The sequence below is a fragment of the Somniosus microcephalus genome, chromosome 13 (assembly GCF_052327205.1).
Source record: "Somniosus microcephalus isolate GS21.2 chromosome 13, FLI_Smic_1.0, whole genome shotgun sequence".
Lineage (NCBI taxonomy): Eukaryota > Metazoa > Chordata > Chondrichthyes > Squaliformes > Somniosidae > Somniosus > Somniosus microcephalus.
In genome coordinates, this window is record NC_140999.1 from 77587223 (window position 1) to 77656725 (window position 69503).

Here is a 69503-nt window from a genome sequence, read left to right on the forward strand (position 1 = left end):
AATCTGCTGGCATTCCCGCATCCTCCGCAAGTCAACGGGATCCGTGACCATGAGGAGCACGTCATCGGCGTAAGCCGAGAGGACCACCTCCACGCCCGGCCCTTGCAGAGCCAGTCCCGCCAACCTCTTCCGCAAGAGGCGCAGGAAAGGCTCCACGCAAATGGCATATAACTGGCCGGACATGGGGCATCCCTGACGCACCCCCCTCCCGAAGCGAAGGGGCGCCGTCAAGGACCCATTAACTTTAATCAGACACTCCGCGGCAGCGTACAGAAGTCGGATCAGGGCGACAAAATGCGTCCCGAACCCGAATGCGCGCAGAGTCCCGAAAAGATACTCGTGATCCACCCTGTCGAACGCCTTCTCCTGATCCAAGGAAAGGAAGGCGACCGACAGACCAGCCCTCTGGGAATGGTGGACCAGGTCCCGGACCAGATGGATGTTATCATGAATGGTCCGGCCCGGGACCGTGTGGGACTGGTCGGGGTGGATCATGTGGGCCAGCACGGAGCCAAGGCGAGCAGACATGGCCCTGGCAAAGATTTTGTAATCCGTGCTGAGGAGGGAGACCGGGCGCCAGTTCTTAAGAAGATGGAGATCACCCCTCTTAGGCAGCAGGACGATCACCGCCCTGCGCCAAGAGAGGGGCATCTCCCCGGTCGCCAAACATTCCCCCAGGACCCGCACGTAGTCGCCCCCCAGGACGCCCCAGAACGCCCTGTGGAACTCCACGGTCAGCCCGTCCAGCCCCGGGGACTTCCCCCTAGAGAGCTGGCGGAGGGCGCTGGACAGCTCCTCCAAACTCAGGGGAGCGTCCAATTTTTCGGCGCCCTCCAGGCCGACCTTCGGCAGGTCCTCTCACAGAACTCTGCGCGCGTCCTCGCTGGACGGATCTGGAGAGAACAGAGCCCCATAATAGGCGCGGGTCTCCGCGCGGATTCCCTCCGGATCCGAGACCAGAGCTCCGTCGTCGGCCAGCAGCTCCGAGAGCTGCTTACGGACCCCCGTCTTTTTTCCAGCGAGTAGAAGAAGGGGGAGCCGCGGTCCAGGTCCTGCAGGAACTGGATCCGCGACCTCACGTACGCGCCTCGGGACCCGACGAGCTGCAGGTCCTTCAGCGCGCCCTTCTTCTCTTCGTACACCAGCCGCAGGGCCGGGTCCTCGCCGACTTGACCGAGACGGGACTCCAGGTCGAGCACCTCCTTCTCCAACTGCCCGACCCGGGCCTCCCGCCTCTTGGTCGACCCCTTCGCCTACTCCTGGCAGAAGAGACGGATGTGAGCCTTGCCCACATCCCACCATAGCCTCAAGGAGGGGAAGCCCCCCTGCTTCCTTCTCCAGCCGGCCCAGAACTGACCGAACGAATCCCGGAACCGCGCGTCCTCCAGCAGCCGGTTGTTAAAGTGCCAATACGCGGACCCCCCCCGTGCGTGCAGCGGAACGGGCTCCGCCCACACCAGGTGGTGGTCCGTGCATGGCACCGGCCGCACGGAAGCCGCCGGAACGCAGGAGACGTATGCCCGCGAAATGTAGAGGCGGTCGATCCTGGACGCTCCTCCCCCAGACCTCACGTAAGTGAAGGCGCTGGAGTCGGGATGGAGATTACGCCAGACGTCCACCAAGTTGAGGGGCCCGACCAGGTCCCTCAACTTCCCCATCGCCGCCGGGCACGTCTGGGTACCCGTGCGGTCCCTCGCCTCGAGGGTACAATTAAAATCCACCCCGAGGATGACGCACTCGCCGGCGTCGATGGAGCCCAAAAGAGTGGACACTTCTTCAAAGAAGCGCGTTTGCTGCACACCGGCCCTGGGGGCGTACACGTTCACTAGATGGAACGGCACGCCCCCCAGGCGAACAGTGACCTGGAGCAAGCAGCCCAGCACGAGCTCCTTGACCCCCAAGATCTCCGGCTGAAAATGCGGGGCCAACAAGATAGCCACCCCACTGGAAACACTGGAGAGGTGACTCATGTTGACCCCTCCTTGCCACTCCAGGAGCCACGTGGCCTCGTCTCCCGGAACGGTGTGGGTTTCTTGCAGGAAGCACACCGCATACTCCCCGTCCCGAAGGACCGAAAAGTTATTAAACCTGCGGTTAGCTTCCCTGCTGCCGTTGACGTTGAGGCTGGCTATGGTTATCTTCATTTCAGAAGCACAACCAACCCCTACTTATAACTAACGGGGGAAGGAAGGGCGGCCGCTAGTCGACCGCCACTTCCTTAGCAGCCCAGTGAGAAACAGCCGGAACCGACGCAGCTCGAGCAGGTCCGCGCCCGCGTCCTCGCCCATGGTCCTGTAGGCGACGTGGGCCGACCCGATGTGCAGCGCCAGCTCCAACCATCTGTCGAGGGCCCGCCGGGTAGTGCGGCGACCCTGGCATGTGGCCACAAAGTCCCGGAGGTCCCTGATGGGAATTAGAATGAGGGGGGTCCCGGCGAGGGGCGCGAGGTCATCCATCGCCTCCTCGGCGACGGCATCTAAATCTTCCTCCGCCCCTACCACCGAGTCCCCGTCCTCCTCCGGGGGGTCGCCGCTGTCGGCAAAACCGTCCGCCACGCAGTGCGCATCGGGCGGCTCGGCCGTGACGGCCGGCCCCGCCTCCGCCTGGATCCCACCCCCAGGATCGGTAGCGGAGGATTTCTCCCTGGGCTCCTCTAGGGGGGCCGGGCCAGAAGACGGCGGTGGTTCGGAGACCCCCTCCGCCCCAGGCGCCGGAACGACCGGAGAGACCGGAGAGACCGGAGAATATGAAAACCTGGCCTCCTCCAGGTCGCCTGGCGCTGGAGACACAGACAGAGGGCCCTCCTCTGCAACGCCACCGGCCTCCGACCCAGCAGATGGGGTGAAATTTTTACAGACCTCGACGAGGTCGAGCAGCACCTGGGAAAAATCCGGGTCGTTCTGGGCGAGCTCGTCCTCAGACGACTCGCCCGACCCGGTCCCCTGGCCGCCCGACCCGTCGAGGGGTAATGCCACCAGTGAAGGATCTATTTCCGCCGCGGGTTGTTCCGCGACCCCCCCCACGGGCAGGGTCTCGTCCCCATCCCCGGGAGGTACGAGCTGGGCAGACGCCTCCGCCTCAGCCTCCCCAGGGACAGGCGACCCCTGCCGTTCGCCGATGGTGTTAGCGGTGTGGTGGGGCGCAGCGCCCGCGGTGGGCGACGACTCCCCCTGACCGGAGGGACCTTCCACCTCCCGGTCCTCCTCCTCGTCCAGGGAGTCGCACCTCCTCTTGAGTGCGGAGGGGTAGAGGGAGGCCTCCATGTCTTCAGGGGCCTCCCCTGCTCCCTCCGGTGGAGCGAGATCTTTGGGTCCCTCGGGCCCAAGCCCGGCCGCAGGTTCTGGCGTTACCGCCTCGGCGGTCGCGGCCACAGGCTCGGACACGAGGTCCCCCCCACCTCCGCACTCCGCGATTATCTCGATGACGCGCTCGGGCGTCAGGGCCTCCAAATTCAGGGGTACGCCCTCCGCGGGGGGACCCACCCTACGGTTTCTGGTCTTGTTCCGCGCCTTCTTTCCGACCGGACCTCCCTCCTCCCCCCCGCCGGAGGCCTGGATGACGTTGGCCTCCGACGACGACCGCGCCCCGGTAGCGTTTGTTTGGGAGGGGGCGCGGCTAGACCCGGAGGGAGGAGCGGCGGCGGCGCCAGCGTTGGCCACGCCAGATGACTTGGCGGCCTTGGAGGCGGGGCAGTTTTTCCGAATGTGCCCCACCTCCTTACAGGTGTGGCACTGCACGCCGTCCGTCGTCCAGAAGACGCGGTACGGGGTCCCCTCGTGGAGGACCGTGAAAGCCCCGTCTGTCTCCCCCTCCCGCGCCAGCTGAATGAAGGCCTGGCGCCGGAAGGAGAAGACATGGTGAAGGCTACCTTCCCGGAGCCCGAGCGGGATCGGGGAAATCCCCGACCTCACCTCCCCAAGTTGACGTAGGTGGGGGAGGAGGAGCTCACCGGCGATATAGGGCGGGACGTTTGCCAAGACAACCCTCTGCGCGGTGGCCTCCAGCGGGTCCACCGGCAGAAAGGTGCCGCCCACGGTGAGCCCCTGAGCGATGGCCAGGGCCACCGCCCGCTCGGACTCCAGGAAGAAGATAGCCTTCCCGTACATTTTTGAGGCGGCCACTATGGCCGGAGGGCCGACAACCCCGGCCATAGCCTTAACGCACGCCTCAATTGTCATATTGGGGTGGGTGTAGCTCTTCACCCCAAGTTTTTTGGTCAGTAGGCGGAACGGCGACGGGGCAGCAGCGGAAGCAGGAGCGGCCACAGCTTTGGTTGCCACTGCCGCATAAGTTCTCGCCGGCCCCATCGCCGCCGCAGATGTAGATGCCATGGTGGGGTGGATCTTAAAAAAGAGCTACACACACCCCAAACGTCACAGGCCCCAAGAATTTTAAATGGCCTCGATAAAGGAGTCCTGAGCAGAGGGAGTGTGAATGTACTGGGCCGCCTCTCCCTTTGATAGTATAAATTGGGAGGGGGCCCCTTCCTTCCCTCTGCTCAATTGGTAAATAAAATAAGAAAAGGAGGTGCCTTTTGGAGAGGCAGAGGCAGAGAGGACAAGGAGAGAGAAAGAGGGGGACGGGAAGGAGGGGGGAGCCGCAAAGGCAGGGTCCCCACTCAGGGTGTTGTTCGGTGGGTGGGTGTCGGCAGGGTGCACTCCCCCGATGGTGAAACTCAAAGTCTTTGACGATGGTCTTCGGGCAGGGGGAGAAGATGTCTTCACCTGGGTAGGCTGGAGACAGCCCAGGCTCAGCCCCACACCAGGTCTTCTTAATGCAGAGGAAACAAGCTTCACCTGGGCAGGCTCCAGCCAACCCAGGCCAGGCTTTCGGCCCGTCTTCTTTCCTCCCCCCGCCTAGAATGTAAAGTCTTTAGGGGGAATGCACAGAGACACCCACCTGCAGATGGTAAAGTTGCAGCTCCTCCCCTCCTTCCAAGTGGAGCTGTTTGGTATCCTCTCTCCCTCTCCTGGGCTGGAGGCCGAATTGGGAGGCAGTGATGGAAAAGGCCTCTCCCGATGTAATGCTGGCCTCCTCCTCTGTCCTCCACTCCTCCCTCTCCAGGCACCTCTGTAGATGATGGTGGTTGGGTGGTTGTAGGTAGGCCTCCTACACCACTAGCAGCAGCTCAGGAGCACAACCTTCTCCTCGAACAGCAAGGAACAGACTGAGCACCTTCACTTGCTTGTTCCTGCGTTAATTGTTCCTAGCTTCTTGTGTTAAACCAAAAATACATTAAACAAATAAACTGTAACTAAAAATCTAATAACCCTTTAAATAAACCTTAACAAATCAAATTAAAATTTGGTTATTTAAACTAATTACGCACTCCAGTCCCCGCGGTGCCCACCGGTCATGAAAGAGCTCGAGTTAATTGTTCCTAGCTTCTTGTGTTAAACCAAAAATACATTAAACAAATAAACTGTAACTAAAAATCTAATAACCCTTTAAATAAACCTTAACAAATCAAATTAAAATTTGGTTATTTAAACTAATTATGCACTCCAGTCCCCGCGGCACCCACCGGTCACGAAAGAGCTCGAGTTAATTGTTCCTAGCTTCTTAGCTTCTTGTGTTAAACCAAAAATACATTAAACAAATAAACTGTAACTAAAAAGCTAATAAACGTTTAAATAAAACTTGACAAATTAAATTAAAATTTGGTCATTCAAATCGATTACGCACTCCAGTCCCCGCGGCGCCCACCGGTCACGAAAGAGCTCAAGTTAATTGTTCCTAGCCCTGTTAATTCTTAACGGCCTGTTAGCTGTTTATGGGTTTCACCTGGTTTCTTGGTATATAAGTTCTGTTGTTGCTTCACTCTTTGCTCAGTCTTCACTAGGATGGACCAGGGAGTTAGTTTTGACAATGCCCTTTGTCTTGACTAGGTGCTCTGTGTGACTAGCCTTTTCTCTATGGCAGCTTGCCTTCTCTAGCTGGCTGCCATAGTTCTCTCGAGCTATGTATCTAAGTCTGTGTTCTTGTCTCTGGATTTAAGATGTATTTAAGTCTGTTGTTCTGTTAAGTTGCTTGTCTTGGTAAGGTGCTGTTTGGACTAGCGTGTTGCTATGTGGGAGCCGTTGGGATCTTGTCTTGAGCTTTGCATTGATAAGCCGATTGCCCTTTGGGTAGCTTGTCTGGAGTTTAGCCTCGGCAAGCCGGTTGCCCCTTGTGGTAGCTTGTCGCAAGCTCACTATAGACAAGTGGGCTTCCTCATGGAAGCTGTCCTGAGTTCCTATCTTGACTAGCTGTTTTGTAACTTGTCTCTAGTTCTTATGTATGCTTGTTGTGTTTCTGTCTCGAGTTCTCTTGTCTCTAGTTCTTATGTGTATCGTTGTGTCCCTGGTGTTAATCTAGTTATGTGTAATCTAGTAAAGTTCAAACAAAGTATGGTATATTTGTCTCTTGTCTGGTTTCTGCACTTGGGTCCAGAACCTACCTCACCTGGAGAGCACGGCCTCGTATTTATACGGCCCCGTGGCTCCCCAACCCTGACACTCTCTCTCTCCTAGTTTGTGTTTCTCTCTCTCTCCCAGTTTGTGTCACTCTCTCTCTCCCAGTTTGTTTCTCACTCCCTCTCTCCCAGTTTGTGTTTCTTGCGCTCTCTCTCCCAGTTTGTGTTTCTCTCTCCCTCCCCCCAGTTTGTGTTTCTCTCACTCTCTCCCAGTTTCTGTGTCTCTCTGTGTCTCTCTGTCTGGGATTCTCTCTCTCTCTCGCCCAGTTTGTGTTTCTCTGTCTCTCTCTCTCCCAGTATGTGATTCTTTCTCTCCCAGTTTGTGCTATTCCCTCTCGCTCTCCCAGTTTATATTTCTCTCCCCCTCTATCCCAGTTTGTGTTTCTCTCTCTCTCTCCCTCTCCCAGTTTGTGTTTCTCTCTCTCTCCCTCTCCCAGTTTGTGTTTCTCTCTCTCTCCCTCTCCCAGTTTGTGTTTCTCTCTCTCTCCCTCTCCCAGTTTGTGTTTCTCTCTCTCTCCCTCTCCCAGTTTGTGTTTCTCCATCTCTCCCAGGTTGTGCTTCTCTCTCGCTCTCCCTATCTCTCCCAGTTTGTGTTTCTCTCTGTCCCTCTCCCAGTTTGTGTTTCTCTCTCTCTCTCCCAGTTTGAGATTCTCTCTCCCAGTTTGAGATTCTCTCTCCAAGTTTGTGTTTCTCTCTCTATCTCCCACTTTGTTTATCTCTCTCTCTGCCTCTCTCCCAGTTTGTGTATCTCTCTCTTTCCCAGTTTGTGTTTCTCTCTCTCTCTCTCTCTCCCATTTGTATTGCTCTCTCTCCCAGTTTGCATTTCTCTCTCTCCCAGTTTATATTTCTCTTCCTCTCTATCCCAGTTTGTGTTTCTCTCTCTCTCTCCCACATTGTGTGTCTCTCTCTCTCTCTCTCCCAGTTTGTGTTTCACTTTCTCTCTCTCTGCAGTTTGTGTTTCTCTCTCTCTCTCCCAGATTGTGTTTCTACTTCTCCCTCTCCCAGTTTGTTTTTCTCTCTCCCTCTCCCAGTTTGTGTTTCACTCTCCCAGTTTGTGTTTCTCTCTCTTCCACTTTGTGTTTCTCTCTCCCTCTTACTGTTTGTGTTTCTCTCTCCCTCTCCCAGATTGTGTTTCTCTCGCTCTCTCCCAGTTTGTGTTTCTGTTTCTCCCAGTTTGGGTTTCTCTCTCCCTCTCCCAGTATATGTTTCTATCCCTCCCCTGCAATTTGTGTTTCTCTCTCTCCCTCTCCAAGTTTGGGATTCTCTCTCTCGCGCAGTTTGTGTTTCTCTCTCTCTCTCTCCCTCTCTCCCAGTATGTGATTCTCAATCTCCCAGTTTGTGTTTCTCTCTCCCTCCCGCAGTTTTTTTCTCTATCTCTATCTCTATCTCTATCTCTATCTCTATCTCTCCCAGTTTGTGTTTTGCTTTCCCTCTCCCACTAAGTTTTGCACTCTCTCTCTTTCTCTCTCCCAGTTTATGTTTCTCTTTCTCCGTTTGTTTTTCTCTCACTTACTCCCAGTATGTGTTTCTCTCTCTCTCCCTCTCCCAGCTTGTATTTCTCTCACTCTCTCTCCCAGTTTGTGTTTCTCTCCCAGTTTGTGTTTCTCTCTCTCTCTCTCCCAGTTTATGATATACTCTCTCTCTCCCACTTTGTGAGTCTCTCTCAAAGTTTGTGTCTCTCTCTCTCTCTCTCTCTCTCTCTCTCCCTGCTTCTGTTTCTCTCTCTCTCCCAGTTTATGTTTCCCTCTATCTCCAGGTTTGTGTTTCACTCTCTCTCCCAGTTTGTGTTTCTCTCTCTCTCTCCCAGTTGGTGTTTCTCTATTCCTGTCCCAGTTTATGTTTCTCTCTCTCTCAATCGCAGTGTGTGTTTCTCTCTCCCTCTCACAGTTTGTGTTTCTCACACTCTCTCTCCAGGTTTGTGTTTGTCTCTTTTTCTCTCCCGGATTGTGCTTCTCACTCTCTCTCTCCCAGTTTCTGTTTCTCTCTCTCTCCCAGTTTGTGATTCTCGCTCTCTCTCCCAGTTTGTGTTTCTCTCTCGCTCCCCCCAGTTTGTGTTTCTCTCTGTTTGTGTTTCCCTCTCTCTCTCCCAGTTTGTGTTTTTCTCTCTCCCAGTTTGTGTTTCTCTCTCCCTCTCCCAGTTTGTGTTTCTCTCTCTCTCCCGCAGTTTGTATTTCTCTCTCTCTCTCTCTCTCACAGCTTTTGTTTCTCTCTCCCTCTCCAAGTTTGGGACTCTCTCTCTTTCTCTCTCTCTCTCTCTCGTGCTGTTTGTGTTTCTCTCTCTCTCTCTCAGTATGTGATTCTCTCTCTCTCCCAGTTTGTGTTATTCTCTCTCTCTCTCCCAGTTTGTGTTTCTCTCTCTCCCAGTTTATATTTCTCCCACTCTCTATCCCAGTTTGTGTTTCTCTCTCTCTCCCTCTCCCAGTCTGTGTTTCTCTTTCTCTCCCAGTTGGAGTTTCTCTCTTGCTCTCCCTATCTCTTCCAGTTTGTGTTTCTCTCTTTCTCCTAGTTTGTGTTTCTCTCTCCCAGTTTGTGTTTCTCTCTCTCTCCCAGTTTGTATTGGTCTCGCTTGCAGTTTGTTTCTCTCTCTTCCAGTTCGTATTGCTCTCTCACCCAGTTTGTGTTTCTCTCTCTCCCAGTTTGTTTCTCTCGCTCTCTCCCAGTTTGTGTTTTGCTCTCCCTCTCCCACTATGTTTTACACAATTCACAATTCACAATTCACAATTCAAATGCTTTATTGGCATGAAAGTTTACAGAGAACCATATTGCCAAAGCTTACACAACAAAAAAGTACAGTTTTCCAACATTCTGTAGGTGTCAAACAATTTTGACCCTTGTTGGGTACATACAATATTACTTTTAAACAATATTAATTTAAACAGTCTTTGTACATCATTGGGTACATTCAGTATTAATTTTAAACAGTCCTCAGGTTGTGACATGTTGTTACATATTTGGCACCAAGGTATGGTCTGTCTCCCTCACCCAGGACTAATCTTAATTTTGACAGGTCATCCAAATCCTTGAAATCTGGGGTTGTTTGGCTGAGCTTGTTAAATAATATGTTTCTTGATGTGTTGAATTTTTCGCATTTTACGAGGAAATGCATTTCTGTTTCAACCTCGCCGGTCAGACATTGATCGCATATTCTATTCTCTCTAGGTTGCCAGGATTTCTTGTATCTCCCTTTTTCAATTTCCAGTTGGTGGTCGCTTAATCTGTACCTGGTGAGGGTCTGTCTCTGTTTTGTGTCTCTGATGGTCGAGAGATAGTCTGCCAGTTTATATTCCAATTCCAATTCCAATTCAAATGCTTTATTGGCATGAAAGTTTACAGAGAACCATATTGCCAAAGCTTACATAGCAAAAAGGTACAGTTTTCCAACATTCTGTAGGTGTCAATCGATTTGACATTTGTTGGGTACATACAATATTACTTTTAACAATATTAATTTTAAACAGTCTTACTTTTAAACAGTCCTCAGGTTGTGACATGTTGTTACATATTTGGCCCCAAGGTATGGTCTGTCTCCTTCTCCCAGGACTAATCTCAATTTTGACAGGTCATCCAATTCCTTGAAATCTGGGGTTGTTTGGCTTAGCTTGTTGAATAATATGTTTCTTGATGTGTTGAATTTTGCGCATTTTAGGAGGAAATGCATTTCTGTTTCAACCTCGCCGGCCAGACATTGATCGCATATTCTATTCTCTCTAGGCTGCCAGGATTTCTTTCTCCCAGTTGATGTTCCTCTCTCTCTCCCAGTTTGTGTTTCTCTCCCAGTATGTGTTTCTCTCTCTCCCTCCCAGTTTGTGTTTCTCTCACTGTGTCTCCCAGTTTATGATATTCTCTCTCTCTCCCACTGTGTGGCTCGCTCAAAGTTTGTGTTTCTCTCTCTCTCTCCCTGTTTCTGTTTCTCTCTCTCTCCCAGTTTGTGTTTCCCTCTATCTCCCAGTTTGTGTTTCACTCTCTCTCCCAGTTTGTCCTTCTCGCTCTCTCTCCCAGTTTGTGCTTCTCTCTCTCTCTCTCTCTCTCTCTCTCTCTCTCTCTCTCTCTCTCTCCCAGTTGGTGTTTCACTCTCTCTCCCGCAGTTTGTTTCTCCCTCTCTCTCCCTGTTTCTTTTCCTCTCTCTCCCAGTTTATGTTTCCCTCTATCTCCCAGTTTGTGTTTCACTCTCTCTCACAATTTGTGTTTCTCTCTCTCTCTCCTAGTTTGTGTTTCTCTCTCTCTCTCTCTCCCAGTTTGTGTTTCTCTATTCCTCTCCCAGTTTGTTTCTCTCCCCCTCAATCGCAGTGTGTTTCTCGCTCTCTCTCCCAGTTTGTGTTTCTCTCTCTCCCCCCAGTTTGTGTTTCTCTCTCTCTCTCCCAGTTTGCATTTCTCTCTCCCTCTCCCAGTTTGTGTATCTCTCACCCCAGTTGGTGTTTCTCTCTCTCTCTCCCAATTTGTGTTTCTCTCTCCCTCTCCCAGTTTGTGTTTCCCTCTATCTCTCCCAGTTTGTGTTTCTCTCTCTTTCCAGTTTGTGTTTCTCTATTCCTCTCCCAGTTTGTGTTTCTGTCTCTCTCAATTGCACTGTGTGCTTCTCTCTCCCTCTCCCTGATTGTGTTTCTCACTCCCTCTCTCACAGTTTGTGTTTCTCTCTTTCTCTCCTGGTTTGTGTTTGTCTCTCTCTCTCCCAGTGTGTGTTTCTCTCTCTCCCAGTTTGTGTTTCTCTTGCTCTCTCCCAGTTTGTTTTATTCTCCCTCTCCCATTTTGTGTTTCTTTCACTCTCTCTCCCAGTTTGATATTCTCTCTCTCCCACTTTGTTTCTCTCTCAAAGTTTGTGTTTCTCTCTCTCTCCCAGTTTCTGTTTCTCTCTCTCCCAGTTTATTTTTCCCTCTCCCTCCCAGTTTGTGTTTCTCTCTCCCTCCCAGTTTGTGTTTCTCTCTCTCTCCCAGTTTGTGTTTCTCTCTCTCTCTCCCAGTTTGTGTTTCTCTCTCTCTCCCAGTTTGTGTTTCTCTCTCTCTCCCAGTTTGTGCTTCCCTCTCCCTCTCGCTGATTGTGTTTCTCTCTCTGTCCCTCAGTTTGTGTTTCTCTCTCTCTCTACCAGTTTTTGTTTCTCTCTCCCTCTCCAAGTTTGGGATTTTCTGTCTCTCTCGTGCTGTATGTGTTTCTCTCTCTCCCAGTATGTGATTCTCTCTCTCCCAGTTTGTGTTACACTCTTTCTCTCTCCCAGTTTGTGTTTCTCTCTTTCCCAGTTTATATTTCTGTCCCTCTCTATGCCAGTTTGTGTTTCTCTCTCCCTTTCCCAGTTTGTTTTTCTCTATCTCCCTATCTCTCCCAGTTTGTGATTCTCTCTGTCACTCTCCCAGTTTGTGTTTCTCTCTCTCTCTCCCAGTTTGTGTTTGGCTCTCCCAGTTTGTGTTTCTCTCTCTATCTCCCTCTTTGTGTTTCTCTCTCTCTCTCTGCCTCTCTCCCAGTTTGTGTTACTCTCTCTCCCAGTTTGTGTTTCTCTATTCCTCTCCCAGTTTGTGTTTCTGTCTCTCTCAATTGCAGTGTGTTTCTCACTCCCTCTCTCACAGTTTGTGTTTCTCTCTCCCTCTCCCAGTTTGTGTTTCTCTCTCTCTCTCCCAGTTTGTGTTTCTCTCTCTCTTCCAGTTTGTGTTTCTCTCTCTCTCTCTCCCAGTTTGGGTTTCTGTCTCTCTCCTAGTTTGTGCTTCTCTCTCCCTCTCAGTTTGTGTTTCTCTCTCTCTCTCCTGCAGTTTGTGTTTATCTCTCTCTCTCTTCCTGTTTTTGTTTCTCTCTCCCTCTCCAATTTTGGGATTCTCTCTCTCTCGAGCTGTTTGTGTTTCTCTCACTCTCTCTCCCAGTATGTGATTCTCTCTCTCCCAGTTTGTGTTTCTCTCTTTCCCAGTTTATATTTCTCTCCCTCTCTATTCCAGTTTGTGTTTCTCTCTCCCTTTCCCAGTTTGTTTTTCTCTCTCTCCCAGTTTGAGCTTCTCTCTCGCTCTCCCTATCTCTCCCAGTTGTGATTCTCTCTGTCACTCTCCCAGTTTGTGTTTCTCTCTCTCTCTCCCAGTTTGTGTTTGGCTCTCCCAGTTTGTGTTTCTCCCTCCCTCCCCCAGTTTGTGTTTCTCTCTCTCTCCCCACAGTTTGTGTTTCTCTCTCTCTCTCCCAGTTTGTGATTCTCTCTCTCCCTCCCAGTTTGTGATTCTCTCTCTCTCTCTCTCTCGCGCCGCTTGTGCTTCTCTCCCTCTCTCGTTCCCAGTTCCTGTTTCTCTCTCTCTCTCCCAGTTTGTTTCCCTCTATCTCCCAGTTTGTGTTTCTCTCTCTCTCCCAGTTTGTGTTTCTCTCTCTCTCCCCGTTTGTTTCTCTATTCCTATCCCAGTTTGTGTTTCTGTCTCTCTCAATTGCAGTGTGTTTCTCTCTCTCTCCCAGTTTGTGTTTCTCACTCCCTCTCTCACAGTTTGTGTTTCTCTCTTTCTCTCCCAGTTTGTGTTTCTCTCTCTCCCAATTTGTGTTTCTCTCACTCTCCCAGTTTGTGTTTCTCTCACTCCCTCTCCCAGTTTATGATATTCTCTCTCTCCCACTTAGTGTTTCTCTCTCAAAGTTTGTGTTTCTCTCTCTCTCCCAGTTTGTGTTTCTCTATTCCTCTCCCAGTTTGTGTTTCTGTCTCTCTGAATCAGTGTATGTTTCTCTCTACCTCTCCCAGTTTGTAATTCTCACTCCCTCTCCCAGTTTGTGTTTCTACCTCCCTCTCCCAGTTTGTGTTTCTCTCTCTCCCTCCCCCAGTTTGTTTTTCTCTCTCTCTCCCAGTTCGTGATTCTCTCTCTCCTTCCCAGTTTGTGTTTCTCTCTCACAGATTGTGTTTCCTTCTCTCTCTCCCAGTTTGTGTTTCTCTCTCTCTCCCCGCAGTTTGTGTTCCCCTCTCTCTCAATTTGTGATTCTCTCTCTCCCTCCAAGTTTGTGTTTCTCTCTCCCAGTTTGTGTTTCTCTCCCCCTCTCCCAGTTTGTGCTTCTCTCTCTCTCCCAGTTTGTGTTTCTCTCTCTCTCTCCCAGTTTGTGTTTCTCCCTCTCTCCCCCAATTTGTGTTTCTCTCTCCGTCTCCAAGTTTGGGATTCTCTCTCTCTCTCTCTCTCTCTCGCGCAGTTTGTGTTTCTCTCTCTCTCTCTCTCCCAGTATGTAATTCAATCAATTCAAATGCTTTATTGGCATGAAAGTTTACAGGGAACCATATTGCCAAAGCTTACATAACAAAGTACAGTTTTCCAACATTCTGTAGGTGTCAAACAATTTTGACCTTCGTTGGGTACAGACAATATTAAATTAAACAGTCATTGACCCTCGTTGGGTACATTCAGTATTAATTTTTGAACAGCCGTTGGGTACATTCGGTATTGATTTAAACATTCTTAATGTTTATATATGCTATGGGTGTTCTCGTTAGTCCCTCACTGTTCCTCAGGTTGTGACATGTTGTTACATATTGGGCACCAAGGTATGGTCTGTCTCCTTCTCCCAGGGCTAATCTTAATTTTGACAGGTCATCCAATTCTTTGAAATCTGGGGTTGTTTGGCTGAGCTTGTCAAAATATATGTTTCTTGTTTTGTTGAATTTTTCGCATTTTAGGAGGAAGTGCATCTCTGTCTCAACCTCGCCGGCCAGACATTGATCACATATTCTATTCTCTCTAGGCTGCCAGGATTTCTTGTATCTTCCTTTTTCAATTGCCAGTTGGTGGTTGCTTAGTCTGTACCTGGTGAGGGTCTGTCTCTGTTTTGTGTCTCTGATGGTCAAGAGATAGTCTGCCAGTTTATATTCTCTTTTTAGGGCCTGGTAACATTCTAATCTGCTTTGGCTTTTGGTTATTTTGTTCCAATGTTCCAGGTAGGTTTCTTTGCATTGTTTAATGATTTGGTTCACTCGGATTGGTGTTTGGAGGGCAGTGTTGGTCTGGGACTGGTCAGGGTCCGGCTGAGTAGGAGTACTTAATTTCTGTAGCAGCTGACTCAGGGGACTCATTTCTGGGTTCAGCTCTTGGGTCTGGAGGGCTTTAAAATGAAGGGTGTCTGGGGAACTAGATTTGAGGTGATTTAGAAAGTTTAGTGCTCGTTTTTGGATGTTTATTATCAGTGGGTATCTGCCTAGTTCGGCTCTACATGCATTTGTTGGTGTTTTCCTTTGGGTGCGAAGAATGCTTCGGCAAAATTCTGCATGTAGGGCTTCTATTGTGTGTTTTTCCCATTTAGTGTAGCTATTGTGATTGAGTGGGCCCCATACTTCACTACCAGACAGCACAATGGGCAGGATTATTCTATCAAATATTTTGAGCCAGATTTTGATTGGAATTTGGATGTTGTAGAATTTTCTTTTTATTGCATATAGGGCTCTTCGGGCTTTTTCTTTTAGTGCATTCACTGCTATGCTGAAGCTCCCCGATGCTGTGATGGTTAGACCAAGGTAAGTGTAGCTCATAGTGTGTCCTATGATGGTATCACTGAGAGTAAACTGGTATTTGTTTTCCTGACATCTGGGCCTTTTTTGAAAAATCATGATGTTGGTTTTCTTTAGATTTACTGTCAGGGCCCAATTTTGGCAGTATTTGTCGAGTAGGTCTAATTGTTGCTGTAATCCTTGTTCTGTGGGAGACAGCAGAACCAGGTCGTCTGCATAGAACAGGGATTTCACTTCCCCATCTAGGAGACAGAGACCCGGTGACTCGCTTTGCTCCAGCATGTCTGCTAACTCATTTATGTATATGTTGAACAGGGTCGGGCTCAAATTGCAGCCCTGCCGGACGCCTCTTCTCTGGGTGAAGAAACCGGTGCGTTTGTCTCCAATTTTGACACTGCATTTATTTTTCAGATACATCGATTTAATAAGGTCATAGACTTTGCCCCCTATTCCACACTGAAGAAGTTTGTAATAGAGCCCTTCGTGCCAGATAGAGTCAAAAGCTTTCTTGAAGTCAATGAAAGAAGTGAATATTTTCCCATTTTTTGTTTGGTGTATGTTTTTCAATGAGAGTGTGAAGGGTATAGATATGGTCGGTGGTGCGGTGTTTTGGAAGAAAGCCTATTTGATTTTTTCTAAGGATATTATGTTTGTTAAGAAAATCCAGCAATCTACTATTTAGAATACTGCAGAATAACTTCCCTAGACAACTGCTGACACAGATGCCACGGTAGTTATTTGGGTCTGATTTGTTTCCACTTTTATATATGGGAGAGATGAGTCCTTGGCACCAGATATCGGGAAAACAGCCTGAACGTAATATGATGTTGAATAACTTGAGTACCGCACCCTGCATCTCCATATTGCTGAACTTGAGCATTTCATTTTTGATGTTGTCTGGACCACAGGCTTTCTTTAGGTGGAGAGATTTTGTTTTTGTGGCCAGTTCTTTCCAAGTGATTGGGGAGTCTAGAGGGTTTTGGTTGTCTTTAATTGTTGCTTCTAATGTGTGGAGTTTTTCTGTGACATGATGTTGACTTGGGTTTGTTTCCTTTATTGGGATGTCTTTGTAGAGGTTTTCAAAATGTGTTCTCCAGATGTCGCCATCTTGGATTGGTAATGCTTGCAATTGTGTTGTACTCAGGTTATTCCACATATCCCAGAATTGATTTGGATTAATGGAGTTTTCAATTTCTTCGAGTCTTTTGTGGGTATAATTTTGTGTTTTGTTCCTAATGGTGTGTTTATATCTTTTGAGGGTCTCATTGTATCTAATACTTAGGTCTGGATTGTTTGGTTGGCGATGCTTTTGGTTTGATATTTTTCTCAGGTCTTTTCTGGCATTTTTGCATTCGTGATCAAACCATTTCTCATTTTTTTGTCTTTTGTAACGTTTCCTCTTTTGTTTCACAAGTTCGGCTTTTACAGCTGCCTCATGGAAGATCATATTTATATCATCTATGGCCATGTTTACACCATCTCTGGTGATCTCATATAGATTTCCTTTAAATTTTGATATTTTACTTGTGAGATCAGGTGAATTTAGTGCTGTGATGAATTTATCTCCACTGTCTGGGGCCCATTTGTATGTCTGGTTTATTTTATGGAGCTTACTGGGTTCCTTTTTTGTGTCTGTAGTTTGGGCAGAAAGTTTAAGGTACACATTTATTTGGTTATGGTCTGAGAGGGGGGATTGCTGCCTGACAGTGAATGCGTTGATATCACAGGGGTCCAAGTCAGTGATTGTATAATCCACCACACTAGACCCAAGAGTTGAGGAATATGTGAGTCTCCCTAAGGAGTCCCCTCTGAACCTACTGTTAACTATGTACAGGCCTAAGGCTCGGCAGAGTTGCACTACCTCCCTACCGCTTTTATTTATTTCACAGTCAAGGTTGTTTCGATTTGCGATGGCTGGTGTGACATATAAAGGGGTCTGGCCAAACACATGGTTGTTGCCCTGTGGGTCTATGAAGTCAGGTTCACATCCGGTCCTTGCATTTAGGTCCCCACATAGTAGCACCTTTCCTTGGGCCTGGAAATGGCTGATTTCCATGTGGAGAGTATCAAATAACTCCTCTTCAAAATATGGCGATTCTATTGGAGGTATGTAGATCGCACATAAGTAGACATCTTTTTTTGCTATTCCTATATTTTTATCTAATTTTAGCCATACATGTGATTTCCCCTGTTTTACCGGTGAGATGTGTTTGTCCAGTTTTCCTTTATACCACACCAAGATTCCCCCGGCGGTTCTGCCCTTGCATGTCTTAGTGTTCTTTACTGAGGGCACAATGATTTCATGGTACATTGGAGGACAGTGGGTGGGCACGTCCTTTTGACACCATGTTTCTGTTAACACAATTATATCAATGTCTTTTATAGATTTTAGGAATTCAAGGTCTGTACTCTTCATCCCAAAAGTTGAAGAGCGGCGACCCTGGATATTCCAGCAGCTTATGTGGAAAGAACGCATCTATATCGTTCAAAAAAACAAAATAAAATGGACCTATTTTGTGGGATGGGTGTGAAAACACTAGTTTATATAATGCTAAATGGTGATTTAGTATAAATTCCATAAGGCATGCACATACTGCTATCTAATAATAAAATAACAATAATAATAATTTAGTACATTCTTCTCTGTCTTTCCATCAGGGTGCTTATCATCGTCATGATCTTTCTCAGTACTTGGTCTACAGTCTGTGGTTTAGAGGGGGGTCTGGGGTCAGGTACAATAGCACGGTTCTGTTGCTGGTTTTGTATAGGGGGGTGGGGGACAGTGGTGGTCCTGTTTGGGTTAGGGCTCCCAATGGTAGAGGGGGTGGGAGTGGTGCGTCTTTTGGCAGTGTTTGAGGTTTTTTGCGAAGATCCACATCCGCTGTTTGAGTAGATGTATTCTGTCAGAGGTCCCTTGTGTTGATGTTTGGGTGATGGGCCAGGTGGACGTTGGGGAGGGCAGTACATCTCGTGTCGATCTCCCTGTTGGTGTTGTGGATTACATAGGCTGGGGTGTCCTCTCTGGGCAGTAGAGTGGAGATCACAATCCGCGCCTCGGGGAATTCCATGCTGGCCTTCTCCGCCATCCTGCTCACTGCTCTAGCAGTGCCTTCCCGTAGGGTGCATAGGTCATTTGTGCCTGTGTGGATCACAAGCCATTTTGTGCTTCCAAGGGATTCTCTGTTCAGGATCTTCATTGCATGGCCTGTGTTGCTGCACCATTTTTTCAGGACTTGCAGACCTAGGAACATCCTCTGGGGGTCCAAAAACTTCCCGTTGGAGTCGGTCAGCAGGACCGGCTGAGGGGCTGGCTTTTCAGACTGGGTAGCAGTAGTCTGGGCAGGACTCGACTGAGGGCTGGTTGTTGGCTGATTTTCTGGGGTGGACTGAGCGGGGTTTGGAACCTGCGGTGTGTTCCTGTTCTGGTCGCAAGGTAAAGAGGGTGTGACATCCTCGTGTGGGGGGGAATCCGACGGGTCCTGCGTCCCTGTGTGTGTTGTTTTTGTCAGCAGGTTGTTGGACCTTAAGAGGTTTGTGTTGCCTGCTGAGTTCATTTTCCTCTCTCTCCCAGTTTATATTTCTCTCTCTCTATATCCCAGTTTGTGTTTTTCTCTCTCCCCCTCTCCCAGTTTGTGTGTCTCTCTCTCTCACAGTATTTGCTTGTCTCTCGCTCTCCCTATCTCTCCCAGTTTGTGTTTCTCTCTGTCCCTCTCCCAGTTTGGTTTTCTGTCTCTCTCCCAGTTTGTGTTTCACTCTCCCAGTTTGTGTTTCCCGCTCTATCTCCCATTTTGTGTTTCTCTCTCTCTCACTCTGCCTTTCTCCCATTTTGTGTTTCTCTCTCTCTCACTCTGCCTTTCTCCCAATTTGTGTTTCTCTCACTCTCCCAGTTTGTGTTTCTCTCTCTCTCTCTCTCCCAGTTTGTGTTTCTCTCTCTCCCAGTTTGTATTGCTCTCTCTCCCAGTTTGTGTTTCTCTCTCTCTCTCCCAGTTTGATATTCTCTCTCTCCCACTTTGTGTTTCTCTCTCCCAGTTTGTGTTTCTGTTTTGCTCTCCCAGTTTGTGTTTCTGTCTCTCTCAATCGCAGTTTGTGTTTCTCTCTCCCTCTCCCAGTTTGTGTTTCTCACTACCTCTCTCCCAGTTTGTTTCTATCTTTCTCTCCCAATTTGTGTATCTCTCTCTCTCTCTCTCTCTCTCCCCCAGTTTGTGTTTCTCTCTCTCTCCAACCAGTTTGTGTTTCTTTCTCTCTCTCTCCCACTTTGTGATTCTCTCTCTCCCTCCCAGTTTGTGTTTCTCCATCACAGTTTGTGTTTCACTCTCTCTCTCCCTGTTTGTGTTTCTCTCTCTCTCTCCCAGTTTGTGTTTTTCTCTCTCTCTCCCAGTTTGGGTTTCTCTCCCTCCCAGTTTGTGCTTCTGGCTCTCTCCCAGATTGTGTTCCTCCCTCCCTCTCATAGTTTGTGTTTCTCTCTCTCTCCCAATTTATAGTTCTCTCCCGCTCTATGCCAGTTTCTGTTTCTCTGGGCCTCTTCCAGTATGTGTTTCTCTCTCTCTCCCAGATTGTGCTTCTCTCTGTCCCTCTCCCAGTTTGTATTTCTCTCTCTCTCTCTCTCTCTCCCAATTTGTGTTTCTCTCTCCCAGTTTGTGTTCCTCTCTCTATCCCCCACTTTGTGTTTCTCTCTCTCTCTCTGCCTCTCTGCCAGTTTGTGTCTCTCTCTCTCCCAGTTTGTGTTTTGCTCTCTCTCTCTCTCCCAGTTTGTGCTTCTCTCTCTCTCTCCCAGTTTGTATTGCTCTCTCTCCCAGTTTGTGTTCCTCTCTCCCAGTTTATATTTCTCTCCCTCTGTTAAGTATGTGTATTGTATTGAACAATTAACACAAAGACTTAAACGTATAACTCAAACAGGTCTTTACTGGTTGGAGGTAGGGACTATACGTAGGTCTTTACTTCATGCCCACAGGCGGGAACTGAGGGGAGATCAGTACCCACAGTACTATTTATACCCCTATGGCCAGGAGTGGTACTGCGTATCACTACGCCCTACAAGTAGTGCAGTCCTGTCCATAGGTTCAAAGTAGCACACATATTACATACACAACATTCCTCCCTTCCTAGCTTTACAGTCATCTCCCCATTTAACATAACGTAATAACATATATACATATATAACTTCAGGTTTACATAACAGAATAACATAGATACATAGATAACTTCATGTCAAAACAGATCACAGATTCAGTCTCTGCGGAAAACAGTTCACAGATTCAATCTCTGTGGTGTAGTCGGTTCACGTTGCTGGAGTGACTCATTCAATAGTCCTTCCATGGATTTAACAGTTTGAACTTCCGAACTGAATTGGCTCCGTTCGGAGGGACCATGTGTGTGATCTGGTAGAGGTAATAATGGTTCAGATGGGTCATCTTCTGTTTCGACTTTTCCTTTTCTGCTTCTTGGAGACTCTCTGGGCTCCACTGTCAGCTGCCAGCTGCATGCGCAGTTCCTCCTTCTCTTCCTCCTTTTTCCGTAGTAGAGCCACCTTCTCCCGATGTTCCGTAGACTTTCGGTGCTCCTCCATGATTTCTGTATGGTGGGAGTCGAAGTTACAAGTTGGGCAGGACAGGACATAGTAATATTCGGTGTCGTCCTGATCTAGGCCAGCGAGAGGGTCTTCTATTTCCTCCATACCCAGCTGGGCGTTAGCCAGCTTTTGTTCCAAGTCCAGACATCTTTCCTGAAGAGACTTCTTCATGCGTACCTCTTCATCCAGCTTTTTCTGGGCTTTCAGCAAGTCGTTTACTAATGACCTCATTTGAGATTTTACTACTTCAACTTCTTTTGGAGATTGATTGATCGGACTATTCAATCCCTCTACCGGAGCAGCTGTTTCAGCGGTCTGTTGTTCTACGTTGACGTGAGTCAGCGTACTTTTGGCATCCAAGGGCTGCTCTGTTGCAGTCATCTCAGTCTGTGTTGCCACCTCAGCTCTTCCAATAACCTTTGAGAGCTCCGAACCCCTTTCGTTTGAATATTGAAGTTCGTGTTCAAGTTTTTCCCATTTCAGAGTCCTGTCCTTCAGCATATGCAGGAGTTGGCTGACCGTTAACTCCTCTGACATCAGACGTTTTGTGTGCTCCTGCTCCATTTTCTCCATCAGCTGCTTCTGTTGTCTTTCCAGATTCTCCAACTCTATATCAAAGAACTCTTTCGTTGCATTCAACTCTTGCTCAAAACGGCGAAGCATTTGTTCTAATTGCTGTTGTAGTTTGAAATGGAGTTGAGTTCGAGCCCGGTGTCCCTCAGAAATGGGCACATCAGTAGACTTGCCAGACTCAGAATCCACAGTTAAACTATGTTGTTGTTGCTCAGTGGAATTCTGTGCTGAAACTTTGGCCTAGAAATTGAGTTTTGGCTTAGCCAGGGCTTTAGCGCCGGAAGTTAGTGCCGGCGCTAAGTCCCCCTGCGCGCGCCAAAAATTCAGCAGTGCCGCGCCCAAACGGCTGCCGGCGCTACTGAAGGGTCTTTGCGGCGGTACATCGGCGCTAACTGCCGTTTCGCGCCGCAATTCCGGCGCTGCGGCACCCGATGCGGTGCGGCAGGCTCGGGAAGTGCAGGCCTCCTCCTTCCCTTAAGGAGGAGCTGCCTGCACCCGATCGCGGCCCGCAAAAATCTTTTAAAAAATGAGCCCGGCACCTCGGACAAGTGCCGGGCTTGCTTCTGTTCCGGGGGGGGGGCGGGGGGAAGTCCGGGGAGGGAGCTGCGGCCAGGCGGCCGGCGGGAAAGCGGCCGGCCGCCGCGGGGCCTTTAATGCGCCGGCGCAAAGACTCGTAAGACTCTGTTGCCAGAGTCTTAGTTGCGGCTGTCACGGGCGAGGCGGCCGCAACTGAATTTCGGCGCTGGGGCCCGTCGGCATGGCAACCGGGACGCTGCGCACACCGATGACGTCATCGGTGTCGGCGCAGCGCTACCGGTCTACCGCGGCGTAAGGGCCCCAGGCAATTTCGGCGCCGGCGCCAAATGCAGCGCTAGGCCCTCTAGCGCCGCAAAATCGGCGCTAAGGGCACTCAATTTCTAGGCCTTTGTCTTTTGCACCTGAGTTGGGCTTACCATCATCCGTTCCAGAGTCTGGGCCGACTATCTTCACCGAGTTCTCACTCGTTATTGTTTGTAGGAACTGCCAGTCCATATTCATTTTCCTAATCCACTCCCGTCCGAGTAGTGGGGAACCTCCTTCAGATATCACATATAAGTCCATCATTTGACTGTCTTCGCCCTTGTGGACCACTGCAACCTCTATTTTCCCGATGGGGTACACTCTTTGCCCCGTGTGTGTTTTCAATATAATCCCCGTATCCTGTAGGGGAATATGTTGGAATAACTTTCTGTAATCTTTCTTATTTATGACCGTCAATGCCGATCCAGTGTCCAATTCCAGTTTTACTTGGACTCCTTCTATCTGAAGAGTGACCCAAATTGTCTGGAGGTCTGCACCCTTACCAGCGTTGAGTACTCTTAAGCTAGCCAGTTCATTACAACTTAAGCTAGCCAGTTCATTACTGCTAGCGTCTGAATCGGACTCCTGTTCGGTCACCTTGTGTACCTTTGCGTATTTTCCTTGCGGTGACTTCTTGTTGCTGGTCTTCTTCCCTGACCTGCATACTCTAGCTATATGTCCAAGCCTACCACAAGTTCTACATTCTTGGTTTTTAAACCAACACTGGTTCTGATCATGCGTTGTCTTTCCACAACGATAACATTTGCCAGAACTCACACCCAATTTGTGTGCACTGAGCTCCGGTGACCGTAGCTGCATTACTGCCGTGCCTCTCGCTGCGGCTTCGTGTGCTGCTGCCATAGTGACCGTCTTCTCAAGCATCAGCTCATTCTCCTTGAGCAGTCGCTTTTGTGTATCCTGTTTAAATAAACCACACACAAATTTGTCTCGTAGTGCATCTGTCAGTCCCGTTCCAAACTGGCAATATTTCACTAATTTACGCAATTCCAGCAAATATTCAGCATTGCTTTCATGCTGTGGCTGCCTTCTGTCGTAAAATTTAAATCGTTCCGCTAGCATCAGCGGCGTGGGGTTTAGATGATCTTTCAGGACAGTAACAATCTCATCGAACGTCTTATCCGCCGGTTCATCTGGTGATAACAGGTGTTTCAATTGCCCGTATGTCTTCGCACCCATTAAATTTAATAATGTTAGAGCTTTATCTTGGTCACGAATTTTATTGGCCTTACAATAATTTTTTACTCTTTCAACATATATGGCCCAATCTTCGAGGTCACTATCAAAGGTGCTAATATTCCCGTGTTTAGGCATTGTAGATTTGCAATTTCTCAGATTTTATTTTGTTTACTTGTTATCAAAGATGGCGGCTTCCCGCTCTTGCCGTCGTCCTCCGCCCACAAAATGGCGGTTTTCCCTTGCTTGGCGGTCTTCACCCGTCCCCCGACGCCGTCTCCCTTCAGCCCCCGAGTGCGGCCCTTATCTTCGCCGTGATCGATAGCCCGCGCTGTGCACCGCGGCTCTCGCACCTTGAGCTTCTGCAGCTGCCGCGCCTTTCAGTCCGAGTGCGGCCCTTATCTTTGGTCCCGATCGCTGGCCCGCGCTGCGCCTCGCACTTGAAGCGGCTCCCGGCCTCTGGCTCACCCGCTCGCGTGGCTCTTGCTCGCTCCCTCCCGGGCTCTGGCTTACCCGCTCGCGCGTTTCACCGCGGCTCTTATCAGGGATTGCGATCGCCCTTAGCTTCTCCAACTTCCCCAGCCCTGTCTTTGCAGCCAACGCTGCACGGCTTACCCCACCACCTAGGTTGAACAAGGAAACTGCAGAAAGACTTCTGTCAGTCGCTGGAAGCTGTCAGGATGGCTGCTGCACTCCAGTGCTCAGTCGCTGATGGAGGCTTCAGAGTCCTAAAGCCTGTCGCTTCTAGTGGGGTGGTGATGTTTGAAACCTCTCTTCAACTGCCGCAGGGTAAGAACCTGACTCGTCGCCAGTGTTAAGTATGTGTATTGTATTGAACAATTAACACAAAGACTTAAACGTATAACTCAAACAGGTCTTTACTGGTTGGAGGTAGGGACTATACGTAGGTCTTTACTTCATGCCCACAGGCGGGAACTGAGGGGAGATCAGTACCCACAGTACTATTTATACCCCTATGGCCAGGAGTGGTACTGCGTATCACTACGCCCTACAAGTAGTGCAGTCCTGTCCATAGGTTCAAAGTAGCACACATATTACACACACAACACCCTCTCTATCCCAGTTTGTGTTTTCCTCTCTCTCTATCTCTCTCTCCCACTTTGTGTTTCTCTCTCTCTCCCAGTTTGTGTTTCACGTTCTCTCTCTCTGCAATTTGTGTTTCTCTTTCTCTCCCAGATTGTGTTTCTCTCTCTCTTCCTCTCCCAGGTTGTGTTTCTCTCTCCCTCTCCCAATTTGTGTTTCTCTTTCCCTCTCCCAGTTTGTGTTTCCACTCCCAGTTTGTGTTTCTCTCTCTCCCTCTTCGACTTTGTGTTTCTCTCTCTCTCTCTCTCTCAGTTCAAATGCTTTATTGGCATGAAAGTTTACAGAGAACCATATTGCCAAAGCTTACATAGCAAAAAGGTACAGTTTTCCAACATTCTGTAGGTGTCAATCGATTTGACATTTGTTGGGTACATACAATATTACTTTTAAACAATATTAATTTTAAACAGTCTTTCTACTTCATTTGGTACGTTCAATATTAATTTTAAACAGTCTTACTTTTAAACAGTCCTCAGGTTGTGACATGTTGTTACATATTTAGCCCCAAGGTATGGTCTGTCTCCTTCTCCTCGGACTAATCTCAATTTTGACAGATCATCCAATTCCTTGAAATCTGGGGTTGTTTGGCTTAGCTTGTTGAATAATATGTTTCTTGATGTGTTGAATTTTTCGCATTTTAGGAGGAAATGCATTTCTGTTTCAACCTCGCCAGCCAGACATTGATCGCATATTCTATTCTCTCTAGGCTGCCAGGATTTCTTGTATCTGCCTTTTTCAATTTCCAGTTGGTGGTCGCTTAGTCTGTACCTGGTGAGGGTCTGTCTCTGTTTTGTGTCTCTGATGGTCGTGAGGTAGTCTGCCAGTTTATATTCTCTTTTTAGGGCCCGGTAACATTCTAATCTGCTTTGGCTTTCGGTTATTTTGTTCCAATGTTCCAGGTAGGTTTCTTTGCATTTTTTAATGATTTGGTTCACTCGGATTGGTGTTTGGACGGCTGTGTTGGTCTGGGGCTGGTCAGGGTCCGGCTGAGTACTTAGTTTCAGTAGCAGCTGACTCAGGGGACTCTTTTCTGGGTTTAGCTCTTGGGTCTGAAAGGCTTTGAAATGAAGGGTGTCTGGGGAGCTAGATTTGAGGTGATTTGGGAAGTTTAGTGCTCGTTTTTGGATGTTTATTATCAGTGGGTATCTGCCTAGTTCGGCTCTGCATGCATTTGTTGGCGTTTTTCTTTGGGTGCGAAGGATGCTTCGGCAGAATTCTGCATGTAGGGCTTCTATTGTGTGTTTTTCCCATTTAGTGTAGCTTTGGTGATTTAGCGGGCCCCATACTTCACTACCGTACAGTGCAATGGGCAGGATTATGCTGTCAAAAATTTTGAGCCAGATTTTGATTGGGATTTGGATGTTGTAGAATTTTCTTTTTATTGCATATAGGGCTCTTCGGGCTTTTTCTTTTAGTGCATTCACTGCTATGCTGAAGCTCCCTGATGCTGTAATAGTTAGACCAAGGTAGGTGTAGCTCATAGTGTGTCCTATAGTGGTATCACTGAGGGTAAACTGGTATTTGTTTTCCTGACATCTGGGTCTTTTCTGAAAAATCATGATGTTGGTTTTCTTTAGATTTACTGTTAGAGCCCAATTTTGGCAGTATTTGTCGAGTAGGTCTAGTTGTTGCTGTAATCCCTGTTCTGTGGGAGACAGCAGAACCAGGTCGTCCGCATAGAACAGGGACTTCACTTCTCCATCCAGGAGACGGAGACCTGGTGACTCGCTTTGCTCCAGCATGTCTGCTAATTCATTTATGTATATGTTGAACAGGGTCAGGCTCAAATTGCAGCCCTGCCGGACGCCTCTTCTCTGGGTGAAGAAATCGGTGCGTTTGTCTCCAATTTTGACCCCGCATTTGTTTTTCAGATACATTGATTTAATAAGGTCATAGACTTTGCCCCCTATTCCACACTGAAGAAGTTTATAATAGAGCCCTTCGTGCCATATAGAGTCAAAGGCTTTCTTGAAGTCGATGAAACAGGCGAATATTTTCCCATTTTTTGTTTGGTGTTTATGTTTTTCAATGAGGGTGTGAAGGGTATAGATATGGTCGGCGGTGCGGTGTTTTGGAAGAAAGCCTATTTGGTTTTTTCTGAGGATATTATGTTTGTTAAGAAAATCAAGTAATCTACTATTTAGAATACTGCAGAATAACTTCCCTAGACAACTGTTGATACAGATGCCGCGGTAGTTATTTGGGTCTGATTTGTTTCCACTTTTATATATGGGGGAGATTAGTCCTTGGCACCAGATATCGGGAAAACAGCCTGAGCGTAATATGATGTTGAATAGTTTGAGTATCGCACCCTGCATCTCCATATTGCTGAACTTTAGCATTTCATTTTTGATGTTGTCTGGGCCACAGGCTTTCTTTAGGTGGAGAGATTTTGTTTTTGTGGCCAGTTCTTTCCATGTGATTGGGGAGTCTAGAGGGTTTTGGTTGTCTTTAATTGTTGCTTCTAATGTGTGGAGTTTTTCTGTGACCTGATGTTGGCTTGGGTTTGTTTTGTTTATTGGGATGTCTTTGTAGAGGTTTTCAAAATGTGTTCTCCAGATGTCGCCATCTTGGATTGGTAATGCTTGCAATTGTGTTGTACTCAGGTTATTCCACATTTCCCAGAATTGTTTTGGATTGGTGGAGTTTTCAATTTCTTCGAGTATTTTGTGGGTATAGTTTTGTGTTTTGTTCCTAATGGTGTGTTTATATCTTTTGAGGGTTTCATTGTATCTAGTACGTAGGTCCGGATTGTTTGGTTGCCGATGCTTTTGGTTTGATATTTTTCTCAGGTCTTTTCTGGCATTTTTGCATTCGTGGTCAAACCATTTCATATTTTTATTTTGTCTTTTGTGATGCTTCCTCTTCTGTTTCACGAGGTCGGCTTTTACAGCTGCCTCATGGAAGATCATATTTATATCCTCTATGGCCGTGTTTACACCATCTCTGGTGATCTCATATAGATTTTCTTTAAATTTTGAAATTTTACTTGTGAGATCAGGTGAATTTAGTGCTGTGATGAATTTATCTCCACTGTCTGGGGCCCATCTGTATGTCTGGTTTATCTCTCTCTCTCTCTCCAAGTTTGCACGACTCTCTCTCTCTCTCCCAGTTTCTGTTTCTCTCTCTCCCAGTTTCTGTTTCTCTCTCTCTCTCCCAGTATGTGTTTCTCTCTCTCTCTCCCAGTATGTGATTGCTTCTCTCTCCCAGTTTGTGCTTCTCTCTCTCTCTCCCAGTTTGTGCTTCTCTCTCTCTCCCAGTTTGTGCTTCTCTCTCTCTCCCAGTTTGTGCTTCTCTCTCTCTCCCAGTTTGTGCTTCTCGCTCTCTCCCAGTTTGTGGCTCTCGCTCTCTCCCAGTTTGTGCCTCTCGCTCTCTCCCAGTTTGTGCCTCTCGCTCTCTCCCAGTTTGTGCCTCTCGCTCTCTCCCAGTTTGTGCCTCTCGCTCTCTCCCAGTTTGTGCCTCTCGCTCTCTCCCAGTTTGTGCCTCTCGCTCTCTCCCAGTTTGTGCCTCTCGCTCTCTCCCAGTTTGTGCCTCTCGCTCTCTCCCAGTTTGTGCCTCTCGCTCTCTCCCAGTTTGTGCCTCTCGCTCTCTCCCAGTTTGTGCCTCTCGCTCTCTCCCAGTTTGTGCCTCTCGCTCTCTCCCAGTTTGTGCCTCTCGCTCTCTCCCAGCTTGTGCCTCTCGCTCTCTCCCAGCTTGTGCCTCTCGCTCTCTCCCAGTTTGTGCCTCTCGCTCTCTCCCAGTTTGTGCCTCTCGCTCTCTCCCAGTTTGTGGCGCTCGCTCTCTCCCAGGTTGTGGCTCTCGCTCTCTCCCAGTTTGTGGCTCTCGCTCGCTCCTCTCCCAGTTTGTGGCTCTCGCTCGCTCCTCTCCCAGTTTGTGGCTCTCGCTCGCTCCTCTCCCAGTTTGTGGCTCTCGCTCGCTCCTCTCCCAGTTTGTGGCTCTCGCTCGCTCCTCTCCCAGTTTGTGGCTCTCGCTCGCTCCTCTCCCAGTTTGTGGCTCTCGCTCGCTCCTCTCCCAGTTTGTGGCTCTCGCTCGCTCCTCTCCCAGTTTGTGGCTCTCGCTCGCTCCTCTCCCAGTTTGTGGCTCTCGCTCGCTCCTCTCCCAGTTTGTGGCTCTCGCTCGCTCCTCTCCCAGTTTGTGGCTCTCGCTCGCTCCTCTCCCAGTTTTTGGCTCTTGCTCTCCTCCTCTCCCAGTTTGTGTTTGTGTTTCGCTCTCCTTCTCTCCCAATTTGTTTCTCTCTCTCTCTCTCCTTCTCTCCCAGTTTGTTTCTCTCTCTCTCTCTGTTTTTCGCTCTCTCTCCCAGTTTGTATTTCTCGCTCTCTCTCTGTTTTTCGCTCTCTCTCCCAGTTTGTATTTCTCGCTCTCCCAGTTTGTGTTTCACTCTCGCTCTCTCCCAATTTGTGTTTTGCTCTCCCCCTCCCTCTTTGTTATACTCTCTCTCTCTCTCCCAATTTGTGTTTTGCTCTCCCTCTCCCACTTTGTTATACTCTCTCTCTCTCTTTCTCTCTCCCAGTTTATGTTTCTCTCTCTCTCTCCCAGTTTGTGTTCCTCTCTCCCAGTTTGTGTTTCTCTCTCTCAATCGCAGTGTGTGTTTCTCTCTCCCTCTCCCAGTTTGTGTTTCTCACTCCCTCTATCCCAGTTTGTGTTTCTCTCTTTCTCTCCTGGTTTGTGATTCTCTCTCTCTCTCCCATTTTGCATATCTCTGTCTCTCTCCCAGTTTGTGATTCTCTCTCTCTCTCTCTCTCCCAGTTTGTGTTTCTCTCTCTCTCCCAGTTTGTGATTCTCGCTCTCTCTCTCCCAGTTTGTGTTTATCGCGCTCTCTCCCCCAGTTTCTGTTTCTCTCTCTCTCCCAGTTTGTTTCTCTCTCTCTCTCTTTCTCTCCCCAGTTTGTTTCTCTCTCCCTCTCCCAGTTTGTGTTTCTCTCTCACTCCCAGTTTGTTTTTCTCTCTCCCAGTTTGTGTTTCTCTCTCTATCTTCCACTTTGTGTTTCTCTCTCCCTCTTCCAGTTTGTGTTTCTCTCTCTCTCCAAGTTTGTGCATCTCTCTCTCTCTCTCTCCCAGTTTGTGTTTATTGCTCTCTCCCCAGTTTCTGTTCCTCTCTCTCTCCCAGTTTGTGATTCTCTCTCTCTCCCAGTTTGTGTTTCTCTCTCTCTCTCTCCCCAGTTTGTTTCTCTCTCCCTCTCCCACTTTGTGTTTCTCTCTCACTCCCAGTTTGTTTCTCTCTCTCCCAGTTTGTGTTTCTCTCTCTATCTTCCACTTTGTGTTTCTCTCTCTCTCCCAGTTTGTGTTTCTCTCTCTCTCTCTCTCTCTCTCTCTCCCAGTTTGTGTTTCTCTCCCGCAGTTTGTGTTTCTCTCTCTCTCTCTCTCCCAGTTTGTATTGGTCTCTCTCCCAGTTTGTGTTTCTTTCTTTCCCAGTTTGTGTTTCTCTCTCCCTCTCCCAGTTTGTTTCTTTCTCTCTCTCCCCGTTTGTGTTTCTCTCTCTCTCTCTGTTTTTTTCTCTCTCTCCCAGTTTGTGTTTCTCTCTCTCCCAGTTTGTGTTTCTCTCGCGCTCTCTCCCAGTTTGTGTTTCTCTCTCTCCCTGTTTCTGTTTTTCTCTCTCTCCCAGTTTATGTTTCCCTCTTTCTTCCAATTTGTGTTTTGCTCTCTCTCCCAGTTTGTGTTTCTCTGTCTCTCTCCCAGTGTGTGTTTCTCTCTCCCTCTCCCAGTTTCTGTTTCTCTCTCTCTCTCTCTCTCAGTTTGTGTTTCTCTCTCCCAGTTTGTGTTTCTCTTGCTCTCTCCCAGTTTGTGTTTTGCTCTCCCTCTCTTTCTCTCTCCCAGTTTATGTTTCTCCCTTTCTCCCAGTATGTGTTTCTCTCTCTCCGTCTCCCAGTTTGTGTTTCTCTCTCTCTCCCAGTTTCTGTTTCACTCTCGCTCTCTCTCTCCCAGTTTGTTTCTCTCTCTCCCAGTTTATATTTCTCTCCCTCTCTATCCCAGTTTGTGTTTCTCTCTCTCTCTCTCTCTCTCTCTCTCCCACTTCATGTTTCTCTCTCTCTCCCAGTTTGTTTCTCTCTCTCTCTCTCTCTCTCTCTCCAATTTTCTGCTTCTCTCTCTCTCCCTGTTTGTGTTTCTCGCTCTCTCTCCCAGTTTGTGTTTCTCTATTCCTCTCCCAGTTTGTATTTCTCTCTCTCTCAATCGCAGTGTGTGTTTCTCTCCCTCTCCCAGTTTGTTTTTCTCACTCCCTCTCTCCTGTTTTGTTTTTCTCTCTTGATCTCCTGGTTTGTGATACACTCTCTCCCATTTTGCATTTCTCTCTCTCTCTCTCTCGCCCAGTTTGTGATTCTCTCTCTTCCCCCCCCCCCCCAGTTTGTTTCTCTCTCCCTCTCCCAGTTTATGTTTAACAATCCCTCTCTCCCGGTTTGTGTTTCTCTCTTTCTCTCCCAGTTTGTGATTCTCGCTGTCTCTCCCAGTTTGTGTTTCTCTCTCTCTCTCCCCCCAGTTTCTGTTACTCTCTCTCTCTCCCAGTTTGTGATCTTCTCTCTCTCTCCCAGTTTGTGTTTCTCTCCTGCAGTTTGTGTTCCTCTCTCTCTCTCTCTCTCTCCCAGTTTGTGTTTCACTCTCCCTCTCTCAGTTGGTGTTTCTCTCTCTCTCTCTCTCCCAGTTTGTGTTTCTCTCTCCCAGTTTGTGTTTCTCTCTCTCCCAGTTTGTGTTTCTCTCTCTCCCAGTTTGTGTTTCTCTCTCTCCCAGTTTGTGTTTCTCTCTCCCTCTCCCAGTTTGTGTTTCTCTCTCTCCCTCTCCCAGTTTGTATTTCTCTCTCTCTCTCACCCAGTTTGTGTTTCTCTCTCTCCCTCTCCCTGTTTCTGTTTCTCTCTCTCTCTCTCCCAGTTTGTGTTTCTCTCTCTCCCTCTTCCTGTTTCTGTTTCTCTCTCTCTCCCAGTTTATGTTTCCCTCGTTCTTCCAGCTTGTGTTTTGCTCTCTCCCAGTTTGTGTTTCTCTGTCTCTCTCCCAGTGTGTGTTTCTCTCTCCCTCTCCCAGTTTCTGTTTCTCTCTCTCTCTCTCCCAGTTTGTGTTTCTCTCTCCCAGTTTGTTTCTCTCTCCCAGTTTGTGTTTCTCTTGCTCTCTCCCAGTTTGTGTTTTGCTCTCACTCTCCCACTTTGTTTTACTCTCTCTCTCGTTCAGTTCAGTTCAGTTCAGTTCAGTGAAAAAACAGTTCAGTGAAAAAACTGAACTCTCTCTCTTTCTCTCTCCCAGTTTGTTTCTCCCTTTCTCCCAGTATGTGTTTCTCTCTCTCCGTCTCCCAGTTTGTGTTACTCTCACTCTCCCAGTTTGTGTTTCACTCTCTCTCTCTCTCTCTCTCTCTCTCTCCCAGTTTGTGTTTCCCTCTCTCCCAGTTTGTATTTCTCTCTCCCAGTGTGTGTTTCTCTCTCTGCCGGTTTGTATTTCTCTCTCTCCCAGTTTGTGTTTATCTCCCAGTTTGTGTTTCACTCACTCTCTCCCAGTTTGTATTTTGCTCTCCCTCTCCCACTTTGTTTTGCACTCTCTGTCTCTTTCTCTCTCCCAGTTTATGTTTCTCCCTCTCCCAGTATGTGTTTCTCTCTCTCCCTCTCCCAGTTTGTGTTTTTCGGTCTCTCTCTCCCAGTTTGTGTTTCTCTCTCCCAGTTTGTGTTTCTCTCACTCTCTCCCAGTTTATGATATTTTCTCTCTCTCCCACTTTGTGTGTCTCTCTCCCTGTTTCTTTTCTCTCTCTCTCCCAGTTTATGTTTCCCTCTTTCTCCCAGTTTGTGTTTTGCTCTCTCTCATAGTTTGTGATTCTCTCTCTCCCAATTTGTTTATTTATTCCTCTCCCAGTTTGTGTTTCTCTCTCTCTCTCAATCGCAGTGTGTGTTTCTCCCTCTCCCAGTTTGAGTTGCTCACTCGCTCTCTTAACCGCTTTGTGTTTCTCTCTTTCTCTCCCGGTTTGTGTTTCTCTCTCAGTTTGTGTTTCTCTCTCCCTCTTCCAATTTGTGTTACTCTCTCTCTCAGATTGTGTTTCACAATCCCTCTCCGAGTTTGTGTTTCTCTCTCTCTTCTCTCTCTCCCAGTTTGTGTTTCTCTGTCTCTCTCCCAGTTTGGGTTTCTCTCTCTCCCAGTTTGTGCTTCTCGCTCTCTCTCTCCAAGTTTGCGCTTCTCGCGCTCTTTCAGTTCAGTTCAGTTCAAATGCTTTATTGGCATGAAAGTTTACAGAGAACCATATTGCCAAAGCTTACATAGCAAAAAGGTACAGTTTTCCAACATTCTGTAGGTGTCAATCGATTTGACATTTGTTGGGTATATACAATATTACTTTTAAACAATATTAATTTTAAACAGTCTTTCTACTTCATTTGGTACATTCAATATTAATTTTAAACAGTCTTACTTTTAAACAGTCCTCAGGTTGTGACATGTTGTTACATATTTAGCCCCAAGGTATGGTCTGTCTCCTTCTCCTAGGACTAATCTCAATTTTGACAGATCATCCAATTCCTTGAAATCTGGGGTTGTTTGGCTTAGCTTGTTGAATAATATGTTTCTTGATGTGTTGAATTTTTCGCATTTTAGGAGGAAATGCATTTCTGTTTCAACCTCGCCAGCCAGACATTGATCGCATATTCTATTCTCTCTAGGCTGCCAGGATTTCTTGTATCTGCCTTTTTCAATTTCCAGTTGGTGGTCGCTTAGTCTGTACCTGGTGAGGGTCTGTCTCTGTTTTGTGTCTCTGATGTTCGTGAGGTAGTCTGCCAGTTTATATTCTCTTTTTAGGGCCCGGTAACATTCTAATCTGCTTTGGCTTTCGGTTATTTTGTTCCAATCTTCCAGGTAGGTTTCTTTGCATTGTTTAATGATTTGGTTCACTCGGATTGGTGTTTGGATGGCTGTGTTGGTCTGGGGCTGGTCAGGGTCCGGCTGAGTACTTAGTTTCAGTAGCAGCTGACTCAGGGGACTCTTTTCTGGGTTTAGCTCTTGGGTCTGAAAGGCTTTGAAATGAAGGGTGTCTGGGGAGCTAGATTTGAGGTGATTTAGGAAGTTTAGTGCTCGTTTTTGGATGTTTATTATCAGTGGGTATCTGCCTAGTTCGGCTCTGCATGCATTTGTTGGCGTTTTTCTTTGGGTGCGAAGGATGCTTCGGCAGAATTCTGCATGTAGGGCTTCTATTGTGTGTTTTTCCCATTTAGTGTAGCTTTGGTGATTTAGCGGGCCCCATACTTCACTACCGTACAGTGCAATGGGCAGGATTATGCTGTCAAAAATTTTGAGCCAGATTTTGATTGGGATTTGGATGTTGTAGAATTTTCTTTTTATTGCATATAGGGCTCTTCGGGCTTTTTCTTTTAGTGCATTCACTGCTATGCTGAAGCTCCCTGATGCTGTAATAGTTAGACCAAGGTAGGTGTAGCTCATAGTGTGTCCTATAGTGGTATCACTGAGGGTAAACTGGTATTTGTTTTCCTGACATCTGGGTCTTTTCTGAAAAATCATGATGTTGGTTTTCTTTAGATTTACTGTTAGAGCCCAATTTTGGCAGTATTTGTCGAGTAGGTCTAGTTGTTGCTGTAATCCCTGTTCTGTGGGAGACAGCAGAACCAGGTCGTCCGCATAGAACAGGGACTTCACTTCTCCATCCAGGAGACGGAGACCTGGTGACTCGCTTTGCTCCAGCATGTCTGCTAATTCATTTATGTATATGTTGAACAGGGTCGGGCTCAAATTGCAGCCCTGCCGGACGCCTCTTCTCTGGGTGAAGAAATCGGTGCGTTTGTCTCCAATTTTGACCCCGCATTTGTTTTTCAGATACATTGATTTAATAAGGTCATAGACTTTGCCCCCTATTCCACACTGAAGAAGTTTATAATAGAGCCCTTCGTGCCATATAGAGTCAAAGGCTTTCTTGAAGTCGATGAAACAGGCGAATATTTTCCCATTTTTTGTTTGGTGTTTATGTTTTTCAATGAGGGTGTGAAGGGTATAGATATGGTCGGCGGTGCGGTGTTTTGGAAGAAAGCCTATTTGGTTTTTTCTGAGGATATTATGTTTGTTAAGAAAATCAAGTAATCTACTATTTAGAATACTGCAGAATAACTTCCCTAGACAACTGTTGACACAGATGCCGCGGTAGTTATTTGGGTCTGATTTGTTTCCACTTTTATATATGGGGGAGATTAGTCCTTGGCACCAGATATCGGGAAAACAGCCTGAGCGTAATATGATGTTGAATAGTTTGAGTATCGCACCCTGCATCTCCATATTGCTGAACTTTAGCATTTCATTTTTGATGTTGTCTGGGCCACAGGCTTTCTTTAGGTGGAGAGATTTTGTTTTTGTGGCCAGTTCTTTCCATGTGATTGGGGAGTCTAGAGGGTTTTGGTTGTCTTTAATTGTTGCTTCTAATGTGTGGAGTTTTTCTGTGACCTGATGTTGACTTGGGTTTGTTTTGTTTTTTGGGATGTCTTTGTAGAGGTTTTCAAAATGTGTTCTCCAGATGTCGCCATCTTGGATTGGTAATGCTTGCAATTGTGTTGTACTCAGGTTATTCCACATTTCCCAGAATTGTTTTGGATTGGTGGAGTTTTCAATTTCTTCGAGTATTTTGTGGGTATAGTTTTGTGTTTTGTTCCTAATGGTGTGTTTATATCTTTTGAGGGTTTCATTGTATCTAGTACGTAGGTCCGGATTGTTTGGTTGCCGATGCTTTTGGTTTGATATTTTTCTCAGGTCTTTTCTGGCATTTTTGCATTCGTGGTCAAACCATTTCATATTTTTATTTTGTCTTTTCTCTCTCTCTCTCTCTCTCTCTCTCTCTCTCTCCCCAGTTGGTGATTCTCTCTCTCTCTCTCTCTCTCTCTCTCTCTCTCTCAAAGTAGGTGTTTCTCTCTCCCTTTCCCAGTTTGTGTTTCTCCCTCTCTCCTGCAGTTTGTTTCTCTCTCTCCCAGTTTTATTGCTCTCTCCCTCTCCAAGTTTGGGGTTCTCTCTCTCTCGCACAGATTGTGTTTCTCTCTCTCTCTCCCAGTATGTGATTCTCTCTCTCTCCCAGTTTGTGTTATTCTCTCTCTCTCTCTCTCTCTCTCCCTTTTTGTGTTACTCTTTCTCTCCTGGTTTGTGTTTCTCTCTCTCTCTCTCTCTCTCTCCCAGTTTCTGTTTCTCTCTCTCTCCCCCCAGTTTGTGATTCTCGCTCTCTCTCCAAGTTTGTGTTTCTCTCTCACAGTTTGTGTTTCTCTCTGTCTCTCCCAATTTCTGTTTCTCACTCTCCCAGTTTGTGTTTCTCTCTCCCTCTCCGAGGTTGTGTTTCTTTCTCTCGCTCCCAGTTTGTGCTTCTCTCTCGCTCTCCCTATCTCTCCCAGTTTCTGTTTCTATCTGTCCCGCTCCCAGTTTCTGTTTCTCTCTCATTCCCAGTTTGTCTTTCGCTCTCCCAGTGTGTTTCTCTCCCTATCTCCCACTTTGTGTTTCTCTCTCTCTCTCTGCCTCTCTCCCAGTTTGTGTTTCTCTCTCTCTCCCAGTTTGTATTGCTCTCTCTCACAGTTGTGTTTCTCTCTCTCCCAGTTTGTGTTTCTGCTGCTCTCTCCCAGTTTGTGTTTTGCTATCCCTCTCCCACTTTGTGTTTCTCTCTCTCTCTCTCCCAGTTTGTTTCTCTCACTCTCTCTCCCAGTTTGTGTTTCTCTCTCCCAGTTTGTGTTTCTCTCACTCAGTTCAGTTCAGTTCAGTTCAGTTCAAATGCTTTATTGGCATGAAAGTTTACAGAGAACCATATTGCCAAAGCTTACATTGCAAAAAGGTACAGTTTTCCAACATTCTGTAGGTGTCAATCGATTTGACATTTGTTGGGTATATACAATATTACTTTTAAACAATATTAATTTTAAACAGTCTTTCTACTTCATTTGGTACGTTCAATATTAATTTTAAACAGTCTTACTTTTAAACAGTCCTCAGGTTGTGACACTCTCTCTCTCCCAGTTTATGATATTCTCTCCCTCTCACTTTGTGTTTCTCTCTCTCTCTCCCAGTTTCTGTTTCTCTCTCTGTCTCCCAGTTTGTGTTTCTCTCTCTCTCTCTCTCTCTCCCAGTTTATGTTTCCCTCTATCTCCCAGTTTGTGTTTCTGTCTTTCCCAGGTTGTGTTTCTCTCTCTCTCCCCGTTTGTTTCTCTCTATTCCTCTCCCAGTTTGTGTTTCTGTCTCTCTCAATCGCAGTGTGTGTTTCTCTCTCTCTCCCAGTTTGTGTTTCTCACTCTGTCTCTCACAGTTTGTGTTTCTCTCTTTCTCTCCCGGTTTGTGTTTCTCTCTCTCTCTCCCAGTTTGTGTATCTCTCTCTCCCAGTTTGTGTTTCTCCATCCCTCTCCCAGTTTGTGTTCCTCTCTCTCTCCCCCCAGTTTGTGTTTTTCTCTCTCTCCCAGTTTGTGTTTCTCTCTCTATGTTCCACTTTGTGTTTCTCTCTCTCCCAGTTTGTATTGGTCTCCTCTCCCAGTTTGTGTATCAATCTCTCCCAGTTTGTGATTCTCACTGTCTCCCAGTGTGTGTTTCTCTCCCTCTCCCGCAGTTTGTGTTTCTCTCTCTCTCTCTCTCTCCCAGTTTGTGTTTCCCTCTCCCTCTCCAAGTTTGGGATTCTCTCTCTCTCTCTCTCACGCGCAGTTTGTGTTTCTCTCTCTCTCTCTCCCAGTATGTGATTCTCTCTCTTCCAGTTTGTGCAATTCTCTCTCTCTCTCCCAGTTTGTGTTTCTCTCTCTCCCGGTTTATATTTCTCTCCCAGTTTATCCCAGTTTGTGTTTCTCTCTCTCTCCCAGTTTGTGCTTCTCTCCTGATCTTCCTGTCTCTCCCAGTTTCTGTTTCTCTCTGTCCCTCTCCCAGTTTGTGTTTCTCTCTCTCTCCCAGTTTGTGTTTCGCTCTCCCAGTGTGTGTTTCTCTCTCTATCTCCCAATTTGTGTTTCACTCTCTCTCTCTGCCTCTCTCCCAGTTTGTGTTTCTCTTTCTCTCTCCCAGTTTGTGTTTCTCTCTCTCTTGCAGTTTGTGTTTCTCTCTCTCTCCCAGTTTGTCTTGCTCTCTCTCCCAGTTTGTGTTTCTCGCTCTCTTGCAGTTTGTGTTTCTCTCTCTCCCAGTTTGTATTGCTCTCTCTCCCAGTTTGTGTTTCTCTCTCTCTCAGTTTATGTTTCTCTTGCTCTCTCCCAGTTTGTGTTTCTCTCTTCCTCTCTCTCCAAGTTTGTGTTTCTCTCACTCTCTCTCCCAGTTTGTGTTTCTCTCTCCCAGTTTGTGTTTCTCTCTCCCAGTTTGTGTTTCTCTCACTCTCTCTCCCAGTTTATGAAATTCTCTCTCTCCCACTTTGTGTTTCTCTCTCAAAGTTTGTGTTTCTCTCACGCTCTCCCAGTACTGTTTCTCTCTCTCTCTCCCAGTTTGTTTCCCTCTATCTCCCAATTTGTGTTTCTCTCTCTCTCCCAGTTTGTGTTTTTCTCTTTTTCTCCCACTTTGTCTTTCTCTATTCCTCTCCCAGTTAGTTTTTCTGTCTCTTTCAATCGCAGTGTGTGTTTCTCTCTCCCTCTCCCAGTTTGTGTTTCTCTTTCTCTCCTTGTTTGTGTTTCTCTCTCTCTCTCCCAGTTTGTGTTTCTCCCTCCCTCCCCCCAGTTTGTGTTTCTCTCTCTCCCAGTTTGCGATTCTCTCTCTCCCTCCCAGTTTGTGTTTCTCTCTCACAGTTTGTGTTTCCCTCTCTCTCCCAGTTTGTGTTTCTCTCTCTCCCAGTTTGTTTCTCTCTCTTTCTCCCAGTTTGTGTTTTTCTCTCTCTCTCCCAGTTTGTGTTTCTCTCTCCCAGTTTGTGCTTCTCGCTCTCTCTCCCAGTTTGTGCTTTTCACTCTCTCTCTCTCTCTCTCTCGCAGTTGGTGTTTCTCTCTCTGTCTCAAAGTAGGTGTTTCTCGCTCCCTCTCCCAGTTTGTGTTTCTCACTCTCCTAGTTTATATTTCTCTCCCTCTCTATCTCAGTTTGTGTTTCTCTCTCTCTCCCTCTCCCAGTTTGTGTTTCTCTCTCCCAGTTTATATTTCTCTCCCTCTTTATCCCAGTCTGTGTTTCTCTCTCTCTCGCTCTCCAAGTTTGTGTTTCTTGCTCTCTCCCAGTTTGTGCTTCTCTCTTGATCTTCCTGTCTCTCCCAGTTTGTGTTTCTCTCCCTCTCTCCCAGTTTGTGATTCGCTCTCCCAGTTTGTGTTTCTCGCTCTATCTCCCAATTTGTGTTTCTCTCTCTCTCTACCTCTCTCCCAGTTTGTGTTTCTCTCACTCTCCCACTTTGTGCTTCTCTTTCTCTCCCAGTTTGTGTTTCTCGCTCTCTCTTGCAGTTTGTGTTTCTCTCTCTCTCCCAGTTTGTATTGCTCTCTCTCCCAGTTTGTATTGCTCTCTATCCCAGTTTGTGTTTCTCTCTCTCCCAGTTTGTGTTTCTCTTGCTCTCTCTCCCAGTTTATGATATTCTCTCCCTCTCTCTCCAAGTTTGTGTTTCTCTCACTCTCTCTCCCAGTTTGTGTTTCTCTCTCTCCCGGTTTGTGTTTCTCTCACTCTCTCTCCCAGTTTATGATATTCTCTCTCTCCCACTTTGTGTTTCTCTCTCCCAGTTTATGTTTCCCTCTATCTCTCAGTTTGTGTTTCTCTCTCTTTCTCCCAGTTTGTCTTTCTCTATTCCTCTCCCAGTTAGTTTTTCTGTCTTTCTCAATCGCAGTGTGTGTTTCTCTCTCCCTCTCCCAGTTTGTGTTTCTCTCTTTTTCTCTCTCGGTTTGTGTTTCTCTCTCTCTCCCAGTTTGTGTTAATCTCTCTCTCCCAGTTTGTGTTTCTCCCTCCCTCTCCCAGTTTGTGTTTCTCTCTCCCTCCCCCCAGTTTGTGTTTCTCTCTCTCTCTCTCCCAGGTAGCGATTCTATCTCTCCCTCCCAGTTTGTGTTTCTCTCTCACAGTTTGTGTGTCCCTCTCTCTCCCAGTTTGTTTTTCTCTCTCTCCCAGTTTGTGTTCCTCTCTCCCTCTCCCAGTTTGTGTTTCTCTCTCTTTCTCCCAGTTTGTGTTTTTCTCTCTCTCTCGCAGTTGGTGTTTCTCTCTCTCTCTCTCAAAGTAGGTGTTTCTCGCTCCCTCTCCCAGTTTGTGTTTCTCACTTTCCTAGTTTATATTTCTCTCCCTCTCTATCTCAGCTTGTGTTTCTCTCTCTCCCTCTCCCAGTTTGTCTCTCTCTCGCCCAGTTTGTGTTAATCTCACTCTCTCTCCCAGTTTATGATATTCTCTCTCTCTCCCACTTTGTGTTTCTCTCTCAAAGTTTGTGTTTCTCTCTCTCTCTCCCTGTTTCTTTTTCTCTCTCTCCCAGTTTATGTTTTCCTCTATCTCCCAGTTTCTGTTTCTCTCTCTCTCCCAGTTTGTTTCTCTCTCTCCCAGTTGGTGTTTCTCTATTCCTCTCACAGTTTGTGTTTCTCTCTCCCTCAATAGCAGTGTGTGTTTCTCTCTCCCTCTCCCAGTTTGTGTTTCTCACACCCTCTCTCCCAGTTTGTGTTTCTCTCTTTCTTTCTCTCCCAGTTTGTGATTCTCTCTCTCTCTCCCAGTTGGTGTTTCTCTCTCTCAAAATTGGTGTTTCTCTCTCCCTCTCCCAGTGTGTGTTTCTCTCCCTCTCCCGCAGTTTGTGTTTCTCGCTCTCTCTCCCAGTTTGTTTTTCTCTCTCTCTCTCCCAGTTTGTATTTGTCTCTCTCCCAGTTTGTGTTTCTCTCTCTCCCAGTTTGTATTTCTCTCTCTCCCAATTTGTGTTTCTCTCTCTCCCAGTGTGTCTCGCTCAAAGTTTGTGTTTCTCCCTCTCTCTCTCCCTGTTTCTGTTTCTCTCTCTCTCCCAGTTTATGTTTCCCTCTTTCTCCCAGTTTGTGTTTTGCTCTCCCTCGCCCACTTTGTTTTACTCTCTCTGTCTCTTTCTCTCTCCCAGGTCATGTTTCTCTCTCCCAGATTGTGTTTCTCTCCCTCTCTCCCAGTATGTGTTTCTCTCTCCCTCTCCCATTTTGTGTTTTACTGTCTCTCTCCCAGTTTGTGTTTCTCTCTCTCCCAGTTTGTGTTTCTCTCACTCTCTCTCCCAGTTTATGATATTCTCTCTCTCTCTCCCACTTTGTGTATCTCTCTCCCTGTTTCTGTTCCTCTCTCCCAATTTATGTTTCCCTCTTTTCCCCAGTTTGTGTTTTGCTCTCTCTCATAGTTTGTGATTCTCTCTCTCCCAATTTGTGTTTCTTTATTCCTCTCCCAGTTTGTGTTTCTCTCTCTCTCAATCGCAGTGTGTGTTTCTCCGTCTCCCAGTTTGTGTTGCTCACTCGCTCTCTTAACCGCTTTCTGTTTCTGTCTTTCTCTCCCGGTTTGTGTTTCTCTCTCACAGTTTGTGTTTCTCCCTCTCTCTCTTCCAATTTGTGTTACTCTCTCTCCCAGATTGTGTTTCACTCTCCCTCTCCGAGTTTGTGTTTCTCTCTCTCTCTCTCTCCCAGTTTGTGTTTCTCTGTCTCTCTCGCAGTTTGGGTTTCTCTCTCTCCCAGTTTGTGCTCCTCGCTCTCTCTCCAAGTTTGTGCTTCTCGCTCTCTCCCTCTCTCTCACTCCCCCCAGTTGGTGATTCTCTCTCTCTCTCTCTCTCAAAGTAGGTGTTTCACTTTCCCTCTCCCTGTTTGTGTTTCTCCCTCTCTCCCGCAGTTTGTTTTTCTCTCTCTCTCTCTCCCAGTTTTTGTTGCTCTCTCCCTCTCCAAGTTTGGGATTCTCTCTCTCTCTCCCAGTATGTGATTCTCTCTCTCCCAGTTTGTGTTATTCTTTCTCTCTCTCTCTCTCTCTCTCTCCCAGTTTGTGTTTCTCTCTCTCCCAGTTTATATTTCTCTCCCTCTCTATCCCAGTTTGTGTTTCTCACTCGCTCTCTCCTGGTTTGTGTTTCTCTTTCTCTCCTGGTTTGTGTTTCTCTCTCATAGTTTGTGTTTCTCTCTGTCTCTCCCAATTTGTGTTTCTCTCTCTCCCAGTTTGTGCTACTCGCTCTCTCTCCAAGTTTGTGCTTCTCGCTCTCTCTCTCTCTCTCTCTCTCTCTCCCAGTTGGTGTTTCTCTCTCCTGCAGTTTGTGTTTCTCTCTCTCTCTCTCCCCCAGTCTTTGTTGCTCTCTCCCTCTCCAAGTTTGGGATTCTCTCTCTCTCACGCAGTTTGTGTTTCTCTCTCTCTCTCTCTCCCAGTGTGTGATTCTCTCTCTCTCCCAGTTTGTGTAATTCTTTCTCTCTCTCCCAGTTTGTGTTTCTCTCTCTCCCAATTTATATTTAACTCCCGCTCTATCCCAGTTTGTGTTTCTCACTCGCTCTCTCCCAGTTTCTGTTTCTCTCTCTCTCCCAGTTTCTGTTTCTCTCTCTCTCTCCCAGTTTGTGTTTCTCTCTCTCCCCCAGTTTGTGTTTCTCTCTCTCCCAGTTTGTGTTTCTCTCACAGTTTGTGTTTCTCTCTGTCTCTCCCAATTTGTGTTTCTCACTCTCCCAGTTTGTGTTTCTCTCTCCCGCTCCGAGGTTGTGTTTCTCTCTCTCCCAGCTTGTGTTTCTCTCTCTCTCTCCTAGTTTGGGTTTGTCTCTCTCTCTCCCAGTTTGTGCTTCTCGCGCTCTCTCTCCCAGTTGGTGTTTCTCTCTCTCTCTCTCTCTCTCTCTCTCTCTCTCAAAAAGTAGGTGTTTCTCTCTCCCTCTCCCAGTTTGTGTTTCTCTCTCTCTCTCCCAGTGTTTTTGCTCTCGCCCTCTCCAAGTTTGGGATTATCTCTCTCTCCCTCGCGCAGTTTGTGTTTCTCTCTCTCTCTCTCTCCCGGTATCTGATTCTCCCTCCCCCAGTTTTTGTTATTCTCTCTCTCTCTCCCAGTTTGTGTTTCTCTCTCTCCCAGTTTATATTTCTCTCCCTCTCTATCCCAGTTTGTGTTTCTCTCTCTCTCTCCATCTCCCAGTTTGTGTTTCTCTCTCTCGGCCAGTTTGTGCTTCTCTCTTGCTCTCCCTACCTCTCCCAGTTTGTGTTTCTCTCTGTCCCGCTCCCAGTTTGTGTTTGTTTCTCTCTCTCCCAGTTTGTGTTTCACTCTCCCAGTTTGTGCTACTCTCCCTATCTCCCACTTTGTGTTTCTCTCTCTCTCTCTGCCTCTCTCCCAGTTTGTGTTATTCTCGCTCTCCCTGTTTGTTTTTCTCTTTCTCTCTCCCAGTTTGTGTCTCTCTCTCTCTTGCAGTTTGTGTTTCTCTCTCTCTCTCTCCCAGTTTGTATTGCTCTCCCAGTTGTGTTTCTCTCTCTCCCAGTTTGTGTCTCTGTTGCTCTCTCCCAATTTGTGTATTGCTCTCCCTCTCCCAGTTTGTTTCTCTCTCTTTCTCTTTCTCCCAGTTTGTGTTTCTCTCCCTCTCTATCCCAGTTTGTTTTTCTCCCACGCTCTCTCCCAGTTTGTGTTACACTCTTTCTCTCCCGGTTTGTATTTCTCTCTCTCTCCCAGTTTGTGATTCTCGCTCTCTCTCCCAGTTTGTTTTTCTCTCTCTCAGTTTGTGTTTCTCTCGCTCTCTCCCAATTTGTGTTTCTCTCTCTCTCCCAGTTTGGGCTTCTCTCTCTCTCTCCCAGTTTGTGCTTCTCGCTCTCTCTCCAAGTTTGTGCTTCTCGCTCTCTCTCTCTCTCTCTCTCTCTCTCTCTCTCTCTCTCCCAGTTGGTGTTTCTCTCTCTCTCTCCCAAAGTAGGTGTTTCTCTCCCCCTCTCCCAGTTTGGGATTCTCTCTCTCTCGCGCAGTTTGTGTTTCTCTCTCTCTCTCCCAGTATGTGACTCTCTCTCCCAGTTTGTGTTATTCTCTTCTCTCTCCCAGTTTGTGTTTCTCTATTTCCCAGTTTATACTTCTCTCCCTCTCTATCCCAGTTTGTGTTTCTCTCTCTCTCCCTCTCCCAGTTTGTGTTTCTCTCTGTCCCGCTCCCAGTTTGTGTTTCTCTCTCTCTCTCTCCCAGTTTGTGTTTCGCTCTCCCAGTTTGTATTTCTCTCCCTATCTCCCACTTTGTGTTTCTCTCTCTCTCTCTGCCTCTCTCCCAGTTTGTGTTTCTCTCACTCTCGCAGTTTGTGTTTCTCTCTCTCTCTCCCAGTTTGTATTGCTATCTCTCCCAGTTGTGTTTCTCTCTCTCCCAGTTTGTGTTTCTGTTGCTCTCTCCCAGTTTGTGTTTTGCTATCCCTCTCCCAGTTTGTTTCTCTCTCTCTCTCTCTCTCTCTCTCCCAGTTTGTGTTTCTCTCACTCTCTCTCCCAGTTTCTGCTTTTCTCTCTCTCCCAGTTTGTGTTTCTCTCTCATAGTTTGTGTTTCTCTCTCTCACTCTCCCAGTTTCTGTTTCTCCCTCTGTCTCCCAGTTTCTGTTTCTCTCTCTCTCTCTCTCTCCCAGTTTGTTTCCCTCTATCTCCCAGTTTGTGTTTCTCTGTCTCCCAGTTTGTGTTTCTCTCTCTCTCTCTCCCAGTTTGTGTTTCTCCCTTCCTCTCCCAGTTTGTGTTTCTGTCTCTCTCAATCGCAGTGTGTGTTTCTTTCTCCCTCTCCCAGTTTGTGTTTCTCACTCCATCTCTCACAGTTTGTGTTTCTCTTTCTCTCGCGGTTTGTGTTTCTCTCTCTCTCTCCCAGTTTGTGTAACTCTCTCTCTCCCAGTTTGTGTTTCTCCATCCCTCTCCCAGTTTGTGTTTCTCTCTCTCTCCCCCAGTTTGTGTTTCTCTCTCTCTCTCCCAGTTTGTGATTCTCTCCCTCCCAGTTTGTGTCTCCCTCTCTCCCAGTTTGTGTCTCCCTCTCTCCCAGTTTGTGTTTCTCTCTCTCCTAGTTTGTGTTTCTCTCTCTCTCTCCCAATTAGAGTTTCTCTCTTTCTCCCAGTTTGTGTTTTTCTCTCTCTCTCTCCCAGTTTGGGATTCTCTCTCTCCGAGTTTGTGCTTCTCGTGCTCTCTCTCTCAGTTCGTGCTTATCACTCTCTCTCTCTTTCCCAGTTGGTGTTTCTCTCTCTCTCTCTCCCAGTTTGTGTTTCTCTCTCTCTCCCAGTTTGTGTTTCTTGCACTCTCTCACAGTTTATGATATTCTCTCTCTCTCCCACTTTGTGTGTCTCTTTCAAAGTTTGTTTCTCTCTCTCTCTGCCAGTTTGGGTTTCTCTCTCGCTCTCCCAGTTTGTGTTTCCCGCTCTGTCTCCAAGTTTGTGCTTCTCGCTCTCTCTCTCTCTCTCTCTCTCTCTCTCTCTCAAAGTAGGTGTTCCTCTCTCCCTCTCCCAGTTTGAGTTTCTCTTTCTCTCCCGCAGTTTGCGATTCTCTCTCTCTCGCGCAGTTTGTGTTTCTCTCTCTCACAGTTTATATTTCTCTCCCTCTCTATCCCAGTTTGTGTTTCTCTCTCTCTGCCAGTTTGTGCTCATCTCTCGCACTCCCCACCTCTCCCAGTTTGTGTTTCTCTCTGTCCCGCTCCCAGTTTGTGTTTCCCTCTCTCTCTCCCAGTTTGTGTTTCTCTGACTCTCCCAGTTTGTGTTTCTCTCTCTCTCTCCCAGTTTGAATTGCTCTCCCAGTTGTGTTTCTCTCTCTCCCAGTTTGTGTTTCTGTTGCTCTCTCCCAGTATGTGTTTTGCTCTCCCTCTCCCAGTTTGTGTTTCTCTCTCTCTCTCTCTCTCTCTCTCTCTCTCTCTCCCAGTTTGTTTCTCTCCCGCTCTATCCCAGTTTGTGTTTCTCACACGCTCTATCCCAGTTTGTGTTTCTCCCTTTCTCTCCCGGTTTGTGTTTCTCCCTCTCTCTCCCAGTTTGTGTTTCTCTCTCTCTCCCAGTTTGTGTTTCTCTCTCCCCCCCAGTTTGTGTTTCTCTCTCCCCCCCAGTTTGTGTTTCTCTCTCTCTCTCTCTCCAAGTTTGTGTTTCTCTCTCTCTCTCTCTCCCAGTATGTGTTTCTCTCTCTCTCTCTCCCCAGTTTGTGTTTCTCTCTCTTTCTCTCCCCGTTTGTGATTCTCGCTCTCTCTCCCAGTTTGTTTTTCTTTCTCTCTCTCCCAGTTTGGGCTTCTCTCTCTCTCTCCCAGTTTGTGCTTCTCACTCTCTCTCTCTCTCTCTCTCTCTCTCCCAGTTGATGCTTCTCTCTCTCTCGCTCAAAGTAGGTGTTTCTCTCCCCCTCTCCCAGTTTGTGTTTCTCTCACTCTCTCGCGGTTTGTGTTTCTCTCTCTCTCTCTCCCAGTTTTTGTTTCTCTCTCCCTCTCTAAGTTTGGGATTCTCTCTCTCTCTTGCGCAGTTTGTGTTTCTCTCTATCTCTCCCACTATGTGATTCTCTCTCTCCCAGTTTGTGTTATTTTCTTCTCTCTCCCAGTTTGTGTTTCTCTATTTCCCAGTTTATACTTCTCTCCGTCTCTATCCCAGTTTGTGTTTCTCTCTCTGTCCCTCTCCCAGTTTGTGCTTCTTTCTCTCTGCCAGTTTGTGCTTCCCTCTCGCTCTGCCTATCTCTCCCAGTTTGTGTTTCTCTCTGTCCCGCTCCCAGTTTGTGCTTCTCTCTCTCTCTCTCTCCCTGTTTGTGTTTCGCTCTCCCAGTTTGTGTTTCTCTCCCTATGTCCCATTTTGTGTTTCTCTCTCTCTCTCTGCCTCTCTCCCAGTTTGTGTTTCTCTCACTCTCCCAGTTTGTGTTTTGCTATCCCTCTCCCACTTTGTGTTTCTCTCTCTCTCTCTCTCCCAGTTTGTGTTTCTCTCACTCTCTCTCCCAGTTTATGATATTCTCTCCCTCTCACTTTGTGTTTCTCTCTCAACGTTTTTGTTTCTCTCTGTGATGAAATATTCCATTCATCACTGCCTGTGACTGTGGTTGGTTTCAGGTGTCTCCTCACCATTGTACTGTATATCATCACTGCCTGTGAGTGTGGTTGGTTTCAGGTTTCTCCTCACCATTGTATTGTATATTGGAATGTATGGAATGTGTTGTGTGTAGGGCTCTGCCCATACCTGGCCTCTATGTAAGCCAGCTCAGTCTGGCCTCATATCCAGTACTGCAGAGCTCCAGATGGAAGATACCTCTCTCCACTGCGTGTTATCTTCTAACTTAATAAAAGCCTTGTTTTGTTCCGCTGACATCGAGTCTCGGGATTATTGAGGCACATCAATTTTAATAACATATTTTTCAACACAATGGATCAACTCCTGAAACCCAAACGTTTGGATTTGGATCAGCATGCTCCGGACGCATCAGCATGCTTCGGACACTGGTTTATGTGTATGGAATTCTTCCTGGACAATTCCGCAGCCGTCAAAGACGCTACGGACGCTGCGAGTATGAAACTCGGAATTCTGCGGAATTGGGTAAGCCACCGGGTTTACCCCTTCATCCAAGACGCCGACACGTACCTGGCCGCCTGCGACATCTTAAAGGCGCATTACCAGCAGCCTACGAATGAGGTGTATGCTAGGCATCTGCTCGCCACTCGCGCACAGCAACCTGGGGAATCGGTGGAGGAGTTCCTAGGCACCCTGAAAATGCTTGGCAAAGACTGCAAGTGCCGAGATGTAAAAGCCACAGTGTACACCGACGAGCTTGTCCACGATGCCTTTATCACAAGCCTCAGCTCCACTTACATCCGGCAAAGACTGCTGGAAAAAACGGGGTTGGACCTGAAACAGGCTGCGGACACAGCGTGATCCCTGGATGTGGCCCAGAGAAACTCGGACGCCTACTCTTCAGCCCGCGCCGTCCACGCCGCCACGTGTGCACCAAGGGCGCTGCCATCTTGGAAGGCATCTTCCCCGCCCGGCAGCCCGACACCGTCGGGGCCCCGCTCTCCCCCCAGAAGCCCTACGACAGCCGCGACGCATCGGGGACCCAACTTCTACTTCTGCGGGCAGCCAAAGCACACCAGAAACCTGTGCCCGGCGAAAGGCACCACCTGCTTTAAGTGCGGTAAGAAGGGGCACTTCGGGAAGGTGTGCAGAGGGAACCCCGCCGGAAAACCAAAACCCGCCACCGCCGCGTGTGCGCCGTGGGAGCGGCCATCTTGGACGCCATCTTGCCCGACCTCGTGGGGTCCGCCATCTTGTGAGCAGACAGCGTGGACGCCATCTCGTCTCGATCAGGGCCCTACAGTGGCATCGGTCACAGTGGACCAGACCAGGCCGCACCCGCTATCCAGATCAATGGTGGACATCGAGGTAAACGGGTGCGGGGTTAAATGTTTAATTGACAGTGGAAGCACGGAGAGTTTTATCCACCCTGAACTGGCACAACAACTCTCCCTAAAGGTGGTCCCTACTCGGGGTACCATCTCTATGGCTGATAAAACCCAGACATCAACCATTCTGGGCTACTGCCTGGTACAATTGTCCGTTAACGGGACTGTATACGATAATTTTAAAGTATTAATCATGAAGAATCTATGCGCGAGCGTGATCTTGGGCCTGGATTTCCAGTGCAACCACCAAAGCATCACGCTCAAGTACAGTGGGTCCCAGCCGCCCCTCACAGTGTGCGGCCTGGCTACCCTGAAGGTAAAGCCGCCTTCGCTATTCGCGAACCTTACCCCTAACTGCCGGCCAATAGCGACCAAAAGCAGGAGGTACAGCTGGGAGGACAGGCGGTTTATCGCGACCGAGGTAGACAGGCTCCTGAAAGAGCGCATTATTGAATGCAGCAATAGCCCGTGGCGCGCCCAAGTGGTGGTGGTAAGGGGTAGCGAGAAGAAACGGATGGTGATCGACTATAGCCAAACGATCAACAGGTATACCCAACTAGACGCCTACCCGCTACCCCGCATATCAGAAATGGTGAACCAAATCGCCCAATACCGGGTGTTCTCCACCATTGACCTCAAGCCAGCGCACCACCAGCTCCCTATCAGACCAGAGGACCACCCGTACACCGCCTTCGAGGCGAACGGACGCCTCTACCAATTCCTCAGAGTCCCCTTTGGGGTGACGAATGGGGTCTCGGTCTTCCAGAGGGAGATGGATCGCATGGTCGATGACCACCACTTGCAGGCAATCTTCCCCTACCTCGACAACGTCACCATCTGCGGTCACAACCAGCAGGATCACGACTCGAACCTCGAGAGGTTCCTGAAAACCGCACAAAAACTCAACCTCACCTACAACGAGGACAAGTGCGTTTTCAACACCACGCGCCTCTGCATACTAGGCAGCGTGGTGGAGAATGGGGAAATCGGACCAGACCCCGACCGATTGCGCCCCCTACGGGAGCTGCCCCTGCCCAACACTCCCAAAGCCCTGAAAAGGTGCCTGGGGTTATTTTCTTATTATTCCCAATGGGTCCCCAACTACTCCGACAAAGCCCGCCCCCTCTTGAAAGCATCCTCTTTTCCGCTCTCTGCTGAGGCCCATGCCGCCTTCAAAAGCATTAAGCAGGATATTGAGCGGGCCACGCTACAGGCAGTGGATGAGAACACTCCATTTCAAGTGGAAAGTGATGCGTCTGACTTTGCCTTGGCGGCCACCCTCAGCCAGGCGGGGCGGCCCGTAGCTTTCTTCTCGAGGACCCTCCAAGGGCCCGAGATCAGACACTCCTCCATGGAAAAGGAGGCCCAAGCCATCATGGAGGCAGTGCGCCACTGGCACCACTACCTAGCCGGCAAACGCTTCACCCTACTTACCGACCAGTGGTCAGTAGCGTTTATGTTCAATAATAAACAGAGGGGGAAGATCAAAAATGATAAGATTCTTAGGTGGCGGATCGAGCTCTCCACCTTCGAGTACGACATCATCTACCGGCCAGGGGCCCTTAACGAATCCCCAGATGCCCTCTCACGAGGGATGTGTGCCCGCGCCACCGGGGATCGGCTACAGACCCTCCACAACGACCTCTGCCACCCAGGGGTCACGCAGCTGTTCCACTTCATAAAGTCCCGCAACTTACCCTACTCGATTGAGGAAGTTCGGTCTCTGACCAGGAACTGCCGCACTTGCGCTGAGTGCAAGCCTCGGTTCTACCACCCTGATAGAGCCCACTTAATCAAAGCTACACGGCCCTTTGAGCGGCTCAGCTTAGATTTCAAGGGCCCCCTCCCGTCCGTCGACCGCAATGTTTACTTCCTGAACATTGTGGACAAATACTCCCGGTTCCCATTCGCCTTCCCCTGCCCAGACATGACCAGCGCCACGGTCATTAAATGCCTCAACAGCCTGTTCTGCCTGTTCGGTATGCCGAGCTACATCCACACGGATAGGGGGGCGTCCTTCATGAGTGAAGAGCTACGCCAGTACATGCTGTCCAGGGGTATCGCCACGAGCTGTACCACCAGCTACAACCCCCGGGGTAACGGTCAAGTGGAGCGAGAGAACGGGACAGTATGGAAAGCAGTCACTCTAGCTCTAAGGACCAAGGGCCTCCCTATCTCCCACTGGCAGGAAGTCCTCTCAGATGTGCTCCATTCGATACGGTCGCTATTGTGTACTGCCACTAATGCCACACCTCATGAACGAATGTTTAGCTTTCCCCGGAAATCCACCTCGGGCGTATCCATGCCGTCATGGCTCTCCACCCCAGGTCCGGTATTCGTGCAAAGGCATGTGAGGGGCCATAAGACGGACCCTCTCATGGAGCCAGTGCACTACTCCACGCCAACCCCCAATACGTGTATGTCCGGCACGCCGACGGAAGGGAGGACACCGTGTCAATAAAAGACGTCGCCCCAGCCGGTAACGACAACAACCACGGCAATAGCAGCAACAACGACCACAGCAACTCTTACCCACCCACTACTCTTTCATCACCCCCGGAAGAACATCGACCAACGGCACCCCCACCAACTACCCCTTCAACAACCCTGGCGGCACCCCCGGCAGAGACACAGGAGGCCACCGGGGACACCCAGCCGACACCCGCGACACCAGAACAGCCACGTCGGTCGCAGAGGACTACCAAACCCCCGAACAGACTAAATCTATAGAAGGGGTGAATGTGATGAAATATTCCATTCATCACTGCCTGTGACTGTGGTTGGTTTCAGGTTTCTCCTCACCATTGTATTGTATATCATCACTGCCTGTGACTGTGGTTGGTTTCAGGTTTCTCCTAACCATTGTATTGTATATTGGAATGTATGGAATGTGTTGTGTGTAGGGCTCTGCCCATACCTGGCCTCTATGTAAGCCAGCTCAGTCTGGCCTCATATCCAGTACTGCAGAGCTCCAGATGGAAGATACCTCTCTCCACTGCGTGTTATCTTCTAAGTTAATAAAAGCCTTGTTTTGTTCCGCTAACATCGAGTCTCGGGATTATTGAGGCACATCACTCGCTCTCTCCCAGTTGGTCTCTCTCTCTTTCTCTCTCTCTCTCTCTCTCTCTCTCTCTCTCTCTCTCACAGTAGCTGTTCTTCTCTCCCTCTCCCAGTTTGAGTTTCTCTTTCTCTCCCGCAGTTTGTGTTTCTCTCTCTCTCTCTCTCTCTCTCCCAATTTTTGTTTCTCTCTCCCTCTCCAAGTTTGGGATTTTCTCTCTCTCACGCAGTTTGTGTTTCTCACTCTCTCTCTCTCTCTCTCTCTCTCCCAATATGTGATTCTCTCTCTCCCAGTTTGTGTTATTCTCTCTCTCTCTCCCAGTTTGTGTTTCTCTCTCTCTCCCTCTCCCAGATTGTGTTTCTCTCTCTCTGCCAGTTTGTGTTTCTCTCTCTCTCTCCCAGTTTGTGTTTCGCTCTCTCTCTCTCTGCCTTTCTCCCAGTTTGTGTTTCTCTCACTCTCCCAGTTTGTCTTTCTCTTTCTCTCTGCCAGTTTGTGTTTCTCTCTCTCTCTCGCAGTTTGTGTTTCTCTCTCTCTCTCCCAGTTTGTATTGCTCTCTCTCCCAGTTTGAGTTTCTCTTTCTCCCAGGTTGTGTTTCTGTTTCTCTCTCCCAGTCTCTGTTTGGCTCTCCCTCTCCCAGTTTGTGTTTCTCTCACTCTCTTCCCAGTTTGTGTTTCTCTCTCCCAGTTTGTGTTTCTCTCACTCTCTCCCAGTTTGATATTCTCTCCCTCCCACTTTGTATTTCTCTCTCAAAGTTTCTGTTTCTCTCTCTCTCTCTCTCTCTCCCAGTTTCTGTTTCTCTCTCTCTCTCCCAGTTTATGTTTCCCTCTATCTCCCAGTTTGTGTTTCTGTCTCTCTCCCAGTTTGTGTTTCTCTCTCTCTCTCCCAGTTTGTGTTTCTCTATTCCTCTCCCAATTTCTGTTTCTGTCTCTCTCAATCGCAGTGTGTGTTTCTCTCTCCCTCTCCCAGTTTGTGTTTCTCACTCCGTCTCTCACAGTTTATGTTTCTCTTTCTCTCCCGGTTTGTGTTTTTCTCTCTCTCTCTCTCCCAGTTTGTGTTTCTCTCTCTCTCCCAGTTTGTGATTCTCGCTCTCTCTCCCAGTTTGTGTTTCTCGCTCTCTCCTCCCAGTTTCTGTTTCTCTCTCTCTCTCCTAGTTTGTGATTCTCTCTCTCTCTCCCAGATTGTGTTTCTCTCCCGCAGTTTGTGTTTTTCTCTCTCTCTCCCAGTTTGTGTTTCTCTCTCTCCCAGTTTGTTTCTCTCTCCCTCTCCCAGTTTGTGCTTCTCTCTCTCTCTCCCAGTTTGTGTTTCTCTCTCCCAGTTTGTGTTTCTCTCTCTCTCTCTCTCTCCCAGTTTGTGTTTCTCTCTCCCTCTTCAACTTTGTGCTTCTCTCTCTCTCCCAGTTTGTGTTTCTCTCTCTCTCTCCCAGTTTGTATTGGTCTCTCTCCCAGTTTGTGTTTCTCTCTCTCCCAGTTTGTGTTTCTCTCTCCCTCTCCCAGTTTGTGTTTCTCTCTCTCTCTCTCTCCAAGTTTGTGCTTCACCCTCTCTCCCAGTTTGTCTTTCTCTCTCTCCCAGTTTGTGTTTCTCTGTCTCTCTCCCAGTGTGTGTTTCTCTCTCCCTCTCCCAGTTTCTGTTTCTCTCTCTCTCTCAGATTGTATTTGTCTCTCTCCCAGTTTGTGTTTCTCTCTCTCCCAGTTTGTATTTCTCTCTCTCCCAGTTTGTGTTTCTCTCTCCCAGTTTGTGTTTCTCTTGCTCTCTCCCAGTTTGTGTTTTGCTCTCCCTCTCCCACTTTGTTTTACTCTCTCTCTCTTTCTCCCTTTCTCCCAGTTTATGTTTCTCCCTTTCTCCCAGTTTGTGTTTCTCTCTCTCTCTCTCTCGCTCTCTCTCTCTCTCTCTCTCTCAAATTTTGTGCTTCTCTCTCTCTCCCACTTTGTGTTTCTCGCTCTCTCTCCCAGTTTGTGTTTCTCTATTCCTCTCCCAGTTTGTGTTTCTCTCTCAATCAATCGCAGTGTATGTTTCTCTCTCCCTCTCCCAGTTTGTGCTTAACAATCCCTTTCTCCCGGTTTGTGTTTCTCTCTTTCTCTCCCAGTTTGTGTTTCTCTCCCAGTGTGTGATTCTCGCTCTCTTTCCCAGTTTGTGTTTCTCTCTCTCCCCCCTGTTTCTGTTTCAAAATTCAAATTCAAATTCAAATTCTTTATTGGCATGAACGCTTACAGGGAACCATATTGCCAAAGCTTACATAACAAAAAGTACAGGTTTCCAACATTCTGTAAGCGTCAAACAATTTTGACCTTCGTTGGGTACAGACAGTATTAATTTAAACAGTCGTTGACCCTCGTTGGGTACATCAGTATTAAATTAAACAGTCGTTGCGTACATTCGGTATTGATTTCAACACTTTTAGAGCATATATGCTATGGGTGTGCTCGTTAGTCACTCACTGTTCCTCAGGTTGTGACATGTTGTTACACATTCGGCACCAAGATATGGTCTGTCTCCTTCCCCCAGGACTATTCTTAATTTTGACAGGTCATCCAATTCTTTGAAATCTGGGGTTGTAAGGCTGAGCTTGTCAAAATATGTTTCTGGTTTTGTTGAATTTTTCGCATTTTAGGAGGAAGTGCACCTCTGTCTCAACCTCGCCGGCCAGACAGTGATCACATATTCTATTTTCTTTAGGTTGCCAGGATTTCTTGTATCTTCCATTTTCAATTTCCAGTTGGTGGTCGCTTAGTCTGTATCTGGTGAGGGTCTGTCTCTGTTTTGTGTCTCTGATGGTCGAGAGATAGTCTGCCAGTTTATATTCTCTTTTTAGGGCCCGGTAGCATTCTAATCTGCTTTGGCTTTTGGTTATTTTGTTACAATGTTCCAGGTAGGTTTCTTTGCATTGTTTAATGATTTGGTTCACTCGGATTGGTGTTTGGAGGGCAGTGTTGGTCTGGGACTGGTCAGGGTCTGGCTGGGTAGGAGTACTTAGTTTCAGTAACAACTGACTCAGGGGACTCATTTCTGGGTTCAGCTCTTGGGTCTGGAGGGCTTTAAAATGAAGGGTGTCTGGGGAACTAGATTTGAGGTGATTTAGAAAGTTTAGTGCTCGTTTTTGGATGTTTATTATCAGTGGGTATCTGCCTAGTTCGGCTCTACATGCATTTGTTGGTGTTTTCATAGAGTCATAGAGTCATAGAGTTTTACAGCACAGAAAGAGGCCCTTCGGCCCATCGTGTCTGCGCCGCCCATCCATCCCTGTCCAGTCTAATCCCATTTTCCAGCATTTGGTCCATAGCCTTGTATGCAATGGCATTTCAAGTGCTCATCCAAATGCTTCTTGAATGTTGTGAGGGTTCCTGCCTCTACCACCCTTTCAGGCATTGAGTTCCACATTCCAACCACCCTCTGGGTGAAAAAGTTCCTCCTCAAATCCCCTCTAAATCTCCTGCCCCTTACCCTGAATCTATGCCCCCTTGTTATTGACCCCCCTACTAAGGGGAAAAGTTCCTCTTTGTCTACCCTATCTATGCCCCTCATCATTTTGTACACCTCAATCAGGTCCCCCCTCAGCCTTCTTTGCTCCAAGGAAAACAACCCCAGCCTGTCCAGCCTCTCTTCATAGCTGAGGCGCTCCATCCCAGGTAACATCCTGGTGAATCTTCTCTGCACCCTCTCCAAAGCAATCACATCCTTCCTATAGTGAGGTGACCAGAACTGCACACAGTACTCCAGCTGTGGCCTCACCAGCGTTTTGTACAGTTCCATCATAACCTCCCTGCTCTTATATTCTATGCCTCGGCTAATGAAGGCAAGTATCCCATATGCCTTTTTAACCACCTTATCTACCTGTTCCGCTGCCTTCAGGGATCTATGTACATGTACACCAAGGTCCCTCTGACCCTCTGTACTTCCTAGGGTCCTACCACTCATTGTGTATTCCCTTGCCTTATTTGTCCGTCCAAAATGCATCACCTCGCACTTTTCAGGGTTAAATTCCATTTGCCACTTTTCCGCCCATCTGACCAACCCGTTTATATCGTCCTGTAGCCTGAGGCTTTCCTCCTCACAATTTACCACCCCACCAATTTTCGTGTCATCTGCGAACTTACTGATCATACCTTTTACATTCTCATCCAAATCATTTATGTAGATCACAAACAACAAGGGACCCAGCACCGATCCCTGAGGTACCCCACTGGACACAGGCTTCCAGTCACAAAAGCAACCTTCGACCATCACCCTCTGCCTCCTGCCACTCAGCCAGTTTAGGATCCAACGCGCCAAGGCACCCTGGATCCCATGGGCTCTTACCTTCTTGACCAGTCTCCTATGCGGGACTTTGTCAAAAGCTTTACTGAAGTCCATATAAACCACATCCACAGCATTTCCCTCATCCACCCCCCTAGTCACCCCCTCGAAAAATTCAATCAGATTTGTCAGACATGATTTACCCTTGACAAAGCCATGCTGACTATCCCCGATTAATCCTTGCCTCTCCAAGTGGAGACTAATTTTGTCCCTCAGAATTTTTTCCAATAATTTCCCTACCACAGATGTTAGGCTCACTGGCCTGTAATTCCCTGGTTTATCCCTGCTACCCTTCTTGAATAATGGTACTACGTTAGCTGTTCTCCAGTCCTCTGGTACATCCCCTGTGGCCAGAGAGGTTCTGAAAATTTGTGTCAGAACCCCTGCAATCTCCTCCTTTGCCTCCCACAGCAGCCTGGGATACATCTCGTCTGGGCCTGGGGATTTATCCACTTTTTGGCCTGCTAAAACCGCTAGCACCTCCTCCCTCTCGATGCTAATATGTTCAAGTATGTCACAGCCCCCTTGCCCGATTTCTATGTCTGCATCGTCTTTCTCCATAGTGAACACAGATGCAAAAAATTCATTTAAAACCCCGCCTACATCATCTGGCTCTACACACAGATTGCCACTTTGGTCCCTAATGGGCCCTACCCTATCCCTGGTTATCCTCTTGCCCTTAATATACTTATAAAACATCTTAGGATTTTCCTTTATTTTGCTCGCCAGTGTTATTTCATGGCCCCTCCTCGCCCTCCTAATTTCTTTTTTAAGTATGCCCCTGCATTTTTTATACTCCTCTAGGGCTTCTTCCGTCTTTAGTCTTTTGTAACTGCCAAAAGCCCCCCTTTTATTTCTAATGCATTTTTGTATATCCCTTGTCATCCAAGGTTCCCTTTGCTTGTTGGTCCCACCCTTGACCTTTACAGGAACATGTTGGCGTTGTACTCTCTCTATTTCCCTTCTGAAAGTCTCCCACTGTTTTGATGCGGATTTTCCTATAAGTAGCTGCTCCCAGTCCAATTTGGCCAGATCCTGCCTTATCATATTAAAATCGGCCTTCCCCCAATTTAGAACCCTTATTTCCGGGCCGTCTTTGTCTTTTTCCATGACCACCTTAAATCTCACCGAATTGTGGTCACTGTCGCCAAAATGCTCTCCTACTGACACTTCCACCACTTGCCCGGCTACATTCCCCAGAATTAGGTCCAGTACCGCCCCCTCTCTTGTAGGACTTTCTACATGTTGGCTCAAAAAGCTCTCCTGGATGCACTTTAAGAATTCTGCACCCTCTAAGCCTTTCACACTCTGACTATCCCAATTTATATTGGGGAAGTTGAAATCCTTTGGGTGCGAAGAATGCTTCGGCAAAATTCTGCATGTAGGGCTTCTATTGTGTTTTTCCCATTTAGTGTAGCTATGGTGATTGAGTGGGCCCCATACTTCACTACCATACAGCGCAATGGGCAGGATTATACTATCAAATATTTTGAGCCAGATTTTGATTGGAATTTGAATGTTGTAGAATTTTCTTTTTATTGCATATAGGTCTCTTCGGGCTTTTTCTTTGAGTGCATTCACTGCTATGCTGAAGCTCCCTGATGCTGTAATGGTTAGACCAAGGTAAGTGTAGCTCATAGTGTGTCCTATGATGGTATCACTGAGAGTAAACTGGTATTTGTTTTCCTGACATCTGGGCCTTTTTTGAAAAATCATGATGTTGGTTTTCTTTAGATTTACTGTCAGGGCCCAATTTTGGCAGTATTTGTCGAGTAGGTCTAAATTTTGCTGTAATCCCTGTTCTGTGGGAGACAGCAGAACCAGGTCGTCTGCATAGAACAGGGATTTCACTTCCCCATCCAGGAGACAGAGACCCGGTGACTCGCTTTGCTCCAGCATGTCTGCTAACTCATTTATGTATATGTTGAACAGGGTCGGGCTCAAATTGCAACCCTGCCGGACGCCTCTTCTCTGGGTGAAGAAACCAGTGCATTTGTCTCCAATTTTGACACCGCATTTATTTTTCAGATACATCGATTTAATAAGGTCATAGACTTTGCCCCCTATCCCACACTGAAGAAGTTTGTAATAGAGCCCTTCGTGCCAAATAGAGTCAAAAGCTTTCTTGAAGTCAATGAAACAAGCGAATATTTTCCCATTTTTTGTTTGGTGTATATGTTTTTTAATGAGTGTGAAGGGTATAGATATGGTCGGTGGTGCGATGATTTGGAAGAAAGCCTATTTGGTTTTTTCTAAGGACATTATGTTTGTTAAGAAAATCCAGTAATCTACTATTTAGAATACTGCAGAATAACTTCCCTAGACAACTGTTGACACAGATGCCACGGTAGTTATTTGGGACTGATTTGTTTCCACTTTTATATATGGGAGAGATGAGTCCTTGGCACCAGATATTGGGAAAACAGCCTGAACGTAATATGATGTTGAATAACTTGAGTACAGCAGCCTGCATCTCCATAGTGCTGAACTTGAGCATTTCATTTTTGATGTTGTCTGGACCACAGGCTTTCTTTAGGTGGAGAGATTTTGTTTTTGTGGCCAATTCTTTCCAAGTGATTGGGGAGTCCAGAGGGTTTTGGTTGTCTTTAATTGTTGCTTCTAATGTGTGGAGTTTTTCTGTGACATGATGTTGACTTGAGTTTGTTTCGTTTACTGGGATGTCTTTGTAGAGGTTTTCAAAATGTGTTCTCCAGATGTCACCATCTTGGATTGGTAATGCTTGTAATTGTGTTGTACTCAGGTTATTCCACATATCCCAGAATTGATTTTGATTAATGGAGTTTTCAATTTCTTCAAGTCTTTTGTGGGTATAATTTTGTGTTTTGTTCCTAATGGTGTGTTTATATCTTTTGAGGGTCTCATTGTATCTAATACGCAGGTCTGGGTTGTTTGGTTGGCGATGCTTTTTGTTTGATATTTTTCTCAGGTCTTTTCTGGCATTTTTGCATTCGTGATCAAACCATTTCTCATTTTTTTGTCTTTTGTAACGTTTCCTCTTTTTCACAAGGTCGGCTTTTACAGCTGCCTCATGGAAGATCCTATTAATAACATCTATGGCCATGTTTACACCATCTCTGGTGATCTCATATAGATTTTCTTCAAATTTTGATATTTTACTTGAGATCAGGTTAATTTAGTGCTGTGATGAATTTATCTCCACTGTCTGGGGCCCATCTGTATGTCTGGTTTAGTTTATGGAGCTTACTGGGTTCCTTTTTTGTGTCTGTAGTTTGGGCAGAAAGTTTAAGGTACACATTTATTTGGTTATGGTCTGAGAGGGGGGATTGCTGCCTGACAGTGAATGCGTTGATATCGCAGGGGTCCATGTCAGTGATTGTGTAATCCACCACACTAGACCCAAGAGTTGAGGAATATGTGAGTCTCCCTAAGGAGTCCCCTCTGAACCTACCGTTAACTATGTACAGGCCTAAGGCTCGGCAGAGTTGCACTACCTCCCTGCTGCTTTTATTTATTTCACAGTCAAGGTTGTTCCGATTTGTGATGGCTGGTGTGACATATAAAGGGGTCTGGCCAAACACATGGTTATTGCCCTGTGGGTCTATGAAGTCGGGTTCACATCCGGTCCTTGCATTTCGGCCCCCACATAGTAGCACCTTTCCTTGGGCATGGAAATGGCTGATTTCCATGTGGAGAGTTTCAAATAACTCCTCTTCAAAATATGGCGATTCTATTGGAGGTATGTAGATCGCACATAAGTAGACGTCTTTTTTAGCTATTCCTATATTTTTATCTAATTTTAGCCATACATGTGATTTCCCCTGTTTTACCGGTGAGATGTGTTTGTCCAATTCTCCTTTATACCACACCAAGATTCCCCCGGAGGTTCTGCCCTTGCATATCTTAGTGTTCTTTACTGAGGGCACAATGATTTCATGGTGCATTGGAGGACAGTGGGTGGGCACGTCCTTTTGACACCATGTTTCTGTTAATGCAATTATATCAATGTCTTTTATAGATTTTAGGAATTCAGGGTCTGTACTCTTCAGCCCAAAATTTGAGGAGCAGAGACCCTGGATATTCCAGCAGCTTATGTGGAAAGAACGCATCTATATAGTTCAAAAACAAAGTAAAATGGCCCTATTTTGTGGGACGGGTGTGAAACACTAGTTTCTATAGATGTACAATGCTAAATGACAATTTAGTATAAATTCCATAAGGCATACACATACTGCTACCTAATAATAGTAATATAACAATAATAATAATTTAGTACATTCCTGTCCTGTTTTCCATCAGGGTGCTTATCATCGTCATGATCTTTCTCAGTTCTTGGTTTACAGTCGCCTGTGGTCTAAAGGGGGGTCTGGGGTCAGGTACAATAGCACGGTTCTGTTGCTGGTTTTGTATAGGGGGGTGGGGGACAGTGGTGGTCCTGTTTGGGTTAGGGCTCCCAATGGTAGAGGGGGTGGGAGGGGTGCGTCCTTTGGCAGTGTTTGAGGTTTTTTGCGAAGATCCACACCCGCTGTTTGAGTAGATGTAATCCGTCATAGAGGTCCCCTGTGTTGATGTTTGGGTGGTGGGCCAGGTGGACGTTGGGGAGGGCAGCACATCCCATGTCGATCTCCCTGTTGGTGTTGTGGATTACATAGGCTAGGGTGTCCTCTCTGGGCAGTAGAGTGGAGATCACAATCCGCGCATCGGGGAATTCCTTGCTGGCCTTCTCCGCCATCCTGCTCACTGCTCTAGCAGTGTCTCCATGTAGGGTGTGCAGGTCGTTTGTGCCTGTGTGGATCACAAGCCATTTTGGGCTTCCAAGGGTTTCGTCAGGACCGCCTGAGGGGCTGGCTTTTCAGACTGGGTAGCAGTAGTCTGGGCAGGACTCAACTGACGGCTGGTTTTTGACTGAGTTGCTGGTGTAGGCTGTGTGACAGGAGGGGGGTTTGGGACCTGCGGTGTGTTGCTTTTCTGGTCGCAAGGCAAAGAGGGTGTGGCATCCTCGTGTGGGGGGACATCCAACGGGTTCTGTGTCCCTGTTTGTGTTGTTTTTGTGTCAGCCGGTTGTTGGACCTTAAGGGGTTTGTGTTGCCTGCTGAGTTCATTTTTCTGCCTTTCTACGGCCTCCTTCATTCTGTTTAGCTGAGAACGGATTTCTTTGATCTCATTTCCTTGCCCCTCCACGATCTCTCTCAACTCGTGGATGGTGGACTCGTTTTCTTTTTTCAGCTGTTTGAGCTCCTCCTTCGATTTCTTGGCCTGTGTTTCCCTGTATTCATTGAAATCGAGTTCTAGCTTGGACAGACTCTCCTTCAGCAGTTGGTTTGCGCTGAGAGGTGTGGGAGGGGTAGAGATGGCCAGGGTAGAGATGGCCAGGGAGGTGTGTGTCTCTGCTGGACTCTCTTCTTCCTCTGCTTGGCTCTCTTCATCCTCTGTTGGGCTCTCTTTTGCCTCATTTCCATTCGTCCTCTTTGCGCCTGCCTTAGCTTTCAACCGGGGGAATTCCTTTTCAAAGGAGTCCAAATTTTCTACATTCCCCTGTATCATGATCTTTCCTTTGTTGTTATAGTAGCTTATAGTTAGCAGGGGGTCATCTTTATCTAGATTTCCATCTTTACATATTTTCAGTCTGCCTCCCTTGCCAATACCTTCACTGAAGACGTGTGCGTAGTTTTTGCATAAAGTATCCTTCCATGAGGGATCGGAGTCAGTGTAGAATATGAGGTTGTTCTTCTTCCTAGTCCCTTTCTGATTGGCATAGTCAACGTAGAGGACCTCTGGGTTATCTTGTAGTGTTTTTTCCTTGTGTTTATCCTTTGCCCTTTCACTTTTGCAATGCTCAGGATATATCACTTCCCTGCTCTGTGTCATTGCAGTCGTTTGTTTTTGTCGTAGCTAGATAACTTTTTTTTTGTGTGTCGTGTTCCACCTTATCCCACTTTTAGGTCCAAAAATTGAGAGTTTTTCAGGGGTTCATCTTAGATACAGCTGCTCTTAAAAGTTTCTCTCTCTCTTTCTTACTGGGTTCCCTTCCCTCTTTCTCAAATTTTTTGGGCTCTCTCTCTCTCTGACTCTCTGACTCTCTCACTCACCGGGTTCCCATCTCATTTTCCCGGGCTGTGCCGGTTTCCCCTCTCTGTTCTCGGGTGGTTTCTCTCGGGGTGTCTCGGGGCCGCTGTTTCCCTCTCCGGGTCCGGGGCTGTTTCTGGGGCCTCGCTCACTGTCAGGCACCGCGGTCTCTGGGCCTCAGTCTCCGGCCCCGGGCTCTCACTCTCAGGCCCCGGCCTCGCTCACACTCCGGGCCCGGTGTTTGCCCGAGTTTCTCAGGCCCCGTAGTTTCTCGGGTTTCAGGCTCCGGGCTCGCTCGCTCTCCGGGCCCGGAGTTTCTCGGGTTTCTCTCGGTCTGCGGCCTGTTTCTCGTTCCAGGCCCCGCGGTCTCTGGGCTCTGTCTCTGGGCCTCACTCTCGGGGTTTTCTCGCTCTTTGGGCCTCGCTCTCTCCCGGTTTCTCTCCCGGTTTTTCCCCCCGAGTTTCTCTCTCTCTCTCTCTCTCTCTCTCTCTGTCTCAGTGGGAGCACTCTCTCTCTCTCTCTCCCTCTCTCTCTGTGTCTCAGTGGGTCTGGGAGCCGCTGTTTCCCGGTGCCTCCGGGCTGCTCCCCCTCTCCGACCCTGCGGTCTCTGGGCCTCGGTTCCCGGGTTCACCCTCCCCAGGCCTCGTACTCACTGTCCTGGCTCGGGCCGCTCCTCCCGGTCTGGGTCTGGGAGCCGCTGTTTCCCGGTGCCTTCGGGCTGCTCCCACTCTCCGACCCTGCGGTCTCTAGGCCTCTGTCTCGGCCTGGCTCCTCGGGCCTTTCCCAGGCTTCAGGCTCCGTGCTGCGGCTGCTGCTCGGGCTCTGCTTTGGTGCCTCGCTATCCCGGTTTTTCCCCGGGTTTATTTTACTCTATCTCGCTGTCTTTTCTTTTTTCCTTTTTTTCCGGTTTTTTTCTCTTTGGCGCTCTTTTTGGCGGTCTTTTTCTTAGGTACTTAAACTAAACTAAACTGAACTAACTTAGACTAAAGTTAAATTTAACTTTTAGAACTTATAAAACTTGAAGTGTAACTTTTTTCCACACTTAAATGACAAAAACACTAAAAAGTTCAGCAGCCCATCTTCAGCGTGTCTGCTCTCCCCCCCTCCCCCACTCTCTCTCTCTCTCTCCCAGTTTGTGATACTCTCTCTCTCCCGCAGTTTGTGTTTCTCTCCCGCAGTTTGTGTTTCTCTCTCTCTCTCTCCCAGTTTGTGTTTCACTCTCCCTCTCCCAGTTGGTGTTTCTCTCTCTCTCTCCCTGTTTGCGTTTCTCTCTCCCAGTTTGTATTTCTCTCTCTATCTTCCACATTGCGTTTCTCTCTCCCTCTTCCAGTTTGTGTTTCACTCTCCCTCTCCCAGTTGGTGTTTCTCTCTCTCTCTCCCTGTTTGCGTTTCTCTCTCCCAGTTTGTATTTCTCTCTCTATCTTCCACATTGCGTTTCTCTCTCCCTCTTCCAGTTTGTGTTTCTCGCTCTCTCTCCCAGTTTGTGTTTCTCTCTCTCTCTCTCTCTCTCCCAGTTTGTGTTTCTCTCTCTCCCAGTTTGTATTTCAATCTCTCCCAGTTTGTGTTTCTCTCCCAGTTTGTGTTTCTCTCGCTCTCTCCCAGTTTGTGTTTTGCTCTCCCTCTCCCACTTTGTTTTACTCTCTCTGTCTCTTTCTCTCTCCGAGTTTATGTTTCTCTCTCTCTCCCAGTTTATGTTTCTCTCCCTCTCTCCCAGTACGTGTTTCCGTCTCTCTCTCCCATTTTGTGTTTTTCTGTCTCTCTCCCAGTTTGTGTTTCTCTCTCTCCCAGTTTGTGTTTCTCTCACTCTCTCCCAGTTTATGATATTCTCTCTCTCTTCCACTTTGTGTGTCTCTCTCAAAGTTTGTGTTTCTCTCTCTCTCTCTCTCTCTCTCCCTGTTTCTGTTTCTCTCTCTCTCCCAGTTTATGTTTCCCTCTTTCTCCCAGTTTGTGTTTTGCTCTCTCTCATAGTTTGTGTTTCTCTCTCTCGCAATTTGTGTTTCTTTATTCCTCTCCCAGTTTGTGTTTCTCTCTCTCTCAATCGCAGTGTGTGTTTCTCCCTCTCCCAGTTTGTGTTGCTCACTCGCTCTCTTAACCGGTTTGTGTTTCTCTCTTTCTCCCCCGGTTTGTGTTCCTCTCTCAGTTTGTTTTTCTCTCTCTCTCTTTTCCAATTTGTGTTACTCTCTCTCCCAGATCGTGTTTCACTCTCCCTCTCCGAGTTTGTGTTTCTCTCTCTCTCTCTCTCCCAGTTTGCGTTTCTCTGTCTCTCTCCCAGTTTGGCTTTCTCTCCCTCCCAGTTTGGTCTTCTCGCTCTCTCTCCAAGTTTGTGCTTCTCGCTCTCTCTCTCTCCCCCAGATGGTGATTCTCTCTCTCTCTCTCTCTCTCTCAAAGTAGGTGTATCTCTCTCCCTCTCTCAGTTTGTGTTTCTCCCTCTCTCCCACAGTTTGTTTTTCTCTCTCTCTCTCTCTCTCCCAGATTTTGTTGCTCTCTCCCTCTCCAAGTTTGGGATTCTCTCTCTCTCGCACAGTTTGTGTTTCTCTCTCTCTCTCCCAGTATGTGATTCTCTCTCTCTCCCAGTTTGTGCTATTCTCTCTCTCTCTCTCCCAGTTTGTGTTTCTCTCTCATAGTTTGTGTTTCTCTCTATCTCTCCCAATTTGTGTTTCTCACTCTCCCAGTTTGTGGTTCTCACTCTCTCTCCCAGTTTGTGTTTCTCTCTCTCTCTCTCCCAGTTTGTGTTTCTCTCTCTCTCTCCCAGTTTGAGTTTCTCTCTCAGTTTCAGTTCAGTTCAGTTCAAATGCTTTATTGGCATGAAAGTTTACAGAGAACCATATTGCCAAAGCTTACATAGCAAAAAGGTACAGTTTTCCAACATTCTGTAGGTGTCAATCGATTTGACATTTGTTGGGTATATACAATATTACTTTTAAACAATATTAATTTTAAACAGTCTTTCTACTTCATTTGGTACGTTCAATATTAATTTTAAACAGTCTTACTTTTAAACAGTCCTCAGGTTGTGACATGTTGTTACATATTTAGCCCCAAGGTATGGTCTGTCTCCTTCTCCTAGGACTAATCTCAATTTTGACAGATCATCCAATTCCTTGAAATCTGGGGTTGTTTGGCTTAGCTTGTTGAATAATATGTTTCTTGATGTGTTGAATTTTTCGCATTTTAGGAGGAAATGCATTTCTGTTTCAACCTCGCCAGCCAGACATTGATCGCATATTCTATTCTCTCTAGGCTGCCAGGATTTCTTGTATCTGCCTTTTTCAATTTCCAGTTGGTGGTCGCTTAGTCTGTACCTGGTGAGGGTCTGTCTCTGTTTTGTGTCTCTGATGGTCGTGAGGTAGTCTGCCAGTTTATATTCTCTTTTTAGGGCCCGGTAACATTCTAATCTGCTTTGGCTTTCGGTTATTTTGTTCCAATGTTCCAGGTAGGTTTCTTTGCATTTTTTAATGATTTGGTTCACTCGGATTGGTGTTTGGACGGCTGTGTTGGTCTGGGGCTGGTCAGGGTCCGGCTGAGTACTTAGTTTCAGTAGCAGCTGACTCAGGGGACTCTTTTCTGGGTTTAGCTCTTGGGTCTGAAAGGCTTTGAAATGAAGGGTGTCTGGGGAGCTAGATTTGAGGTGATTTAGGAAGTTTAGTGCTCATTTTTGGATGTTTATTATCAGTGGGTATCTGCCTAGTTCGGCTCTGCATGCATTTGTTGGCGTTTTTCTTTGGGTGCGAAGGATGCTTCGGCAGAATTCTGCATGTAGGGCTTCTATTGTGTGTTTTTCCCATTTAGTGTAGCTTTGGTGATTTAGCGGGCCCCATACTTCACTACCGTACAGTGCAATGGGCAGGATTATGCTGTCAAAAATTTTGAGCCAGATTTTGATTGGGATTTGGATGTTGTAGAATTTTCTTTTTATTGCATATAGGGCTCTTCGGGCTTTTTCTTTTAGTGCATTCACTGCTATGCTGAAGCTCCCTGATGCTGTAATAGTTAGACCAAGGTAGGTGTAGCTCATAGTGTGTCCTATAGTGGTATCACTGAGGGTAAACTGGTATTTGTTTTCCTGACATCTGGGTCTTTTCTGAAAAATCATGATGTTGGTTTTCTTTAGATTTACTGTTAGAGCCCAATTTTGGCAGTATTTGTCGAGTAGGTCTAGTTGTTGCTGTAATCCCTGTTCTGTGGGAGACAGCAGAACCAGGTCGTCCGCATAGAACAGGGACTTCACTTCTCCATCCAGGAGACGGAGACCTGGTGACTCGCTTTGCTCCAGCATGTCTGCTAATTCATTTATGTATATGTTGAACAGGGTCGGGCTCAAATTGCAGCCCTGCCGGACGCCTCTTCTCTGGGTGAAGAAATCGGTGCGTTTGTCTCCAATTTTGACCCCGCATTTGTTTTTCAGATACATTGATTTAATAAGGTCATAGACTTTGCCCCCTATTCCACACTGAAGAAGTTTATAATAGAGCCCTTCGTGCCATATAGAGTCAAAGGCTTTCTTGAAGTCGATGAAACAGGCGAATATTTTCCCATTTTTTGTTTGGTGTTTATGTTTTTCAATGAGGGTGTGAAGGGTATAGATATGGTCGGCGGTGCGGTGTTTTGGAAGAAAGCCTATTTGGTTTTTTCTGAGGATATTATGTTTGTTAAGAAAATCAAGTAATCTACTATTTAGAATACTGCAGAATAACTTCCCTAGACAACTGTTGACACAGATGCCGCGGTAGTTATTTGGGTCTGATTTGTTTCCACTTTTATATATGGGGGAGATTAGTCCTTGGCACCAGATATCGGGAAAACAGCCTGAGCGTAATATGATGTTGAATAGTTTGAGTATCGCACCCTGCATCTCCATATTGCTGAACTTTAGCATTTCATTTTTGATGTTGTCTGGGCCACAGGCTTTCTTTAGGTGGAGAGATTTTGTTTTTGTGGCCAGTTCTTTCCATGTGATTGGGGAGTCTAGAGGGTTTTGGTTGTCTTTAATTGTTGCTTCTAATGTGTGGAGTTTTTCTGTGACCTGATGTTGACTTGGGTTTGTTTTGTTTATTGGGATGTCTTTGTAGAGGTTTTCAAAATGTGTTCTCCAGATGTCGCCATCTTGGATTGGTAATGCTTGCAATTGTGTTGTACTCAGGTTATTCCACATTTCCCAGAATTGTTTTGGATTGGTGGAGTTTTCAATTTCTTCGAGTATTTTGTGGGTATAGTTTTGTGTTTTGTTCCTAATGGTGTGTTTATATCTTTTGAGGGTTTCATTGTATCTAGTACGTAGGTCCGGATTGTTTGGTTGCCGATGCTTTTGGTTTGATATTTTTCTCAGGTCTTTTCTGGCATTTTTGCATTCGTGGTCAAACCATTTCATATTTTTATTTTGTCTTTTGTGATGCTTCCTCTTCTGTTTCACGAGGTCGGCTTTTACAGCTGCCTCATGGAAGATCATATTTATATCCTCTATGGCCGTGTTTACACCATCTCTGGTGATCTCATATAGATTTTCTTTAAATTTTGAAATTTTACTTGTGAGATCAGGTGAATTTAGCGCTGTGATGAATTTATCTCCACTGTCTGGGGCCCATCTGTATGTCTGGTTTATTTTATGTAGCTTACTGTGTTCCTTTTTTGTGTCTGTAGTTTGGGCAGAAAGTTTAAGGTACACATTTATTTGGTTATGGTCTGAGAGGGGGGATTGCTGCCTGACAGTGAATGCGTTGATATCGCAGGGGTCCAGGTCAGTGATTGTATAGTCCACCACACTAGACCCAAGAGTTGAGGAGTATGTGAGTCTCCCTAGGGAGTCCCCTCTGAACCTACCATTAACTATGTACAGGCCTAAGGCTCGGCAGAGTTGCACTACCTCCCTACCGCTTTTATTTATTTCACGATCAAGGTTGTTCCGATTTGCGATGGCTGGTGTGACATCTAAAGGGGTCTGGCCAAACACATGGTTGTTTCCCTGTGGGTCTATGAAGTCAGGTTCACAACCGGTCCTTGCATTTAGGTCCCCACATATTATCACCTTTCCTTGGGCCTGGAAATGGCTGATTTCCATGTGGAGAGTATCAAATAACTCCTCTTCGAAATATGGCGAATCTATTGGAGGTATGTAGATCGCACATAAGTAAACATCTTTTTTTGCTATTCCTATATTTTTATCTAGTTTTAGCCATACGTGTGATTTCCCCTGTTTTACCGGTGAGATGTGTTTGTCCAGTTCTCCCTTATACCACACCAATATTCCCCCGGAGGTTCTGCCCTTGCGTGTTTTAGTGTTCTTTACTGAGGGCACAATGATTTCATGGTACATTGGAGGACAGTGGGTCGGCATGTCCTTTTGGCACCATGTTTCTGTTAACACAATTATATCAATGTCTTTTATAGCTTTTAGGAATTCAGGGTCTGTACTCTTCATCCCAAAAGTTGAGGAGCGGAGGCCCTGGATATTCCAGCAGCTTATGTGGAAAGAACGCATTTATATAGTTCAATAAAACGAAATAAAATGGACCTATTTTGTGGGATGAGTGTGGAAACACTATTTTCTATAATGCTAAGTGATGATTTAGTATAAATTTCATGAGGCATGCACATATATCTATCTAATAATAGTAATAATACTGATAAGATAACAATAATGATAATGATAAATAACAATATTAATAATTTCTCCGGCTTTCTATCAGGCTGTTCAGCATCGTCATGATCTTTCTCAGTTCTTGGTCTACAGTCTGTGGTCTAGAGGGGGGTCTTGGGTCAGGTATAAAAGCACGGTTCTGTTGTCGGTTTTGTAAAGGGGGGTGGGGGACATTGGTGGTCCTGTTTGGGCTCCCAATGGTAGGGGGGGTGGGAGGGCTGCGTCTTTTGGCAGTGTTTATGAGGTTTCTTGCGAAGACCCACATCCGCTGTTTGAGTAGATGTATTTCGTCATAGAGGTCCCTTGTGTTGATGTTTGGATGATGGGCCAGGGAGACGTTGGGGAGGACAGAACATCTCGTGTCGATCTCCCTGTTGGTGTTGTGGATTATATAGGCTGGGGTGTCCTTTCTGGGCAGTAGTGTGGAGATCACGATCCGCGCCTCGGGGAATTCCCTGCTGGCCTTTTCTGCCATCCTGCTCACCGCCCAAGCCGTGCCTTCCTGTAGGGTGCGTAGGTCGTTCGTGCCTGTGTGGATCACAATCCATTTGGGGCTTCCAAGGGATTCTTTGTTCAGGATCTTCATTGCTTGGCCTGTGTTGCTGCACCATTTTTTCAGGACTTGATGGTCTGGGAACAGCCTCTGGGGGTCCAGAAACTTTCCGTTGGAGTCGGTCAGCAGGACCGCCTGAGGGGCTGGTTTTTCAGACTGGGTAACAGTAGTCTGGGTAGGACTCGCCTGGTGGCTGGTTGTTGGCTGGGTTTCTGGGATATGTTGTGTGGCAGGAGCGGGGTTTGGGGCTTTCGGTGTGTCCTCGTTTGGGGGGGTATCTGTCGGTTTTTGTGTTCCTGTGTGTGAGGACTGGGTAGCAGTAGTCTGGGCATGACTCGACTGAGGGCTGGTTGGAGCGGGGTTTGTGGCTTTCGGTGTGTCTTCGTGTGGGGTGGCATCCGGCGGGTTCTGTGTCCTTGTGTGTGTTGTTTTTGTGTCCTTAGGTTTTTGGACCTTAAGAGGTTTGTGTTGCCTGCTGAGCCTTTCTACGGTCTCCTTCATTTTGTTTAGTTGAGTACGGAGTTCTTTGATCTCATTTCTTTGCTCCTCTATGGTCTTTCTCAGCTTGTGGATGGTGGACTCGTGTTCCGTTTTTAGCTGTTTGAATTCCTCCTTCAAATTCTTGGCCAGTGTTTCTCTGTATTCGTTGAAATCAAGTTCTAGTTTGGCCAGATTCTCTTTCATCATTTTGTTTTCGTTGAGAGGTGTGGGGGGGGTGGAGATGTACAGGGAGGTGTTTTCCTCTGCTGGTCTCTCTTCTTCTTCCTCCACTTGGCTCTCCTCATCCTCTGTTCGACTCTCTTTTGCTTCCTGTCCATTGGTCCTCTTTGTGTCTGCCTTAGTTTTCAACTGGGGGAATTCCTTTTCGAAGGTGTCCAGATTTTCCACATTCCCCTGTATCATGATCTTTCTATTTTTGTTGTAGTAGCTTATGGTTAGCAGGGGGTCATCTTTATCTAGGTTTCCATCTTTACATATTTTCAGTCTGCCTCCACTGCCAATACCTTCACTGGAGACGTATGTGTAGTGTTTTTGTAAAGTCTCCTTCCAGGAGGTGACGTATTCGGTGTAGAATATGAGGTTGTTCTTCAGCTTAGTCCCTTTGTGTGTGGTATAGTCCACGTAGAGGATTTCTGGGTTATTTTTTAGTGTTGTGTGCTTGTATTTTTCCTTTGCTTTATTTTTTGTGCATTGCTCAGGATATATCATTTCCCTGCTCATTGTAGTCGTTTGTTTTTTGTCTCAGATAGATAGCTTTTTTTTTTTCTCTTTTTTGTGTCGTGTTCCACCTTAGCCCACTTTTAGGTCCAAAATTGGGAGTTTTTCAGGGGTTCATCTTTGATATAGCTGCTCTTAAAGGTTTATCTTTCTCTTTTTCTCACAGGCTCTTGGTTCGGGTAGTTTATCGTTTCTCTCGGGTTTCTATTCCTTTTCCTCGCGGGTTTGTTGTTCTTTTTTCAGGTTTTTTTTTTTTTTTCCGAGCTAAATTTAAATAAAATTAAACTTTTTCCGAACTAACTTTAACTAAAATGAAACTTAGGTAGAGTTAGGTAAAACTTATTTCTCCGGCTTTTTCTCTCCAGCTGGTGTTTCCTCTCCTCTCTCTCTCTCTCATGCTCTCTCGCTCCGTCTCTCTCTCTAGGTGCAGTTACCTCTCTTTGCTCCTTTTCTCCTT